Source organism: Rhinolophus ferrumequinum, chromosome 18, assembly GCF_004115265.2.
Source record: "Rhinolophus ferrumequinum isolate MPI-CBG mRhiFer1 chromosome 18, mRhiFer1_v1.p, whole genome shotgun sequence".
Lineage (NCBI taxonomy): Eukaryota > Metazoa > Chordata > Mammalia > Chiroptera > Rhinolophidae > Rhinolophus > Rhinolophus ferrumequinum.
In genome coordinates this window covers 41,820-113,428 of record NC_046301.1, presented here as the reverse complement: position 1 = coordinate 113,428, position 71,609 = coordinate 41,820, and the positions used below count along the sequence as shown (strand labels likewise).

At 43.0% G+C, this 71,609-nt stretch overlaps 2 protein-coding genes across 6 annotated transcripts; one reads left to right on the top strand and one right to left on the bottom strand.

Moving 5' to 3' along the window:
* The first annotated feature begins 26,216 nt into the window (after window positions 1-26,216).
* On the top strand, window positions 26,217-32,686 carry TIFA (TRAF interacting protein with forkhead associated domain). Of its 3 annotated transcripts, XM_033133796.1 has the most exons (4): window positions 26,217-26,308; window positions 26,790-26,940; window positions 31,375-31,609; window positions 31,795-32,686. In XM_033133796.1, exon 4 carries the CDS (start codon window positions 31,821-31,823, stop codon window positions 32,376-32,378), a length of 558 nt encoding a protein of 185 aa, XP_032989687.1. In that variant the 5' UTR covers window positions 26,217-26,308; window positions 26,790-26,940; window positions 31,375-31,609; window positions 31,795-31,820; the 3' UTR covers window positions 32,379-32,686. The 3 variants fall into 3 exon arrangements, with proteins under 3 accessions (XP_032989687.1, XP_032989686.1, XP_032989685.1); XM_033133795.1 differs by lacking the exon at window positions 31,375-31,609; XM_033133794.1 differs by lacking the exons at window positions 26,790-26,940; window positions 31,375-31,609 and having other exon boundaries at window positions 26,223-26,308.
* Window positions 32,687-34,567: 1,881 nt separating this feature from the next.
* Window positions 34,568-61,870, bottom strand: AP1AR (adaptor related protein complex 1 associated regulatory protein). 3 transcript variants are annotated; one of them, XM_033133792.1, is made up of 10 exons: window positions 61,738-61,870; window positions 51,316-51,364; window positions 49,364-49,390; window positions 46,875-46,900; window positions 44,384-44,480; window positions 43,238-43,336; window positions 41,431-41,486; window positions 40,666-40,739; window positions 39,781-39,909; window positions 34,569-37,650 (listed from the first exon to the last, which is right to left on the bottom strand). In XM_033133792.1, the coding sequence occupies exons 1-10, from the start codon at window positions 61,809-61,811 to the stop codon at window positions 37,373-37,375; spliced, it is 909 nt and encodes a 302-aa protein (XP_032989683.1). In that variant the 5' UTR covers window positions 61,812-61,870; the 3' UTR covers window positions 34,569-37,372. The 3 variants fall into 3 exon arrangements, with proteins under 3 accessions (XP_032989684.1, XP_032989683.1, XP_032989682.1); XM_033133791.1 differs by having other exon boundaries at window positions 34,570-37,650; window positions 41,431-41,489; XM_033133793.1 differs by lacking the exon at window positions 43,238-43,336 and having other exon boundaries at window positions 34,568-37,650; window positions 41,431-41,489.
* Between the last annotated feature and the right edge of the window lie 9,739 nt (window positions 61,871-71,609).

The following is a 71,609-nucleotide window of genomic DNA, read 5'->3' as shown; positions in this document are numbered from 1 at the left end:
ACGCTCCCTAGTCACACTTCTCCAAGTGAGGGGACCTTTGTCTCCTAACAGGTAATTAGAGACACGGCAGTGCCACTGGCTAGGATTCCTCTCTTCCTCTTTCACCTCTTCTAAAAGAAGAAACTTTAAAGATTAGATTTTTTTTTCTTTTTTTAAGCTGGTACGCCAACTGGCATCGGCTGTATTAGGATCAGGAGAAAGCTCCGTCAAAAGCCCGAGGAAGGCAGACTGGCGTCTTGTTACTATGCACCAACACGCAGGCTTTCCTTTCATCCCAAACAACTACAGTGCATGTCAACTGCAGGGGGCTCATTGGCGTAAATCTCGGCTGCGACCTCTGAGGTAAACTGGATTTACATTACTTTCTGACAAGAATTAAATGAAGGCCTTGTGGATATATGAACAGCCTTCTCGGCTGCAACAGATGGGCATGAATGTGCTCCCTAGGAAAACTATCAGTGACATCTGTGTCCTCCAAATTCTGGTGGTCTCAGCCAATTAACAGGGGAAGAAAGGGTGGGGGCTGGGAGGCCACCGCAGCCCGGGCCAAAACCCAGGCACAAGTGTTTGTGTTTGGAGCCTGGATCAGGCTGCATGCAGCCGCCAGGCTGGCACTGTGTTGTTGTCATTCAAATGGAGAGTGTGGCTTACAAGCTATTTGGACTCCAGTGAGGATAATATGATTTTTCTCATTTGACCAGAGGAGCCGGCCATCTCTGGCAGCTGATATCAGATTGCAGCGCACCCTCTCTGAGAGGGAGTTTACTTTTGTCTCTCTGAGGCGGCTGATGGACCTGCTGCTGTCTGCCAGTTTAGGTGGTGCACTTGCGTGTCACAAAGAAAGCAAACACTACGACAAAACAGACATCTTTCCCCAAAACATTATTCCTCAAAGTTCACTTCTTTCCTCCTCCAAAGGAGCGTTTATTGATCTCACAAGGAAGTCAAAAACCAGGCTTCCTGGTTAAAACAGTCAAGCAAATGACATCAGAGATCTTTAATGAAGAGAGAGCACAATGAACCATGAACCTCACTGTCTGAACTTATCCGATCGGCCGTCAGGCCCGTGTTTAACAAGCAGGCAGAGGAAAACTGGACAAGCCCAGGCCAGGATGAGACCCCCAACCCTCGTCCACCCTCTCCTCTCCTGCACGCTCTCAGCCAAACATTTTCTTGGATTGTGTGGAGCAAGGGACCAGGACTGATTGGGTAGCCGTGAAGAATAGTCACTTGTCAGGAGGAAGTAGGAGAGGACCACTTATATATCCCAGGTCCTGCGTCTTCTGAGCCCTGCCATTGAGAACAGAGGCTTTGGACCCAAAGGACCCAAGTCTCCATTCTGTATGAGCTTTCACACACTAAATAGGAGACAATGGGCAACTTACTTAACTTCTGTGTGCCTCAGTTTCCTAACCTGTAAAATAAGGCTAATGGTAATATCTAACTCTTAACAAGGATCAAATAACCCAACACGTGGAAAATGCTTCTGACATTCCTTCAAGGGCTGTTTTTATCCTGACTTAATGGAGAGAAGTACTGAGGGCCCAAGGGCAGAGTCCCAAACCTCTAAACTAGTTTTTCAGAATGAAAAGCATTATGTTCCACTGGTTTTTGGAAATTCAGAAAACTGACTTTTCCAAAGAAACTATTTTTATTGCTTTTAGGAACCTAAGGTCATGCTTTAAAATAGCATGTTTCCTATGATGTGTAAGATTTTGAAATTAGGAATTGCAATAATGAACTTGCTAATTATCAAAAGCATCTGGATATCTCTAAATTATAAAATGGTCTGGCAAGAAGCTAAGAAAATAATATATTTCTACCAAAAAAAAGAATCAAGCCATATTTTTAACCCCCTTTCCTAGAAATAGGTTGGTTTGTCCTAAATTGAGGTTATTATACATTGAGGTTATTATTGTTTTAGAAGACAGTGGTTAATTGTGATAATTTAGATGTAAACTCTTTACCCCTTTGTCCTAGCTGTTTAAACACAACTCCACATCACAGTTGAACAACAGCAGAAGGAGGCCAAGAGGGGCAAGTGGATCTCTAAACTGGAGAACCGTGTATGAAAGTCAGTTTCCACATAGGGTTCTTTTCCTCTTGTTTTCTGCTCTGTGTGACTTTCTAACAATCCAGTTACAGGAACTTCAGCAAGCTGAGCCTCAGCACAATGTACGATTGCTTCTAGGGGAAGCCAATTACTTGTCCATAAGCAAGTTGCCCCCTTTTCTCCACAACAAGTCACACTCTTTCTCACAGTAGTTTTGTAACCGTGGTACCAATGGCCAGGACGGAAACAATTGCAGGCACAATTGTTTTTACAAAGTGACGATTTTATCTTTATTAGACTGCAGTACCAGTTATAATTTTGTCTCTCCATGTTGAGTATCTATCTCCATGTTGAGCGATGAGCAGCAGAGGGGCTTTGTCTGCACGGGGCTCAGAGGAGTGTCGTCCTAAACAAAAGCACCTGTTGTTCCTTCTTGTAATGGCCTTAGGAGTGGCCAGTTGGCCACATTTTCCCCACACTCCTTAGCTTTTCCCAACACTACCATCTCACACATCATTATTGGATGTAAAAGGAGAATAATTGAGGAGAAGATCAATAAATTTAAAAGCTCTTTAAGGAAAGACATAATGAATTTGGTACAGCACATATTTTTAGATCAAAGATGCCTTTGAAGTGACAAATGCCTAATCCATAAACTACTGAAGCACTTCCTTTCTCTCCCAAACTGCTTATTGTCAAATAAAATGGAAGTTAAGGAAATTATCTTTATCTGAAAATGGCCAAAAGAAGCCATCACCTAATGACAGCCTTGTCACAAGTGACAATTGGGGAAATTGTGGGGAAGGCACGGCCTAACGAGCAGAGAAGTGAGCCCCCGTTTGCAGTAATCTGGCCCTGCAGCCCCCACTCACGGACCCCCGGCTGGCTGTGAAACAGCTCAGGCTTTGTCAGTGCTGCAAGGGCTACAGAGATCGCTCGTTCATGCATATGTATTACCTTCCCTTGGTGTCTGTAGAGACAAACCCTTCAGAACAGATACAAGACACACACACCACCGAGCAACAAAAACCAAGAGAAGCAGAGTGTGGTAAAATGCTAGTAACTAATGAAAGATCACGCGTTGGAAACCGAGGCACAGGCCGGGTCCGTGCGTTTGCCGGCTCTTTACTTGATAGCAACTGAAGTGAAATCTTTAAAGGGATTTCAGTGTTTGGGAAACCCGGGTATGGATTCCAAGATGCAAATCACATACCTTGTAACAAATTCACCTTCCAATGTCAAATATGTTCTGAAATTCTAAATACGGGAAAATAACATTAATATTAACTGAGTCCAGTTTTAAGAAACTGCTCAGATCTCATATTGGCTTCCTATGAGGTATTAAAAACACGATATGGAAAATTATGATGACATATAGTAATTTCCAATATTGAACAGAAGCTCATTGTGCAGCCAAAAAGTAAAAATCGCAAATAAGAGATTGTAAAGTGAAATGGGGGGAAACCCGCTCGGCACACCCTTGGGTAATCCTAAAATAGTGTTTAAAAAATCCATGTTATATGTATATCCTTTTCTACAAAGATTATTTCCTGTCAACCTCTGGGTGTGGATCTAGTAAGATATTTTTGAGTGACTGAATTTTGCTTTTTCTACTAACATAAAATCTAATTTAGTTTGAATATAAATATATGTTATATATATTTAAATTAACTTTTTAGAGAAGCAAATACATAAGGCAGATAAGTATAAGACTGCGTCTTTTCTACTTTTTCTTCTGATATGCTAAAGTTTGGTTTCCCACTGTGCCAAAGACAAAGCTGAGTTCTGAGGGTTTTCCATATTACGCAATGTTTGCCATAGACATTTACACTTCATTAGCATATTCCACTCCGCTCGAAATCCAGCTGAATGCTCTCAGTGAGCTGAGCTAATCCTCTTTAAAGAGCTACAGGCTATATTACATGTGGCCCAGCAGCCCGGCTATCCTGCGTCACTTTGAAGATCGTGAACAGAGTTCTCTTGTGCGTCTGTCTGTTTGCAGCCTCATAAACCGCTGCTGTCTAAGCTGTGAAATCCTTGTTTTCATCAAGGAGAATTATGAGGAGGCCAGAATCCACGTTACCATGTCAAAGCTGGACTGCACTTGAAGAGGCGATATAATGATGCTGATTTCACTTCTTCCTAAGTGTCTATCCACAGTCTTTTTCAACTAAGATTGAAATGAACTATATCCAAGTATTTCTGGTCCTTTGATTAGGACCAAGTGCTCCCGGCATCTCTGTCTGGGGAATCTAATCCTGGTTAATCAGGGGAAGGAGACTCAGTGACGTCACAGGTCTTTTTTCCTTTACCCATAGTTTTATAAGATAACGTTAAATATTTAGATACAGGAATTCATTGGTAACTCACTTTTCTACAGATAAAGATGACTCGGCTGAAAATACCCAGCTAAGCAGCAGATGGAGAGTCCAGTCAGTATCCAATTTCAATAAAATATAAAAGACAGTAAAAACTATACAACAGTGCACAAAATGAATGTAATTTTTTTGTTAAAAACAAAGGATAGCAAGGGAAGTCTGTCATTCTACTGATGACATTCTCTCACTAATGCTTAGATTATTTTTTAAAAAGGAAAGTGCTATGTTATAAACAAAACTGATTTTGTTTGTTTTTCTTATTTAATGATAATTTGTAAAAAAATTGTTTATAAATTGTTTGTAATTTTGAAATAATTATTTCATAACAATTACTATCAAAGATGTTCATTATACTGCTTACTGTTATTTTACTCTCAGTCCCACATGGTAAATTCTCCAATGATTAGAGCAGGAGACACTTTGGTTTTCATGCCAATTGGAATTATTTCTTTTTATTAGAAATAACCATTTTTTCCTTTACTAATGAGCACTTTTGCCTTCCGCTAGTCAATTTAGTCTTTAGTCACAGGAAACTCAGAACCAGATTTTGTGATCAGTTCCACGGGCGTCTGTCGCGCAGAGAGTCTGGTACGAACCTAGCGTAGATCCTGTTGACTTGGTCGTCACCATTACCCTTGGGGTAATGGTTCTACACACATCAGTGTGTCTCCTTAGAGATCATTGCAAACATTGTTGAAGGTGTGTGCATGTTAAAGCACATTTTGCAATCGCGTTCCTCATTTAATTTGGCCATTTTCCTCACCAGCACATGCCAGAAAGGCTTTATGGCGCAATGGAAAGAAGTCAAGGTTTGAGTTAAATATGCTTGAATTTGTTGCACACCTACTATGTGCAGACATTATGTGCCTATTCTTCTAAGGTGACCAAGCTGTGAGGCAGGTGACCCAGTATTTCTCTTGCTGGGGGCCAATTTGGCACTTTCAGACACTAAAAGGAAACTTCGCTATGTGTTTTCATGTGGTTCTCCCCTTAATTCTGGCAGCAGCTAAGTGCAGTCATGCAGACATTAGCAGATACCATTCTCGGTTGTGTGTCTCCATTCTGTATGAGTTTCCCGATTATCTGCGTACCTTCCTCCCACACATCTAATTTAAACAAGGTAGGGAAAGATGTAGAGAGTGGGGTTTATTTACAATGGAATATATGATATTTTTACCCAAAAACTGTAGACCTAGGGAAAGAAACCCTAAAATAATGAATACTAAAATACGTCTTTAAATGGCTTATTAATTTTAAAATGCAAACCCTTCAACTCTTATCCAGAATAAATTTATTTTACTACTAACATTTATAAAATTTAATAATAAAGACCCAAAAGAAACTTGACAAATCCTCCAAAGGAAAAAATGTTATTTGACCACAGTGCTTTAAAAAGCTCTAAATCATTAACAAAAAATTAAAATTGGCCCACTTGGAAATTTCAGTAGGTCTCACAAATCATTTTCATCACATTTTTAAACTTAAGGGATGCAACCAAACCCACACTTAGAAGAAGAGCCATTCCTTGTTCATCTTTTATAACAAAAACAAAGGAGTATAAACTGGGCTTTCATCTTAAGAAGTATAAAGGGAGCAACAAACCAAGTCTTTGAGAAGCAAAAGGAATGAATAAACATAAAATGTGTAAAAATAGTGATTTATAAACTGGTAGATAGATCAAAATGGTAGTTCTTTGAAAAGGCCAGTGAATTGGCTTTCAGGAAAAGAAGAGAGGACCCTTTCAGAAAAAACACTGTTAGCATTAAGATTTTAGGATTATCAAAGACTATTATGTACAAATCCACCTAAAAACGTGAACATTTGCATGAAGTGTATATTTTCTAGTACAATTTTGATTTACTATTAAAACTGAAGGAAAATCTAAGATTTCATTAAAACTAAGAACAAGTGAAAAAATTATCTATTATTTCCAAGTCATTCTCTCCAAAATCATCTACATCTTCAATAAACAGTAAAAAACACGAACAGGATAAATGTTTAACAACCTTTCTCCAGGAGAAAAAAAGCTCTGGTTTGTCAATTTCTGTGGTATAAATATCCCTACCAGGGCTGATTTCAAGCGAGCAGTGTGAGGTTGCTGAACAAGAGTTGGGAAGAGACGGGCAGTAGCCACCATTACGTCCTGTGCCCAGCATACAAACACAGTTGGCATAAGTAACCTCAAAAGCGTAGATAATAGTAAAATGCCACAAAATAAGTTTTGTTTTTGTCTTCAAGTAATTTACTAAAGTTTATTTATTTAATTTTTAATGATGGCTATGTTTAACAAATGGCTCAAAACATTCTTGAAAATTTAACAATTGGCTCTCACGAGCCAGTACAAGACAGCCCCAGCATACCACTGAGAGAAATCATGAAAAAATTTTAATAGAAGACAAACTATTAAAAAAATAGAGCTTTAAGAAGATTAATATGACAGCGAGTTAGTTTTTGCTTCTTTTCAACTTTTATGAATTCCATTCCAAAAATTTTAAATGATCCCAATCATACTTTAGCCATCACCATTTCGTTAGTGAAAAAGCATAAATAAACACATGATTTTTTTCTTCATAAAATTATATTAACTATAGTCCAAAAGGCAGAAAATAACAAAAGTTGGCAAGGATATGGAGAAATGGAACTCTTGTCCTCTGTTGATGGAAATGAAAAATGGTATGGTCACTTTGGAAAAACAGTTTGATAGTTTATTAGAAACTTATACATAACTTGATCAGAAAACCCTGTAATTCCAAGAAAAATGAAAATATATTTCCACCTGAAGACTTGCCCACGAATGTTCATTGCAGCATTATTTAAAACAGCCAAAAAGTAGCTTTGGTGCAGTTACAGCTGCTTTTTACACTTTAGAATTGATAGGGAGACGTGGTTTCCCTCCGCCCGCCTGTCCCACCCAGTCCCCCAGCTGCATCTCACTCTCCCCGCTCTGTTGGTGAAGCTACTGCCCACTATGAGGGCTCATTCTTATTTGCTCTACTGTCTGTGGCTGCTCATTCCATTGCTTTTCTGCTGGGGAAGCTGTGTCTAAAAGGACTAAGTAAAAACCTAAACTTAAAACTTGTGATTCATTGTTCACTCATTCAGACATCCAGTGAATATTTGTTGAGCACCTACTGTGTGCCACACCTGTTCTAGTCACCAGGGCTGCAGCAGTAAACCAAAGTAGATTTAACAGTTTTGAGAGACAGAGTCAAGTCATCCTGGATTTGTTGTTTGTTTGGTTTGGTTTTTACTTCTTTGTTTTTCCCAAATGCGAAGCCCATGAAAGCTGCATGGCAGGGGACTTACACTGTAAAAATAAACATGCCTTGCCCTTCCAAACTGAATAAACATCCCAAGAGCTCCTACAGTGACTCAGAACTGCTGGACTGGACCTCCGAGAAAGCCTTGCACCTGCCCCTTAGGACAAGTTCATGAAAACCCAGGACTGCTGGAGGAAAGCCTTTGTGACTGAGGTCTGCTGCCACGTAACTAGGAAAAGCATTGCTCACCCAGGGGCAATGCATGCTGACACAGAGATTATATTGGCAAGTGGGACTGGCTATCACAATGTGGCCAGAAAGGAACAGCCGCATAAGACACCATGATTAAGGGTGAGACGCACCATAAAAGGTCAGAGATCTACAACCCACTGATGTCCCTGGGGGTCTAGAGAGCTGGGTACCTTGAGGTGTCCCTTCCAAAGTGGCTGCACTCAGTTTGGCCATGAAGAAAGAGGCACACACATTCGGTGGGCTTTGGGAGTTACAGATGTGAAATAGTGTTACCCATGTGTTGTTCCTTCCTGCTCACTGAGTAAACATGAGGTTTCTGTATTTAAGGAAGGCCCAAAGGAGCAGAATATTCTCCAGCCAATTCAGTCGACAGAGCAAGCCACTCTTGCCACTTGGACTTGTGCCCCAAGAAGTGTGATGTGCAGGTGCCTGGAGCAGCTCACTGACCTGTGGAGCCCCCAGTGTGAGCAGCCGATCCAAGAAGATGGGTGACCAGGGTGGAGGTGCTGGGCTCCAGAAACGCCGTTGTGGGGGAGGGGCAGTGTGCAGACAGTAATTACAGCCTGTGGTAAGTGACAGGACAGAGGCCCCACACAAGTCTACAGATGTGCCTCCCTTCACTTGGCCCACAAGCTGAGAGACCCTTGGGAACAGTGACCCTGCTCTGTACCCCGTGACCTAGTCCCGAAGGGTCATAGATGTATCTGTTGGGTGGAGTGGCTGTCTCTTTCACAACAGAAAGAACCAACACGCCGGCTCTGCCACTGTGTGAACAGACACTTATTTTCCCACAAATTTACATATTATGTGTAGTTGTGATCTGGGACAGTAAACTAGCACCCCGAAGTAGACTTTTAGGGAAAAAAAACCATGTTTTTCAAGTAGGGCAATAAGGAGGTCGCACAAAGCAGACGGCATTCCCTGCGGACTCCTGGATGCTTGGTGTGGGGCCTGGAAATCTGTCTGCCAGAAACGATGACGACACGTGCGCAAACCGGTTCCTGAAGAGTTTTTTTGGGGGGGTAGGGGGACCACTCGGCAGCAAGCAAGGGCTCACTGTTTATAAGAGTCATTTTCATTGTGCAGCGGCTTCAGATAACCAGTGTTAGCTGTGGCTGTTCTGCGGGGTGACGTGGCTGTTCTGCGGGGTGACACGTCTGTCCCCCTTGAGAGACTGACGGGGACCCTTCTCTGCTCCCTGCCACCTCCCTCGTCTGGTTTCCTGACCCGCAGCCCAGGCACTTGGCCCGGAGCTAACGGTCCCCGGTAGCGCATTGGCTTCCATGGGCCGACGGGCCCTTGGAGGAAGGTCTGCTGTGTCACCAGAGCTTGCGCTGGCCTTGCGTCTATGTAGCGTTGTTCAAGTGCCATCCCAGAATCCTCAGCAGAGCGCCCGCTGCGCTGTCCTGGCTCAGGCCGCCCCGTCTAAAGGCGCCACCTGCCGGTCACACTGTACAATTGCGTTTGAGGTCCTCAAGACGGCCTGTGACAACGGGGGGGGGGGGGGGGGGGGAGGGGTCTTGACGGCTAACTACTGATTGATACCGTGTTTCACCAAAAAGAAGACCTAGCCGGACCATCAGCTCTAATGTGTCTCTTGTAGCAAAAATTAATACAAGACCCAGTCTTATTTTACTATAACATAAGACCAGGGCTTTTATAATATAATATAACATAATGTGATGTAATGTAATGTAATATAATATAATATAATAATATGAGATCTTATATTAATTTTTGCTCCAAAAGATGCATTAGAGCTGATGGTCCGGCTAGGACTTCTTTTCGGCGAAACACAGTACCACAGGGATGGCTACAGACTGTACAACTGCTGCCCTGTTACTTACTTTCTGCTCTCTTTTTTTACCTTTCTCCACCCCCCAGGATTCACATTCGAAGGGTCATGGCGAGGACGAGCTATTAAGTATGTTTCTCAATTTTGACAATATCTTCAGTCTGCCTTCTGGTGAACACAGGAAGAGCACACTCTCCATTAATGCTGTATCACGCAGAGCTGACAGTGCCAACCATCCCTGCACTCGCTGATCACTTAGCTTGCTACCACTGGCCTGGGAGCTTCCAGACTCCATCTCTCTTCATACTCACAGCAAACTTGGTATGAGCTTGGTCATTCTCATTCTGTACAGGAGAACTCTGAGGCTCTACTGGGTCAGGCAGTGTAGCCGAGGACACAGAGCCAGTTAGTAAGTGGGACAGCTGGTTAGGGACATCTGTGTCACCTCAGACCCGTGCTCTTGGCAAACCTACCATCCTCTCCCTCTTTCCCTCCCTCCCTCTCTTTCTCTCTTCAGTCTGTTTTATTCATTCCACCAAGACCTACTAAGTGCCCACTACGTGGCAGACTCCATGCTGGGTGGTAAGAGCACCGAGGCGAGCAGACAGCCATGTCTGCGTCACTCCTCCCTGTAGACTGACTGCATCTGGCCCACTGACCATGGCTTTCCAGGCCCTCCTGACTGAAGCCCTCCTCATCCAAGACAAAGCCTGAGCACAACACATGGCTTGTTAGCTCTGGCATCAGCTGTCCAGCTGGTACCATCAGGAGTAGCAACAATGACTGGCAGAGGGGCAGTGTGCGGGGGGAAAAGCTCAGTGAGCAGGGGAAAAGAGAGCAAAGAGTGTGAAATGAGGTGTGGTGAGGAAGATATGACAGGGTGGAGGTCAAAGATAAAAGTGTGCTGATGGTTCCCATGAACCGGGAAAGAAAAGGAAAGCACCTTGGGAAGGGGACCTGACCACGGCCACTGGCAGCTGCAGGACGTCCAAGTGCCTGGGGCGCCACCGGAGATGATGGTCAGACCAGTCGTGTCTGAAGCACCCACAGAAACCTGGAGAGATGGCGCTCTCTGCCTGGGGTGGGACATGGGGTAGAACTGGAGATAAACGTGGGAGCCACCCACACAGGGATGACCATTGGCCAGGCCATGAGATTAAAGGAGGCAAAGGTAGAATGTGAAGACTTGGAGTGCTGGAGAATGCCTCTACCGAGGTGCCAGAGAGTGGCATAGTGGCCTGTAAAAAGAAGGCAGCTAAAAACGTGAGAACCAGGAAACTGCGGCCATGAGGAAGCCCCAGGGTCAAGACCAGGAAGAGGCAACTGGATTGGATGATCTGGTCTTCTTGATCTTGTGAATGGACGTTTCAGAAGATGACAGAGCAGAAGAAGTTGATGGATGAGTGTTAAGAAAAAAATGAAAGGGATGAATATAGACTACTATTTTGAGAATTGCTCCCATTAAGGGAAGGAAAAAGGTGAAAAACAGTCTCAGGGGAAATGAATGTTTCATAAGAATCATTAGAGTGGAACGCGTATAGACTAAGAAGATTAGAAGGTGAAAAAAAAGATGAAAGAGGTGTAATATGAAAAATGAGAAAAGTCACAAAAGAGGTAAGAAGCGGTTGGCTTCAGAAATCAGAAGGAATGGGCTTAGATACTAGGTAGACCATTGTTTCTCTGAGGCAGAAGCAGAGGAGAGAAGAATGGCTAATGATTTAGAAAACAGCTGAACCAAGTATCCTAAGTCAGATGGATGGAAGTCTGGGAGGGAGGGTGGCAGGAGTGAGTTTGACTCGAAAGGAGGGATCCTGGAATGAAACAGGTGCTCTGGAGAATTGAGAAGACAAACAATTAAGCAGAAGAAAGTAAAGGATGGATGAACAACGTTTGAAGGACCCCAGCAGAGCCAGTGGGGACTGTCAGCTCTCCCCAGGTCTGGGAAGCACATGCGATGGAGGTCAAAGGAACAAAACCAAAGCTTCACGTGCTTGTAAAAACATAGCCAGGGACTAGACTCAGAGGGCCGCTTGAGGGCTAGAAGTGAGCACATCGCCAGGCCCACGGGAAATCCGGAGATGCCAATGAAGGCGAAAGGAAAAGAGGAAGGAGGGGTCATATTTTCACCAGCGTTTCCAGGTTGGAGATCTGGGGTTCAGAGTGGACCCTCAAGGACACATGTCAGTTGTAGACATGCTCGCCTGAGGCTGACAAGCTGTCGGGTCACGCTTGGCGGGCACAAAGGCAAATGTCAGATTGGCAGCGTGTTTTGTTGTTGCATAGTAACTATCCAAGCACTCTTTTGCAATGTTATTTTCATAAATCTGTAAATTTTACCTTGTCCATTTTATTTATTGTTCAAGGAAATGCATAAATATAAATGGGTGTTAAGAACTTAAGTTGTTCTTGAGTCCTATTTTCAATTTCACTTAATTGCCAATTTGGGGGTTGAACTCAAACTAATATATTTGGGGCCCTGTGGTAAACTACTTTCCATTTTTTCCTCTGTTGTAACTAATGAAGTAATTGTGTGAGTTTTAAAATGTGTATCTTTCCCACTATAATATAACCTCCCATAGGGAAGGGAATGTGTCTGTTTTGTTCCATTCTATAAGCCTGGAATATTCAGTACCAGGATAATTCCTAGCACATATGAGGTACTCAAAAAATACTTGCTGTGAAATGTGTACAATAGGAGATACTGGCTGAATCTGGGCAACCTCTCTCAATTGCATAGGAAATGCTTATTCCTATGCATTTCTTACTGTGTATTTGATAAGTCGGAAATATTTATTTTTATTTCACGAATATCTAATGTTCAAAGAAGATAAGATACCTTTTATTGTCTCTGTAAACTATTAAATTCTTTGTCTATTTCCTTGAAGTGGCAAGGACATGCTTTTAATTCATTCTGTAATCTTTTACCTTAAAAATGATGTAAACGTCTCAGAAATCTCCTGGTGTCAATCCGCATCAATCTAAACAGAAATTTCCACAAGTTTATCACTTCATTGCATTATTAGGACATCATCGGATTTCTGAAAATTCTGTGACAGTGTTTATGTCATATTCTCTGGCTCAGAAAATAAGTCAGTTAATTAGAACATCAGCCCCAACAAATGTCTGAGTCATTCATTCTCATCGTGGTCTTAATTACCTTCTTGAACTTTCAGGGCCTATAAGTCTGTTCTTCGTTCTAGCGCCTCACTGCCGCCCTCTTCTGGTGACATATAGCAGCACAGGCATAAGAGAACGCTTTACTAGATGTAGATTTTTATTTTTTTTTAATGTGGCACAGAACAAAAAGGATCCAAATAAATTACAAGACTTAGTAATGATGGAAGGAAATGGAAAACTTTTGTGAAACATTAAATAGTGATGCGTATTATTTACCTGACCAATAATTTTTTTTTGGTTAAAAATCCATTAATCTATTTGGATTTCGTTATACACAAAAAATTCACTAATCCACTGTCTCAGTATCTATGATGTTTCCGTAGAACTGATAAAAATTACACTTGGGCTGTCTATGGAGAAAGCGTTCGCTGAGGAAATTAATAGTGTTAATTGCATTGCCCCGCGTATTTAAACTGCTTGGAAGGAAAAATCCATTGAGCTATGAGAGTATTTTAGAATGACTGAATATGCGAAAGAAGCAGTGGTAATTCAAGCGCAGCGCCCACGTTTGAGATGCTCCGCGGGTCCTCCCCGTGCTAACATCGCGAAGCTTCTGAGCATGCGCGTGTCCTCTGCTCCCGTGGGTCGTGGGTCGGGGAGCACGAGGCTAGCTGTGAGTGCCCAGTGGGCAGTGCTGCAGCTCCCGGAAGGGGGCTCTGCTCCTCCGTTTCTCCTGTCTCTGACTGTCCCCTTTGGACCGTCGGCCTCTGGACTGATTCTCCTGCCTCCTGTCCCTGAGAAGTGGTTTAGTGTGCGTCTTTTCAGTTTTGTAAGATGAAGAGAGTGGATGCATGGGAGTGATGTCTGCACAACAGTGTGAATGTAAATTAAGACCCCTAACCTGTACACTTAAAAATGCTTATGATGGTAAATTTTATGTATATTTTACCACAACTAAAAAATAATAATTGAGGGGCTGGCCGGGTGGCTTGGGCGGTTGGAGCGCTGTGCTCCTAACGCTGAGGTTGCCTGTTGGATTCCCACATGGGCCAGTGAACTGCGCCCACTATAGCTAAGATTGTAAACAATGGCTCTCCCTGGAGCTGGGCTGCTGTGCTCAGCCGGAGGTTGGTGTGAGCCGCCCTGGGCTACCGTGAGCTGCCATGAACGGCCCACTGGCAAACAACTGCCTCAGCTGGGGCAGCGAAAGGCTCATAATACCAGCATGGGCCAGGGAGCTGTGTCCTACACAACTAGACTGAGAAACAACGGCTTGAACGGGAGTGGGGGGGAAGGGGGGAGGCAGAAAAAGGGGGCAAAAAACAATAATAATAATTGAAACAATCGGAAGGAAATACACCAAAATGTGAAGAGTCTTTGGCTCTAAGTATTATTTTTTGATTATTTCTTATTTAGAAGAACTTTTTAGGAAAAAAATTAGACACTTTACTGTAAGAGGATGGACAGAATAAGGAAAAATCTTTTCACTTCCTGTGTTGTCACAGGAGTTGTTGCAGGCTTGCTGTCTGTAATGTTCGGGAAGAGAATACGGGAGACTCACCATCCTGAGTCCCAAACGACAGTGGAGAAGTTACAATTTCCACCACTGTTCATCCCTTTAGTTGCGCATGGAGGGGGTGGCACATCGCAGAAGACCAGGTCCTGCCAAAGGGCTTGAAAGGAGACAAATCTCTTTTGGTCTCTTCCCCCAGCGCATTAGAGGACAGGGTTTCTCCTTAGACTTTTGAAACATTTCAACCATACAGGAGAGAAACCTCTCCACTGGAGGTCTAAACCCTCAGGATGGTGCTATCCCATAACTATGTTATGCAGAAAACAGACTTTGCTGAAAAACCCTTCTGGGTGATACCAGATGAACTTCTGAAGCTTTCATCTGCTGAGTTTTGTTTTTTTTTAAGTCTTATTTATTACTTTTGGAGCTTGCCAGAGAGGAGGCTCCCCAGTTATTTATATGAAATTTTACTGAAAAAGAGTCCCATAACAATCACCACTTTTTATAGGTTAAAAATGGCAGTACACTACATTTCATGGTGCCTTACATTTTTCAATCACCCTGAAAGTCTCTCAAGGGGCAGCTTATACTCCTCCAGCCCCCAGTCCACGGGTTCTGGATCAGGGGCCTCCTTCACTGCCTTCGGACGGTGCCTTTACCTCCCTTGTTTAATCCACACACCCGGCCCTCGTGTGAGCACCTCCAGTTATCAGCCACTGCCCCTTGCTGTTGGGATCCACTACTCTGCAAACCACTCCCATTCTTGGAGATTTCGAGGATTATTACCGTTAACGCTAGTGAGCAGGGCCTCTAGGTTCCTTGCTGTCCTTTCTGCAAAGATCACGTCTTCCCCCAACCCCAGGCGTCCACTCTCCGGGTCGCGCAGCGCACACCTCAGGGTTATCGCAGAGCAGCTCTTCCACACCCTCTAATCACGGAGCCCACTCTCCTCGCTACCACCTTCTCTGCCCTTCTGGTCTCCCAAATCCGACAACCCCCAAGCGCCACTGGGACCGCTTACCCACTGATCCTACCACCTTTCCATGGATGCCCCCAGGCCCAGCCCTCTCTGCACCCAGGCTGATTTCCATGGTCAGGCAGATAATTGCCACCTGCACACACCCTTCACTCCTCATTTGCATGTCTAAATCATCACTCTAGTTAAATCCAACTTTACACAGCTGAAAACGCTGGTGAAGAAACTATAACCACGCCTGGTCTCACTTTAAATTGCTGACTCTGAACCTCGATGGTGCTGTCACTGCGGCCAAATGACAGCTCTGCGCTCCTGGGCCGTCCCCTCCCGCTGTCAGGGGCCGGTCACACTGCGCCCTGCCCCCTGTACTCTCACTCTCAGCACAAGACGGACTTCCACAGACCCCACCCCCCACAGCCCGGCGCCCCACTCCGCCAGTCTCCTGCTGTCACAGACAGCCGCTCTTCTGGTCCCCAACCAATCGCTCGGCTGTCACAGCGGCACTGCCCAGCGGCCTGCGCGCGCACACCACTGAGCATTGTCTCGGTCTCTTCCGCCATTGAGTTTTTGCTCCCCATTGTGGTATTCCGACCAGTTTACAAACATGCTATTCTTTTCTCCATCTGAGATAAAAGTCAATTGACTTCATTTCATCAGCAGCTATTGCCCTTTGCAGCAAAATTCCCGGCAGGAAAATGTTCTAACCTGAGCTTTCAGCCCGTCTCCCGTTCTCTCTTACATGCACTTGGGTCAGAATTTTGCTCCCTCGTTCTACTGAAAGTGCCCTTATCACTCACACCTCCTCTTAGTGGACCTAGCAGCAGCACGTGACACAGACCCTCCCTGCTCTGTCGCCTCCCAGGTCGCCACATCCTGGGGTTCTCCTTTCCCAGACCCCTCAGTGCTGGGATGTGAAAAGGCCGGGTCTTCAGCCCTCACTCCTTGGCCATTCGCTCAGTTCCCGGAGTTAAATACCATGCACTGGTTGACAAACATCAAATCTCTATCTCCATTTCAAATCTCTCTCGAACTTTCCATGTGCTTCTTTTCATCTGTTTATGTAACATCTGCACTTGAGTCTCCAGGGAGTATCCCTGTCTCCACGTGTCCACGTGGAACTGTGGATCTGCCTCAGTCAACCAGCCCAGCTTCCCAGGGAAGTGAAAGGAAAGGCCAGCTCTTAGGTGAGCTGCGTGTTCCAGCCAGGCTGCTTGGGCATAGAAGGGAAAACTCGGCCGGGGAGGAGGGCTCCGTGGTTCCCTCCTGTCCACTCAGCCTCCCACCGCGTGTGTGTGCAGCTGTGTCTGCCCCGCTTTTCTTCTGACCACTGTGACTTAGGTGAGAAACTGTGTTGAGACACTGACACTTCTGAAACCGACCTGTTGTATGATCAGCGATGCCTTTCTTTCCTTTCACCACGACTATCACACACAGCGGCTACTGGCTTATAAGTGAATGGTGTCAGCAGCCTGCTCGCTTCCCAGTGGGCTCAGTCAAGAAGTATTCAAATCGTGAAAGTCTTGAAGATTGTGCCATAGTTATCTCTGATAGACTTTTTAAGAATCTAGATGTTTGAACCATTTTATTATGATGAGAGCAAAGAGTGTTATTGTAAAAATTTGGAGAAGAAATACAGTGGAAAAGAAAAGAATTACCCGTGGTCCCAATAAGAAACACGCACTGCAAATATTTTGATATCATTGTTTCTCTGCATAGTTACAATACTTATAATGAAGTATTTAAAAGTGTTAAGTTTTCCAATTTTAACTGAATATTCGTTGACTATAATGGAGCCGTCTGATTTTTGCCTCTAAGCACTGCCTAGGTATATTGGGAAGTGAATTAGCAACACATTGTGACACTACTGATTGTGGCAGTGCTTCCTATGGGGACAGAGCCCCAGAAAGCAGTTTCCAGGCTCTCAGCCTCACATAGAAAGGTGCTGGCTCAGGTAGTAAATGGCCATCGACTGTGATCAAATGGCCATCAGCTGTGGCTAGCTGGCCGTCAGCTGTAACCAGTGAGCCATTGGGCACTAATTTAACTGCCATGGCTAGGCTGGTAGCAAAAGAAAAAGGGGGGAGCTAGCAAGAAGATGGTGGCTGAGCCTGCAAGCTGAGCAGTGAGGGTTGCGAACAATGTGGCTCCTGCTTCCTGTGTCTCCAACCCAGCTGCCAGCGAGAGTATAGTGGTGTGACTCCCCTACCTATGGCTCCGTGGGTGTTCCTTTTTGGCCTCACCATGTCCTGTTCTTATGTGGGGAGCGGGACCAGAGACCCCACATGACACCCTGCACGACAAATGGCGCAGTGAGCAGGGTCTCCCGCACCACACTTCCTTTCGCTTGTGTCGTACCCTAACTTAAGGATGGTTTCTGCACGCGCTGTCCTCCGTTTTTCTCTCCACCTCACATTAGAACTGCACGTCCTCACTCTGCCTGCCTCCACACCCTACCTAACACAGATGGCTAATCCCCATAGCCAGCGAGTGTTAATCTTTTCGGAGCTTTCCCTGGGAAAAGATACCTTGCGTCCTATACAGGGCAGGCGCGGTGCAGCTATCAGGATGGAGGCGGACTCCAGCTTCCTGTTCTGGCTAGGAAGCCACTTGGAAGGGCAGACGCAGCTGCAGCGGTTTGAATGGACAAGGCTTTGGGCTGCAATTTGGCAGGTTTTTTGGTGTTTGTGCACTAATGAATGTGTCACAGCTACTCTGGATGTGCTGGGTTAAGATTCTAAGCAGGGCTCCCTGGCCAAACCAGTGGGGGTAATGCTGGCACATACAAAGGTGGGACAAAACCACGTGGAAATACGACATGTGTGATGTAAATTCAGGAATCCAGGTCCTAGGAATCCTTAAGAATGAGAAACTAAGGAGATAGAAGCTCACACATCTGGTAAAATTCCCATGCCTCTTTCCTGTTTTTCTCCTTCAAAACCAAAGAGTAAGTTGGCTGCAGAAAAAGCTATGGTGGACACTGAAGCCATCCAAGCAAAATCAACTAACCGTAAGTATTTCAATTTGCATTTCTTCCTAGAGTCTCTGATTCTGACTCGCCTGCTTGTTCTAGCTCTGAGATGGAATCCTCTCTTCCTTCACACAGCAAGTAATTTCTTAGAATGCAATTCTTTGTTATTATAAATACCTTTATGCACTTTGTGAATTTTCTCCATATTTAGAATTACTTCCTCCCTAAGATGGATTCCCAAAAAGAAGTGACCAATGTGACCATTTGTAATGGCGATTGGCACATATGATACCTAAATGTTGTTTAAAGCCCCACCCCCAACTCACCCCCAGCTCAGGGACCCCTGTCTGTCAGACAGGCAGAATGGAGCTGTGCTATTTATTCGGGGATAACTCACCCTCTCTAGCATTGTTATTTCAAAGACATTGGCTATCTTTGGCATCCCTCCAATTTCATGACAATTCATAAGGAAATGGGAAGAACTATAGGCCTGACAAAAGTTTGATAAAGCATTTCTTTATGTAGAAAATATTTTGTACATCTATAATTAAAAAATTTGGGCCGGCCCGGTGGCTCAGGCGGTTAGAGCTCCATGCTCCTAACTCCGAAGGCTGCCGGTTCGATTCCCATATGGGCCAGTGGGCTCTCAACCACAAGGTTGCCGGTTCAACTCCTCGAGTCCCACAAGGGATGGTGGGGGTGGGCTGCGCCCCTGCAACTAGAAACGGCAACTGGACCTGGAGCTGAGCTGCACCCTCCACAACTAAGACTGAAAGGACAACAACTTGAACCTGAACGGTACCCTCCACAACTAAGATTGAAAGGACAACAATTTGACTTGGAAAAAAGGCCTGGAAGGACACACTGTTCCCCAATAAAGTCTTGTTCCCCTTCCCCAATAAAATCTTTAAAAAAAAAAAAAAATTCAACAGACTGTATTATCAATTAAGCTCTGTACCCAAGGTCCAGTGAAGTTCAAAGATACTGCACTGGTTCAGAAAACATCCACTTCCAATCACAGGCTTTCCAAAACTTCAGCCATCTACATGTCACCTTTCAGATTTCATGATATCTGCATATTTCCCATAATAGTACTTATTTAATCACTTCCTTCAAATTAATAGTAAATTGGCTCACTTTCTTTTACTTAACATCTTTCTGAGCAATAACATCCATGAAGTCACAGATTTTATAAACTTATTATACTGTCATTCACATTAAACTAAGCACATAAGTCAAATTTTCAAAGTCTGGAATGCGCCACCCAAAATCAGTAGTTTGTATGCCATATACATTAAACAATCCTTCTATATTAGGCCATTATCTTTTGTACCCACATCTACTGAGTTTCATCATTTAAAGGCTGATACTCACCTTTATGTCGAAGAAGAAGAAAACACTCCAAAAACTGTTCATTCTAGCACAGTCTCCCTTAAATATACTGTTTCTCGGAAACAGCCTGGGTTGCAGGAAGTAGGACTTTGAAAGAAAACAAGCTCTCTTACATGATTGTGTAATTCAACCCGGGACTTTCAGCAGTTTTGCACCATAAGACACACCCCTTGACGAAAGGTATTTTGGGAGTTGTGTTACACAGAAAATTCCTTCTCTTAAGAAAAGTGCAAGAAAACTCCTCATTTGGACTAAGTCAGAATGGAGAGTCAGTGCCCTGAGAGCCAAGGAAAGAACGTGTTAGTAAGAAACAATGAACACAATATTGTTTTGATGTATCATCAGAAGACAAACTCATGTCAAGGCCCCGTTCAGAGCTTGATCTTTTTAAAAATCAGATTGCAGAAGTGAGCTTGTTATCACAAGGACATATATCACCAGGTTTATTTGAATTGAAAAATGAAGTTAGCATCTTTCTTCTAGAAACTCTTGCTAGGCTGGTTGGTCAGACAGTGAGGAAAAATGAAAAATACATGAAAAGATTTTTTATGTTTAACAATATTTTATTGGAAAAGTTATTGACGTCCACAGTATTTAATTTTCTCAGTGCTTTCTGTGCCTGCTGGGTTAAAAAAAGTTCCTCTCAAGTGAAAGAGGAAGAGATTTCATTGTCCTTACTTGGTAAGTTTTGGGAAAGCCTTTTTTGTATATTTCCTCCAAGCTGAGAAAACGAATGATTCCACTAACTGGGCAACAAATCCTTTGGCAGATCGGATGGTTTCCAACTCTGCTTCCCAGCAAAATAAGAGGAATACTCAAGTACTCAGCCACTCTGTATTTATACTGATACTGAAGTACTAAATACAGTACTTAGTACTGAGACCACTTACACATTTTTTTATAATAGTTCATTATGTAAGTCTTAACATAGGACCTTAGAAGTTCACGTAACCTAATGGTGTTGCTGTAACAAAACTCTTTCCATCTCCATTTATGTATGTGAAGAGTTCCTCTTTTCTATGTGCAGAGGCAGCCTCTGTTCACAGGGCCCCCCTCCCTCGGGCCTTCTGTGTTGGAGCAATACTGTGTCCCCCAACCTAGCCTTAGTTACATCGTTCATCACACAGTAAGAGCCAGGGTGCAGGCAGCATGAACAGTGACATTTCTCTGGGGACAAAGGGCAGAATGTCATTCTGGACCTGTCTCCTCAGAATTGCATCCCTAGTTGGTAGCAAATGATGGCAAAATGATGGCAAAGACAGAACCAGAGATGGAGGGCAGAAGGACAGCTCACTGTGGATTTTCCCCAGGCAATCGTTTCTACTTTATTTTACGAGCAAATGAAATTACTGTGTTATAAGTTAAACACTGTATATCTCATGATCCTTCATTTTTTAGTAGTATAAGTGTTATTTGTTAGGATGCTAGTAATTCATTCGCTTTTAAAAATTAATGGAGAAGCACTAACAAATGAAATGTAAGTACTTATATATAATATTAAAGAAGGGGGAGAGTTTTGTTTTCTTTTTTACTAAAAATTACACTGATAAGGAGTACTATATGACAAAGTTTAAGTTCAACAAGGGAAAGGTTAAGTTGCTTGGTCTGCAGGATACGTGGCAGGTAGAGATGACACACCCCTCACATCGGCACTTCTTTTCCTGCTTATGTAGCCTCTGGTTGTCACAGCGGGTGACAGGTGCCAGGACCAGGGTCCACTGGAGACTCTCATAACTCACTGGGCTTCTCTAACAATAAAACTCTATTAGTGTTCTTTTGCTGCATAATAAATTACCAGAAATTTAGAAGCTTAAAATAGCATCAATTGAATTATCTGTTCTATGGACCAAATGTAAAATTTTTATAAATGAAGAGCATTTTAAATGTCTGTAAATGCCATTGTAACTAGAGAATGGACATTATATAAGTATTCAAGAATTGAGGAAAAATAATAAAGGTTCTGCGACACACAAAACAACCCAGCCCGGGTTTATTATTGCAGGGTGTGTGTCCATCTGTAGATGGGGCTCCCATCGCAAGAGGCTGCAGCTCGCCTCCAAGGCTTGGGCCCTCCCTCCAGGTCCTTCCAGGTGTTGGCAGAATCCCACGTGGAGGACTGAGGTCCCATTGCCTGCCTGGCTGTTGGCCGGGGACCTGTTGGCAGAGCCTCGCCGCCGCCCGCAGTCTCGTGCCAGGTGGCCTTCACGGGCAGTGACTGGCCAGCAGGGCGCGCGTCTCTGACTTCCCCAAGGGCTCTACCCTTTCTGGGATTCTCGGTGTTCCGACGGGCCCAGCTGGGTGACCTCCGTGCTGGGTGACCTCCGTGCGGACAGGAACCCAGTCACAGGAGCCATCCTTCCCATGTGTTCACAGGTTCTGCCCACGCCAGGGCAGGGCACACGGGGCAGGCAGAGTCCAGCCGGCACAGCAGCTGTCCCTCCTCGGCCTCCGGGGACATGTGGAACACATGGCCCAAGGCTCCCCTCTTCCTCCCCCTCCAACGCCCTGCCTCTGGGGGTTCGACGTGCCCCTTCCATCATCAGGAACATCCTGAGGTATCCAAGCAGTAAGGGACACCTCTCCCGGGAGACTCTCACACTTGACTATTCTTTAAAAAGTTTTTTTTTGTGCTGCATCCATAAATGCATGCAAAGGAGACAGAATCCGAACAGTTTGGAAAAGTACACAATGAAAACATCTGCCTCCCTCTACCTCGTGCCCTCGCCATGGCACCTCCCCCCGCCACCCCCGTCCCCCCTCTGTCCCTAACTCTTTCTTTTTTTCTTTTTTTTGGGGGTGGGTGGGTGGGTAACAGTGTGTTTTTCCAGGGCCCATCAGCTCCAAGTCAAGTAGTTGTTTCAATTTAGTTGTGAAGGGCGCAGCTCACAGTGGCCCTAGCGGGGATGGAACCTGCAACCTTGGTGTTAAGAGCACTGCGCTCTAACCAACTGAGTTAACAGGCTGCACCCTCCCTAAGTCTTTTTCTGAGTAACCAACATGACCGGTTCTGTTTCTGGGATCTCTCTGCAGGTACTTTGTGCGTTTACAGACCACTTTTCCCACAAATGGTGGTGTTTTTGCCCTGCACCTTGGATTTTCCTGCACACAGGTTGGAATTATTGCTTTAGCTGCCGCCACTCGACTCCGGGAACAGGGCACAGTAGTCCACAGTAACATTTCTTCACTCCCATCCCACACTTTGGGTTTCCTCCTGTCTCCTGTTGGGGCGTAATGGAAGAAGAGCCAAGTGACGCGTCGCAGGTGATCGTGAACGTCTTCACAGCTTAGCAGCGGGCGTGGGCTGTGAGGTGGGGACCTCCTGAGCTGGCTCCCCAAACGCCAGTGTCTGGTAGCCGGATGACGTGTATTCACGGCCCTAGAGTTCGCTGAGCCGAAGGTGGGTATCAAGTAACCTGATTAGCCGGGCAACTCTCTTCTTTTTTCTGTAGTGTGTGATTGTGTTTCCACAAATCAGCTTTCTCCGTTTGATTTTAAGTGGAACACAGTAGGATTGCAGGCACCTCAGCTTAATTATGGGCTAGTGAAAGTATCTAAAACCTATTTGTAAGATTTTTTTCTGTGGACAAATATTTTTGTCGTTCCAAACAAGGAAGTAAGTGAATGAGAAATGATGCTGCAACCCGTGGGGGAGAGAGCAGGCAGCAGTTACCAAAGGGGACGCCGTCCACTGGATGTGAGAGCTCAGACAAAACTGTACTTTATTTTTAACAATATAATTTGGAAACTTCAAATTGTTCACAGCTAGTTAGAAATATGTTGGATTATGGGCATTTTGTTATTTTCAAGTTATATGACTCATCAACAATAATTCAAACAGTAAATCTCTCCTTTTTTGTATCAGCAATATACACATCTAGTGTTTTCTTCTGTTTTGCTCTGATAACCAATTGTAGCCCGACTTTTGGGGTCCCATTTCTTGAAGGGCTCCTTTTGATCGCACCCTAACTTGGTAGCCTAGGAAGACTAAAACCTTCCAGAAAGCATTCAGCTGACTTCATATATTCCCACAATACAAATATTTTTGTCGTTCCAAACAAGGAAGTAACTGAATGAGAAATTATGTTGCAGCCTTGGGCTGGATCAACTGAAGTCAACCAGGTTTAAAAGACACCTAGCTGGTTAAATTCACAAGAAAGGAGTTTAACCACTCTGTCTGATTCAAGAGATGAGTGGCAGCCCATGAAAAGTTTCTGCCACTTCAGGATCAAAGAATGGATTTGTCAAATGACACAACCACATTGATACCAAAAAAAAAAAAAAAAAGTTGTGTTCTTTTTCAAAAAGTAAACTAGCAAATAGGAGAGCCTCAAAATTCATTTCCTGTCTGCATGTTCTCATCAGCAGATTTGTGATAGAAACACATGCTGGAAGCCTGTAACATCTACTGACCCTTCACCGCATAACTGAAGTCCTACTGTGTTCCTTTAAGAGCAAAGACATTTAGATTATCAAAGAATGGTGTTTGTGTTTTTCTATAAATGCTATCATTACTCTGTTTAAACTTTGACCTGACCTGCCGTAACAATAAAACAAGTGAAATATGTAGTAAAACTGCAAAATCTCATTTAAAGATTTTTTAGTGGTTTTACACAAACAGAAACAGTAATAAAATAAAGCACATATTACAAATTACTTTGCCTGATTTAGATACTAGTGATTTAAAATCGCTTCTTTTAACAGTATGCCCTAGTATCCTCAGAAAACTCAATAAATTGAAATTATGGTAAGAAACGGGTACATTTCTTTTTGGCTCTGGCCCTTCCAAGCTTTTAGTTTTCTAGGCCTTCTATCAATGTCTGCATAGTCGGGGAGCCACGTTGCAGATGCTGGCGCCTGGATTGTTGGAAAGGGAGCCACTGGGGGTGGGGTTGGGGGGGATGGCCTCGGCCACCGTGGTGGAAGGGACGGGAAGTGTCCAGGGTGCACTCGGGTTCTTTCTCGACTTCCACATGCCATTTACTTTTTTTTTTTTTTTTTTTTATTTTTTAATTTATTGGGGTGACAATTGTTAGTAGAATTACATAGATTTCAGTTGTGCAATTCTGTATCACATCATCCATAAATCACACTGTGTGTTCACCACCCAGAGTCAGCTCCCCTTCCATCACCGTACATTTGATCCCCCTCACCCTCATCCATTTACTTTTAAGGCCCATTATTTTTAACCAGTTGTCAGAGGGAGAAAACCATACTGAGATTAGATACTGATCTAGATTTGAAGGCTTAGTCAAAGTCTCATTTTGGGTCAGTTATTAAGTCAAGTCATTCATCGTAAGGGAAACAGAAAAAAACAGCATCATGAATTTTAGGAATTGTTGCATTTTCTTTATTATTATTATTCATAACATCTACTTAAACAATCCTTTTCCGTTTCATAACTTAACCCCACTGCAGAACCTCTTTGTCAGGTGGCAATGATCAATTTTATCGCTAGTGAAACTGACCCTTAAGCAAGCACTGTCCCGAAGCCAGGACAGAGCCATTCAAATTGGTGGCTTCCATGCGACATTCAACAGAATTGGTGGGCGGTGTCCCAGGTGGGCAAGTAGGTCACCACAAGCTTTGGCGACCCTTTACCCCCTCTAGACACATGCTGTCTTTAGGCTCTCCCCACTTCTTCCAAACCTCCCTGAGGCAGAAAAATCACCCTGTCTGCTGTAGGGTACTTCCCATTGTACCAGGCAGACCCTGGGTGTTGCATGAGGACTCCCTCCAGGTGTGGGGGGAGGGAGAACAGTGTGGAATCAAGTGAGGGCAACTGGGCGGTTGACAGGAACTCTGGAGCCAGTGCAAGTTGTGGGGACAGAGTCCCAGACAGCAGTTTCCAGGCTCTCCGTCTCAGGTGGAAAGGTGCTGGCTTGAGTAGTAGATGGCCATCCCCTGAAATCAGATGGCCATCTGCTGTGGCTGGGTGGCCATCAGCTGTTACCAGTTAGCCATTAGCCACAAATGTAACTGCCATGGCTACGCTGGCAGGTGGGTTGGTTGGCAGAGAAGCGGACAGCAGATTATGGTTCCTGCTTCCTGTGTCTCTGCCAGCCGCCAGGGAGAATATAGTGGTATGACTCCCCTATCCATGGCTCTGCTGGTTTTCCTTTTTGGCCTAGCCATATCCTGCGTTCTTGTGCCTGGAGCAGGACCAGAGATCCTACATGACAAAGTCCTGTCTCTGCTCTGGCTGACAAACACGTCACACTCTCCCGGCCTCAGTTTACTCCACTGTAAGGAGACCTGCTCTCCCGACCGCAACCACGACAGGAGAAAACAGCAGGCTGCTCCGTGGGTCGATTCAGCGGACCGCCTTCGCACCCAAAGTCCCAGGCCCACACTTGGACTCCAGGGGTGGGGGCGCCTTTATCTTTACGTTATCGGTTCCTTGGCAAAAATCTAGCTCTAAAGTCACACCCTCCTCCCGGCCGCTTGTTTGAGGAGGTGTGGTTCCTCACTGGTCACTGCGCATGCGGCTCCGAAGGCGGGGCGGGGCGGCGTGGGCTGTGCGGGGCAGGAGCCGGGGAGGGGACGTGGACAGGTGATCGTGCACCGGAGGGTTCGGCGGCCGGGCGGATCAGCGGGCAGTGGACCGGTGGGTATGGCACGAGGCTCGGGTTGGCGGGGTGGGCAGGGGGTGGGTCAGGGGGCCTGGCGAGATGGGACTCGGGCGGGGGACCGGGCACGGTGACCCCATGGCCGTCCCCGCCCGGGCCCCTGACTCCTGGTTCGCCCCGCGGGCCTCGGCGGAGCGGGAAGTGGCGTCCCGGCCGCGGGCGGAGGTACCTGCGGGCTCGGCTAGAGCCATCCGTAAGCGTGAGCCCAGCTTCGTAACCTCTGCGTTATTTACAAACGTGGGGTGGGAGGGTCCCGGAAGCAACGGCTGGAGAAGGGCTGCGTTTTCGCTGTGCGTTTCTGGGTTTTGCCAGGCTCACCGGGCAGCCCCGCCTCCCGCATGCGGCGCTCGCAGACCGTCGTCTTGCCCAGGGCGCGCGTTGGGAAATAGAGGAGCCAGTTATTTTCAGGGACTTTCCCTGCTGTCAGCTGAGAAGTGGGAACCGTCCTGTCCTCTGCAGGCCGGAATCCACTGGCCCCGCGGGCGTCAGCTCCGGAGCCCGAGCGCGGCGCAGACGGAGGGAGAGCCGACCCGGCGCTAGGAGGAGGACGCGCCCCCACCCAGCTCCTCTTGCGCGTTGTTTCCACTCCTTTTGCGAGACCTGTTCGTTAGTAAGTACTGATTGTGCTCGACAGTAGAGGTCGCAGATGTCCCCAGACCCACGCTGCAGGGTGGTGACCGTGAGAACTGTGTCTTTGCTGTGCTTGCAAGTTTCTCTTCCCTTCCGTTAGCTCAGTGTTGGCTGTTTTTCAGCGAGAAAAGCTTTTGAAAAAAATGAAATTCCTACTTGGTAACAAGCAAAGGTTCTCTCTCTCTGTCTCTCTCTCTGTCTCTCTCTGTCTCTCTCTCTATCTCTCTCTCTGTGTCTCTCTCTGTGTCTCTCTCTCTGTCTCTCTGTCTCTCTCCCTCTCTCTCGAACAGTGATGGGGGGACGCAGGGGGATGGAAGTAAACATTTTAGAGGGATACACATCACTCAGAACAAACTGCTTTACAGTCGACCTGGTTTTAAAAACACTCAGAACATCACTCAGAACAAACTGCTTTACAGTCGACCTGGTTTTAAAAAACAGACTCTTAAAGCGTGAGAAACCAGTGGCACGCATGGCCACCCAGAGGCGCGCAACTTTCTGTTAAACAGTTTGGCCACCTGGCTCTTTTCAGCAAAAATATCTTTGTTGGTAACGGTTGAAGGCAAATACCCTTCTGCAAGGCGAGGGCCGAACGTGTCTTCGCTGGGTTTGCTCGACCAGGGAGGGTGGCTGCGGCGTGTGGGCTGGAGCCGTGTTTTGCGCAGAACCACCCCTTCGTTCCCTGGAGCGGAGGCGAGAGCCGATCCCTAAGTCCTCCGCTCCCCTCGCGGCTCTGAGACTCCGGGGCAGGTTAGCCCCTGACCTCCCCGGCACAGCCACGCCCTCTGCAGTCGGCTTCCTGCGACAGAGTTCCCGACAGTGGAGCTTCTGATTTGTTTGTTCATTGTAGTTCATTTAACACAGATGTTACTGTCTGACATCATTACAGTGCTTTACAACTTTTTGCTGTCGTATCAGTTTACAAGTTTAATGATACTTAGCTAATCTCCAACTCCATTTTATTCGATGAAAATGAGATGGCTGGTGATTTTGTAAAGAAAATATTTGTGAAATGTCTGAACAGACATTAAATGCACGTGGTATAAAGTTCCAAAGGCACAATGTGCAGTGAGAGCGCCTCCACGGACCCGAAGTGACCTGTTCCCACCAGAGAAGCTCATTGCACTTATTTCTTTGATAACTTATGTCAAAGAGATTTGAAAAAGCTGCTTTTCAGCACCTGCACACTAGTGATTTTTAAGATCCACCAATTTTAACTTTGTTGTAGTTTTTTTGTTAGTTTGTTTCCTACTGGACACTCTGAAATGTCAGATTCAGGCCACTTTGTGGAAGGACCTTGCAGCTCGGCAGAGACCATGATTCAGTCAACTCAGGGCTCCCTAACAAGCTACCTTAGTTGCAAGTGAGTGGGCGGCCCCTGCGAATGTCTACACAGCTAGGCTCAAAGGGGGTCATGCCCAGTGACCTCCTGCCTGGAGCTTCTTCCTCTTAGGGGCACCCACTCACTGTATTTCCCTCCCAAGTCTCTATTCAGGTGGGCGTCTTGCTGGTTCCAACACAGGGCTCCATGGCTCCTTCTCTGGGGGGTTCGCTGCCAGTTTGTGAAGTAGCTGGTAGCAGGGGTGGTGTCTCGTGGGTCACAGGGCCCATTTCCCATCTGAATCCTGCCTTTGCCACTGGCTTGTGACCTGGGCTACTCAGTGCCTTCATCTGTGGAGTGGTGAATCATTCTGAAAATTCTGTGTGTGGCACACTAAAGACACACAGTAAGTAGTAGCCTTGTCACTGTCAGATCTAATCCAGTCACACCTTCCTAAGGTAGGTGAGTGCACGTGTCACAAACAAGTGACTTCCTGGGAGAAGGGCTCATTTCTTGCTCAGGTCCTTTGTGGCTCAGTCTTTACCACTTCCCTCTGGGCCCAGGCTGACCTCCTTTTGGGGACAGCCGATGTGGCAGGGGAAAGAGGAAAGCTACACTGTAGCTTCCGTGTCTTCCACTCACGAATCATTCATGGGGGGGGGAGGGGGGTTAGTGGAGCGAAAAGTATCATCTTTCAAAGGGGCAGAACCAGACACAGGCCTGGCAGGGAGGGCAGCTAGTGCCTGACAGTGACAGTCCACAGTCCTGGTGGGAGGGGCAGCTGTGAGCCCAGGAGTTCGTGGAACCCTGAGAACTCATTCACACCGAGACAGTTCCCACAGTTCATGCCGACAGCCAGTGATTTATACACTGGAATGCCGACCACCTCCCTGAGCCTGTCTGGGGCAGACTTTTCTCTGTGGCAGATGTGCTCACAAGACTGAATTCTAAGCTAATAGGTTATATAAGAAACACAAAACAGAGTCTGGGTATTACCAAAACTCCGTCCAGAACACAGCGTGGTTTTCATGCAGGTCTCCTTTTGCAACTATTACTGTCCAAAGTCCAAGACTAATCTAAAATGCTGGCCATGAACCCTAGAAAAGGCTGAGACCGCTGACAGTCTTGCTTGTTGAGACTCTTTACTTGTTAACAGCTCATTCTTTTCTTGTCAACCACTAATTGAAGCATCTCATGATTTATTATAATTATGCTTTTGTCTGCTTCTTGAATAATGAGAGTTTTTAAAATCATAAAGTATCTTTAAATCACAGTATAGGATGGATTAACCATTTCTACCCAGTGTATGTTTATTCTTGCTGTCTTTGGTTTCATAGTAATTTTTACCACAAATTGGCCCGAGATTTTGCAATATGATGCAATAATGTCCAAAATAGTCTATGGAAGTAAATTAAAAATTAAAATATATTTCCAAATAAATAAGAATTCTGCTTAGCTGTGTCATTTAGTGAATTCGTAGTTTGACTTTTAGCTGTGAAATAAAAAAAATGTTAAAAGTAAACAGCAGCAAGCATAGAAAGAAAATGAAAAGGATTCTGTTTTTGCCAACCAGCATAATTTTGATACTAATACCGATGGCAAACAGAAAACAATAAAATTACAAATCAACCTCACTGAAGGCTGTTGACCTCCAAGCTCCAAATACAATAGTCAGGGAATGCAGGCGCACCACCGTCTGTCGGTAGTCGACCTGGATGAAAGGTCTCCAAGCAGCTGATAAAGAATGAGGTGTGTGTATACGTGTGGCATGGAGAAAAACCACCCATTTGGATTATTAATTTAAAAACGCAAGCTCTAGAACTGAATACAGTATGTTCCTGTAAGACAATTTGTTCTCTGTGTGTAGAAATGTGTATGTCTCTGTGAGCACATAGTTATGCTTGTTGTAGAAAGAAAATTTCTGTGAGGATGAAAGCAACTTGTACAGCATTGACTCTATAAGAGGAAACAAAGGATTAGGATGGAGGGAAGATACTGTTTAAAATAACCGTTTTACTCTCTGAATTTTTTAATCATGTGCATGTAATTCTTTCAAATATATATACATATATGTATATATATACATATATATTTTTTAAATATGTCTTTTTAGGGGAAGAAGGGGAACAGGACTTTATTGGGGAACAGTGTGTACTTCCTGGACTTTTTCAAGTCAAGTTGTTGTCCAATCAAGCTTAGTTGTGGAGGGTGCAGCTCAGCTCCAGGTCCAGTTGCCATTGTTAGTTGCAGGGGGCGCAGCCCACTATCCCTTGGGGGAGTCCAGGAGTCGAACCAGCAACCTTGTGGTTGAGAGCACACGTGCTCCAACCAACTGAGCCATCTGGCACTGGCCCATGTGGGAATTGAACCGGCAGCCTTCGGCGTTAGGAGCATGGAGCTCCAACTGCCTGAGCCACCGGGCCAGCCCTCAAAGTTTTAAAATGGCAGTTGCGTCAAAATAACCTCTCTAAGACTTCAGTAATCAACCCCCTCTCCTGTTCTACCACAAAACTGCTTCCTGGATGGCGAAGGGCGCTGGCCAGGGGCACGAGGGCACGTGGGTCACAGCTAGATGATGCCACCTGAGGCTCCTGACCATGTGTCCAGCCATTAGGACCGCTGACAAAAATAAGTAATTCCAGGATGAGTACAGACTATGACATTTACAATTACCCTCAGGAAGATTTATCTTTTTAAAAAGTATGGAATGTCTAAATTTTAAAATTATAGAATAACCTCTTATAGCATTTACTATTTTTAAACATTTGCCTACTAGAAATCTACATGAGGATATAAAGGTAAATGTTGCAATTATTTGCTTTTATTCTTTTTTTAAACCATGTTTCACAATTCATAATATGTCTAATTATAATTTGGTTTAGGAGCTGTAGGTTTTCTTTATGTGTCTCCTCTGAGGGCATTCAAACCAAAGGGACTTTTATTGGGACTGTTTTTTCCTGATTTTCTCTTTAAAGAACAGCTGTCATATTTTCTCTGGGCCTAAGTTGGTCTATTTAAATGAGAAGGGAACTGAGATTTCACTATGCTCCCACAAATCACTTCTTTTTTTTTTTTTTAAGTGTTTTTTTCCAGGACCCATCAGCTCCAAGTAGTTGTTTCAATCTAGTTGTGGAGGGTGCAGCTCACAGTGGCCCATGTCGGGATCTAACCGGCAACCCTAGTGTTACAAGCATTGTGTTCTAACCAGCTGAGCTAACCGGCCGTCTCCACACAAGTCACTTATTTCAACAGTCATTCCTTTGGTTGTCTGAATTGTCTGTATGGCCTTATCATCAACCAGAAGTGAAAAGTAAAGAGGTAGGAAAAGGTAATATACCAGTTCCCGTAGGGTTTGGTTTAAGATTCCACGTATAATTGAAAGTATTCTGTGTAGTATTTTCTGAATTTAAAATTGAAATAAATCACCTCTCAGAAGCTTTTCATCAAGATATTAGAGTCAAAATTTAACGCCAAAGTCCGTGCTGAACTAACGTGCTGCTATGACCATTGCAGGTGGGTCGGGTCAGAGGCTGCACGTCATGTCCGCTTTCGAAGATGATGACACAGAAGAGACGGTCACTTGTCTGCAGGTCACTGTGTACCACCCTGGTCAGCGGCAAAGCGGAACATTCCAGTTAATAAAGTTTCACCACCGAGAGAGACTGCCGTCCAGTGAAGTGGTGAAGTTTGGCCGCAACTCCAACACCTGTCGGTACACTTTTCAGGACAAACAGGTTTCCCGAGTCCAGTTTTCTCTGCAGCTGTTCAAGAAGTTTGATGGCTCGGTTCTCTCCTTTGAAATTAAAAATATGAGTAAGAAGACTAGTCTGCTTGTGGACAACACGGAGCTGGGCTACCTGAACAAGGTGGATCTGCCACACAAGTGCATGGTCAGATTCGGCGACTACCAGCTTCTGATGGAGAAGGAGGACGGGGAGTCACTGGAAGTCTTCGAGACTCAGTTTCTCCTGTCACCAAGATCACTCCTGCAAGAAAACCACTGGCCGCCAGGGAGGCCTGTGCCTGAGTACGGCGGTTACCTATCCTGCTGCCCCCCAAGCACGTCTCCTACAGAAACGGACGAAAGTGAATCGTGAGCAGAGGGCTAAGGGCAGTCCTGGATGAGGACTGCAGACACTTTCCAGACTCCACTGTTCAGGGTTTATTAGCGCAGAATGTTGTCACCACAGGCAGTGCTTCCGCATGGTGAGATCTCATATGCCACATGATTATATCCCCACAGTCTAGAAGATTCTGTCTTTACTACCTAATGCATTGACTGACTTGAAACAGCATCACTTTTATGCTCTAACACGAGTGTTAATATTGCTTTCAATATGCCTTGTAGAAAAATTAGCCATAGTCTTACTATTAGGAGATAACTACTGTTACCGTTGTGTGTGTGTGTGTGTGCTTATCTCAAGCTCTTGTTTTTACTTTTTCAGTTATCTAACACTTGTTTAATTTCTTATAGTAGTTATTATGTTAAAATAGCAGGTGTGGTTACTGTTTTATAAACTGGGTCCTGATTGAAACAGTCAGCTGCCATTTCAGGTGGTGACGAAGGACGAGCCCTGTGAAATGTGTGCCTGGAATTTACTGGGCTTCTAGTTGGTTGTCCCCAAACACTCACTCACCCTGACACTATTTCTTTGGCCTCGTATCTCTGAAGTGATCACTTGGGGCCAGGGACACTGGAGAGGAGAATGCTGTGTTGCTGGTGGAAGGTCCCGGAGGATCCAGGGATGACCCGTCTGGCACCGCTTGCTACCATCTTCACAGAAGAGAAAACCCAAGAACGAGTAGCTTTTGCAGTACTGTTAGTGAAATCCCGGCTCCTAAGCCAAAACCAAGGCACTATCGTTTTAACCCAGAAAACTTCTGAGGTCTGACAGCGGGACTTCACCTTAGGTGAGGGTGCCTTTTTATGACATCACTTCTGATGACTTCACTTCTGATGTCATAGAACAATTTTTCAGTCATCCAGAGTTAGACTTTTTCTAACAGCTAAACAAAACCCCGAACCTCAAAATCCCCCCCCCCCAAACACCACTGGTGTAATCTCTACAGAAAGGCACCGTGTGCAGCGTCAGAGGTGGGCTCTGACTCCCTGTCCGGGGGGACAAATCCACCGTTTCCTTTGCGATCTGTCACTAACGGGGAGCTTTAGTTTCCTCTTAAAAACAGAGGCTGAAACGGTGTCTCCCTCACAGGGTTTGTGTGGAAATCAACTGAGACAAAGTAGAGTCCTCAGCAGTCTTCCAGTCACAGCACCATGAAAGCACGAGCACCAGTGGGTCGTCGTGGTCACTGAGCTGCAGAGGACAGTCCTGTGATGCGATGTCAGAAACCACTCCCTTAATCATCTGTAATAAGAAATACTCATGATAATTTAATGTCATTTTCCTAATTTCATTTCAGCATTAATATTTCCTAAGGATTCAAGAATCACCCCCGACAGAAAAATCTGTTTTTCACTAAATTTTTTTGTGATCTCCTTTACTGACAGATAATTAACCAAAACGTACCAAGTGAAGATGGGAAAATACTATAAATGTATTTAAAATCTTTTTCAAACGTATCCTTAAGACTGGATAGCTTTCGATACTTATAAAATGAAAACTGGCCTCCACTAGAAAAATATTATTTTTCCAATTACTGAAGGAGAAAAGCAGGCATAATTCCAAGTCATGCCATTTCAGAAGTTCGAGCATTGTAAACACCCTCGCCTTATGCCAATCCCCCGTAGCTACCCTATTTCTGTCCTCTGACAGCAACTTTTCAAATAATCGTCCACACTGGCCATTGTGACTTTTCTCCCCTTAGCTCGGCCCCCGTGCCTTCACCTGTGCACGTCCTGCCATGCACACTAGTCTCCGTGTCCCCAAGCCCACTGAGGCCGCCGTCCTTTCCTCTCGGTGCCCCAGCAGCACTTGAGATTGTGCCCCTCAGTCACTGGCTCCGGCTCCCTCCATGCCTCCTGTGTCTGCTTCTTGTGACCCTTTCTCTCCCCGACTTCTGAGTGTCTACACTCAGCTGGGCTTCTCTGCCTCCATGTTCCCCGGGATGACCTCGGCCACCTACGAAGGACCCTAAACCTATACCCAGACCTGTTCCCTGAGCTGCAGACATATATCCCATCACCTGCTTTCTTCTTCATTCCAATTTCTCATAAGCACCTCAAATGTAATTTTCCAACCCTACTCTTAATTTCCTCCCCTTGCCCAAACCTGTTCTTCCAACATGTCGTAATGTCGAAAACCAAGAAGTTGTTGTCACACTTCTGTAGATTTGGCCAGTAGGAAGAAAGACAATGAACCCAAATAGATTTAGACATTTTTTATTACTTACATAGATAGCAAAAGCAAGGTCAGCATGGAGCAGCTTCCTGTATCCCTGGTCCCCAGGAGGGCACTGAACCAGGGGCCAGTAACAGAGGTCAGAGGGTGCAGCCACCACTCAACTCTGAACGGCTGAGGTGGGGACCAGCGAAGTGGGTGAGAAATTGCCATGTGGCAGCCTTCTGCAAGATAGGAGGCAGGTGACAAAGGGCGTGTGACAGCTCCTCCAGGACTGCCGTATCGTGTCACGTCCCAGGGAGCAGCACAGGCCTTTCTGTCACGCCTGGGGCCCGACTCTGACTGTGTGTCCCTGTGAACGTGGGCGGTCACCAGGGTGCCATGCTGGACGCGTTCCCAGTCACCCGGCTCCACCCATCTTTTGTCCCCCTGTCTATCTAACCCATTAGGAAATCGCGTTGGTTCTACCTCTCTGCATTCCTACAGCACCGTCACCCCGAGCCACACCAGGTGCAATCGGGAGCCCCGCGCCCCCTCCTGCTCTCCACCCCATTCTCTTCCAAGCAGTACGGGGAGTTTTCAAGGAAGCAGATGTGCTCACTGTGTCCTCTAGCTGAGAAACGGCACTGGCCTCCCCTCACCCTGGACCATGGCCTGCAGGCCCCTCCTTCCATCACCTCACCCTACTCTGCCTCCCCCGGCCTCTCCCTGCACACACACACTGTCTGAGCTGGCTGCCTCCTACTCAACAGCCCTGTCTCAGCACAGGGGCCATCTCCTCAGAGAAGACTCTCTCGGCCTATAAGAAGCATTCATTGGTCCCTAGCTCCCCTCGGTCCGGTCATCTGGCATATTTCCTAATTGTAATCTGTGATTTTCTTATTTGTCTGTTTACTGGTTATTGTCTGTCTCTCTCATCAGAATGTAAGCAAAAGAGCAGAAACTTTTATGTCTTTTCACGGCTATGTCCCTAATACACTACCAGACACAGTAGATTCTCCAGTAGCTGCTGAATGAATGTTACTTCTAGTGTGTTTATAAACACACAAAGAAAATTAATGTCCTTTTTTTAGCAGTTAAAACTCAAACAATTACAAGTTTAGTTCCAGACTGCTTTCCTAATTCACTCCTATTTCTCTTCATAGCAGATTTAGTAAAATAATTACATCAGGAGTCAGAATTTTTACGGAGTACAAGTAATAATCAAATAATTTAGTTTTTAATTGTAAAAATGTGTTTATTCACAATCCTTGAGAAGTTACCATTCCTTCAAAAATTTCGCTATGAACAAAATTCCAAAAAAAATTATAATAGTAGCTTATGCCAAACCAAAAATATACATCCGATGTATACAAACTGTAAAAAGCATACCACAGGCAATGTGAATATAGGGTCCCTTTACAATATTTCCAATGGCGTAGCTACAACTTAAATTACGGAAAGACGGAAATGTAGCATTACCTAATATGCTCACATATTTAAAGTGTCGGATTTAGTTCTATGAGATAAAAAGAGATGAAGCTATAGATGTCATGGCCTCGCAGGTCAAATATTGAAAGGACCACAGGATTCTTTGTTTTTTCTAGTACAGCGGCAAGAACTTTAAATTACTATTTATATCTGGACCTTCCTATATTTTTGAGAACATGCACTGTCATTGTTGCAAGAGATAGAAAAGAAAAAAGTACTACATAAAAATCAAGAGTTTGCTTACTAAAATCATAATCCTCAGCAAAATCAAGATAAGCAGTTAGGAAATGTCGTATATCCTTGGCCTTTTAAATCAATACGTCGACTTTAGAGAAAAGAAGAGCTCACTGTACGTCACAAAATGTAGTTTTATATGTTGATACACTTAGTTCTGTCCCATTACTGCCTTGTATTACAAGGCAAAGGAAAGCTTAAGAAAATCAACGGACCTTTCATACCAGAAAGGATTTTATTTACTTTGAAATACCCGTATTATCTTTTTTAGGTTTTCCTTTCTTACTGAATCATGCACAGAGGATGTTCTGTGTGAAATCCTTCTAAGACCAGTCGTTGGAAATATAAAATATAAAAACAAATGACACCTAGAAATTTAATATATGAAGTAACTTAAAGCCAATATTCAGGTATAGTGGCATATAAGAGGAAGTATATTTCCCTTCCTCAGTATTAGTTTTGATTACCAACTTTAAGGTCCAAACTCTGAAAGCTCATTTTATCATATGACACCCTCTGTTTCAGCCTGAACCGACATTATCATACTAGGATATGCAGTAAGTATGGGAAGAAAATGATGCTTCAGCATTTCTCTTGGGTCATCTAGTCACATTCACCGTGCTTCCTGCTAGGTAATCACACTGAAATAAGCAGAGGAATCAGGAAAGGGACACTGCTCTAAATCTGAAACGCGCAGGCCCCTGCTGCCCTCCACACCTGCTGAGCACTGACACAAACGCCTTCCTGGTTTCATAGGTAGCTACGGAAATAAGCTTACGAAAACACACAAAGTAAAATTTAAAAAGCTATGCTAAAAATGAAAATCTAGAAATAGTAAACAGGAATGCTATAGAGAAAAGATAAATTTAGTTGATAACATGACAGAACCATCCAATTGCTTTTGAAGAACAGAAGGTAGATGATGAAATTGCACTTAATTCTGAAGCGAGTCAGATACAGCCTATCATCCCGATGCCCTTCTAACGAGCGTTTAAACACAGGTTACTCCCTGCCTCTTACAGAAAGGCTCAGCACGACGCTCCATACATTCGAGGTGGCCCTGACCGCTGTCACAACGGCGGGGCAGCTCAGGCCATCGCACCGCTTCTGCCGGCGTCGGCGGGCTGCTTCAGGCCGGAGTCAGGCAGCTCCAGCACAGGATTGACGAAGCCCGAGTACTCGGAGTTGCCGTTGCCGTCCACCTCGGCGCTCACGAAGTCGTTCTCCCACTCCAGCCCGTTGGAGTCGTCGGAGGCGGACGCAGCGTTACTCACCGGCTTCCGGCCGCCGCCGCCCGTGAGCGCGGCCCGCAGAATGTCCTCCTCCGTTTTCGAGCGCTCTCGCATCGGAAGCATTCGGTTCATTCCTGTCATTGGGCAGTTATTAAACACCTCATGAAAATTAAAAGGATGTATTAAAAGCCTTCCCAGTTTCACAATATAGTTCTTCTTTAGCAATCAGACTTGATTTGTGCACTAACTTAGTCCTACGGAGGCCTTTTGGAGGGTAACTGCTGGGGCCTAAGCCTCGAGTGTGCCTTCGATAAAACAGACATTAATACTCAACAAAGGACGGCTTGAGTGCAACACTGATCATCTAATAAGATGAAATTTCTGAAGAGCCATAAATAAAACAGTGGTTGGCGGACCTCAACTGCTGTCAGTCTCACACGCCAAATCCCCGGAGCTCAGATGACAGCTTCCTTTACCAGAGGTGACAGTAACGCTAATGATTACAACACACACTGTTCCTGCTCTGAGGAGCTTCCAGTTAATGCTCACCCATGTTAACTGATTTAATCCCCAACATCTCTGCAATTACGTTCCCTGCATTCGTTACGCTGCATCCTACAGTCAGGAAATCGGGGCAGAAAGAGGCACGTGACCAGCACAGGTCACGGGCTCTGGACGTGTTGGGCGTTCATTCGGGCAGCAAAGCCCAGGCCCCTCCTATTCTGACTCCACGACCGCAAAGCAGGGGACTGACAAGCTATCCAGGTCTCATTCTGAGCAGAAAGAATTGGTACACTGAATGTACCAAAAATCTTGGAAGAAAAAAACCAATGTCATTTTATTGGCTGAAGGGAGGACAGAAATCAGAATCTGTAAGTGTAGAATTAACATGGTGATAGAATTAAAATCTAGAAATAGAAAAGAGGTTAAGCATATTTCCGCCTGCATCATGGTTGTCACTCCCGAAAACTCATGGAGACTCAGCACAACAGAGCAGGCAGTTCTGATAGACAAGATAAAAATATGAGCTGGATACTAATGCAATTTTGAGGATTTGCATTTGATTAAGTAACACTCTGTCTAAAGGAAGCTGGGCTGTACACTGACCCACCAGCAGGTTTCTAGCGGGCTGTCTTCCACCTGGCTGGTTAACTGTCTATTACTGACTTGAACAGGACCTGGAAAGCCCTGTTACCTACAAATCTGATTAGCGTAGAGCGTTGATGACAGAATCAGGAATTAAAAGGTCTGAAAGGCTTTAGATCAAATTGAACAAGATGCTAAAATAAAAATAAATTTAAAGTTTGCTGACTGGAATCCAAATGTGCAACAATAGAAACACAGGACTGGGGAAACTGTTTAGCTGAGAAGACTTACCAATCTTTGGTAAAATTATTCAAGTCCTCCATATATCGGTTTCTTTACTGATAAAACAAATAGCTTGACCAGGGAATATCTAAGACCCATTCTATCTCAAAATTCTATAAAAATTTTAATGCTTATTATTTTTCTTAAAGTCCTATCCATTCTTCCTTGTTGGACTATTTATTTCTTAAAATGATAATGAAACCTTGGGACTTATTCAGCAAGAGAGCCTTTTTAAAAAAATCCACACTTCAGTTATCATTTTTGAGTACTGACTATGTGCAACACCTGGTATGTAAATTTTATTTAACCCTCACAGCGTTTACGCATTCATGTGTTTCAATACTTACTGAACACCTATTATGCGCCAGGCACTAAACCAGACCACACCAGTCAATAAATCACCCTTCAAAGCAGTTTTATTATGTGAACGAACCAGCTCAGAGAGATTAAGAAATCTACCTAAAGCACTGCAGCTAGGAAGGCATGCCAGCTAAAGTCAAACTCATGCCTGTGCTACAGCTTTTGTACTACCAAAGAAACTAACAAATTGCTGATTTACAATGAACGGAGGTGATTAACTGTTGGCTTTCGCTTGCCCACAAGGGGTTAGTAAATTCTTCTTACTGAGTAATCTCAGAATTGATGGGCTGGATTAGAAAACCCTTAAAATGAGAAATAAACATTTGTTTTCTAAGTCTTAAGAAAGGTTAAAAATTAAGCAACTTTCTAAACAATTTATCAACAAATCACTAGTACAATAAAAGTTCAATAAATTTTTATACTGATTTTTCAAAACCTTGTATTCATTTCAGTTTAAATAAAGTAAAATACCAAGCTGATTTCTATAAATTAACACAGGTTAAACTTTTTCAGGAAAAACTGTGTCCATAAAGTACCTTCTTCATCTTCCCACTCTAGGTCTAAGGAGGTGCTGTCATCATTTCCACTGGTTGATTTAGTTTTGGTCATTAAATCACAACTGCTTTCTGTATTTGGTGTCAAGACTGTGGCATCTGATGAGAGTCCTAGAATATACACCAAATATAATTAAATGTGGTCATCTGACTCTTCACCACAATCATTTGTTTTGCAATAATTGTCGCTTTTCAAATATTATTATCCCTTTTAATGTCACAAGAAACAATGATTGAAAGCATTAAGTTGGTAAGTTTAAGAATTGTATAAAGGGCTTTTTTCCCTTTCTTTTTATATTTTTGCCATCCAGCAGCACACTAACCATGCAAATTTAAATGAATTATAAACTTTTCTAATACGATGAACTCTAGGTAATATTTTTAATAGTCAATTAAAAAGGAGGGGGGCAAAAAACAAATGAAAAGATAAAAATGAAAAGCAGTCTATCTCTTCAAAAGGAACCACAACCATGCTTCCATTACTGAGAAGAATAGTAGTTCCGACTTTTGAAATGTGGAGAAAAACATGTTTAATTTTATAAATCAATTTGTAATCATTAAAATAACTGCACTTTTGTACTACTTTCTCCCGCCTTCCCTTTTTCTGGGAGGAGAGGTGGAGTCCGAGCAGAAGTGGGAAAGTCCTTGGCTCCCTACAATGAACCTATAGAAATAGCCTGAGACTGTTCTTTCCTCCAACTCCTTTTTAAAAGCAGAGCTGCGATTGTACGACGGGACTGGAACCGGCCTGTTGGCACAACATTGAGCGAGGGCTGTGGGAACAGAGCTGGGGTCTCCGATGATCATGCTCGATGTGTCATCGAGTCACCTTAAACTACACACATAATACTTTACAATTAGACTTACTACTACTGCGAAACACTTCATACTGTGACTTCATATTCCTCAAACAAGATTCAAAGTCGTCTTCTGGTCCTGGACTGTAATAAAAGTGAAATATTTTTTAAAAATATCCACAGCAGACGTAACATGATGCATACTTAAGCTAATGATCCATTTTTGCTTGAAGGTCTATCCCACAAAAATTCATAATTACTGTACAATCAGAATAACTGAATGAAAATAGGTCTTAATCTTCTTGATGTGGCAATAAATTGGAAATAGTAAGATTTTGGTAAATCCTAATGCCAAGTGTCCAATGCTAAGTCGTAAAGTCCAACTGTACAATTTGCAGTAATGAAGCATGGACGAGGTTGTTTGAATGCATAGGAAACAGTCATGGAAATGTGACATAAAAATATGTCTTCCAAGAAATGATCACACATAAACTCTGCTGTAAGCCAAGAGAGGGGCTAAGGAAAACACCAATAACCGAGACAGAAATAATTTCTCCAGAGGCATTCGGTGTACTATTGCATCATTTCCTATACAGAAGATGTGACCACTCTCAAAAAATGCAATAAAGTCAATTTAAACAAATGACGATCGCTTGCCAACACAAAGAAAGCTGATGTTCTCAGAATCCCCACAAGGCAGTGTCTTTGAGAAGCAGTAATTTTTCAGGGAGCACAAAACACACATACTCATGGAGTACGTATACGAACGTGCAGAAGGCACTGGTTCTCTGGGAATAACGTGTTCAGCCACAAAGCGCATATGTCTGCCACGCACCTTTGATACTCGCCACCGTTGGGGGGACGGCTTTGCTGCACAGCTCTCTGTCTTTCCTGCTGTGAAAATGAAATGCAAGACAAAATCACACTGTACATTATATTTGTTAGAGCTGTCCATGCTTTCTAGTTTCTAAAGAAAACATAAGAAGGTACTCTGTGAAAGTCTTTTTCTTTAAATTCACTGCTGTTCATCTCTGCATTCTCTTACTCCTGGGTAGGAGTTCTCTCAGTTTATCAGTGTAGAATCCGTAAGTGGTCAGAATAATCAGTGTTTTAAAAAATAACTTTAAAAACTGATACACACACACACACACACACACACACACACACACCATTCTCATTGCACGTAGGACTTCCAGCAGCCGTAGGATGAGGGGCAAGAATGGCATAGTTAAAACAGTGCCTGAAGGTCTGTTCAGGGTGAAGTGAGCAGCACAGCTCTAGAGACTTGGCAGACGTGTGGCTCTGACAGTTATCAGCTGTGTGTCCCTGGCATGTCCTTTACTTTGTTTCTTCATCTGTAAATTTGAGACTGTAACACCGCCCTACATACTCATAGTGATATTGTGAAAATCAAATTAATTTGCATGTATCTGTATATCTTTTGTGTGTTGTATAGGGTATAGACTGCTATGTGTTCCTGTGTCAATATTTAGTCAGAGAAAACTCAGACAACCCAAATAGATGCTGTATATGAAGTGCTTTCAGTCCTTAAAGGTGAGCAGTAGAGAACAGATTATAGTGAAAAGAGTTGTCTAAATTAAACCAGAAAAATTCTTTTACTTCTAGTAGAAGGTGAGTTAATGTTTAAACTTCCCCACTACTTAGTACTAAAAAACAAAACACTGCCCACGAAACCTAATTACTCTGCTGAAACACACACATGCACATACACACATCCCCGAGAGTGAGAGACAGAACTCACACAGCAGTATGACAGACACGATTTCTCGGTTTCTCTAAGGCACAGACAGTAATTACGTGTGACCGGGTCTCCGCACGGCAACGGCAGCGGCCCCTACAGGCAACGTGTGGAGCAAGACGCTGAGGCCACTGGCTGAGTGGCACTCCCTGGGCCTGAGTTCTGGCTCTGCCGTTTACTGGCTGCAGTCTCCAGCAAGCACTTCCCATTTCTGTCCCTGGTCTCCCTGTCTGTTAGACGGGGACTATAAACAATCCTGTCTGCTAGGACAGGACTAAACAGGTAAAACATGGAAACCACTGTGAACAGTCCCTGACACTTAGCCGCGGCTCCACAGGAGCTTGCTACTGAGGGCTGCCTGGCTTTCCGGTAAGGCTGCGACATTATCAGCACTTGGCAGGATATTAGATCGGTTACCTTCTCCAACAACATGCCAACGGTATCTCAAGACCCAAAGACACAAGAATGAAGTGAGAAACAGACATTCCTATGGGGCAAAACAGCGCAGCGTCCCAGTTCTAGGAAGTATGAGAAAGTCTAGCAATTCAAGGACTTATTTTTTTTTTTTTAAACCCTCACAGAAATAAAGTAAAAAAAGCTGGTTTGGTACCATTTCCGTCTAAGAGTGTACTGATTCTTCCAAAAGAATACAGGATTTTAGAAAACTAAAGCTAAGAGTATTCACGACCGAGCATAGAATCTGATGCCATTTCCAGCTGTTAAAAGTTCAGCCCACTTGCCTTTAAGTCCCTAAAAATAAGGGCATAGCTACATTTGCGGTTGAACAAGAAACTCTGACTGAGGGGGAAAAGTCCCAACAGGGATTTGTCAGAGAGACTCAGAAGAAAGGCAGCCTGACACACGCTGGGTCTCTTCCCCTCACCTCTGAGAGCTTTCGGCGCTTTGCAGCCCTGGCTGCTTCACGCTGGGCAGCGTATAAAGCTTCTTCTTCTAGTCTTAACTTCTCTTCTCGTAAGGCTAACTGGACATGAACAAAACAGTAAGGGTTAACAAAAACCAGAACCTGTCTAACTGCTCTAAAACAAAAGGTTCCTATTTATAAAATAAAAAATAAATTATTAACAACTGATCTCTCTATAAATAGAATTAAATTTTTGTGAGTTCTCGTTTCAATTGCTCCTTTTCAAAATAACTCAAATGGTATCAAACATATCACAGAATTCTCCAGAAGCTGAAATTGTGAGGTAGTAGCATCTAATTCGCATAAACACAAAACTATTTCTTTTTTAGATTATGCAGTGATCTCAAGTCTCCACCATTGTTCCAACCCTGCCACCAGACTAGTGTCATGGCTCTGACCCTCCCAAGTCCAAGGTCTGTAAACCTAAGGCTGATCAAATGCCCACCCACCAAAGTGAAGTATGTTTTCACAAAGTTCCACATCTCCTGAATTGTATTACTATCATGTTGTTCAGAAATTACTTTCAAATTGAAGTTCTTACAATTCATAAGAGCATACAAACTGCTTTAGTGATATCCTAGTGCATTTCAAGTAAAACTTAAGCATCAAATTTCAACACAATTTTTTTCCTTAGCCTAATATTATTACCTATTATAGATTACCTATTGTAATTACAGTCTAGCCGTGAACACATTAAAATAAATACAACATTTATGACTGTTAGAAGTACTTGGCTCACTAAAAACAAATAAATCGAGACAAACAAAAGGACTTTAAAAAACCCATTAATTGTGAAACAGTAATTTTTCAAAGTTGGTTTTAAACACAAAGGTGCATGTATCCCGCCAGAGCCCTACTTGTGAATTAAGACAGGATTTTTAGGATAATGTATTCTATTTATTTTTGGCAGTATGCTTTCTGATAAATTAAACCAAACAAAAACAAACTATAGTAGACTGAAATTCTTGTTCTAACTTTTAAATACCTTTCATTTGTATATACCTATAGGTCCAATGGCTTCGATGGCAATATATTAAATAATGACAACTTTCCCCTATAAACAGATGCTTTATAATATACATGTAAGTGACAGAAAAGACTATTTACCTCTCTTTGAATTTTCATATCAAGATCCTTCTGCTTTTCAGCAATAGAATCATAATGCCTCTCTCTTAGGTCAACAATTTCTTCCTCAGTAAGAGGCCTACAGAGAAAAATGAGGGAGAAAAAGAAACAAACAAAACAAAAAAAACTTCTGATGAGCCTGAGTCCAAATAAAACCAGTGAAATTCTGAATTTTTACTATAAAAGATGTATTAAAGCAATGTGACGGCTATCACTGCGTTAGAAGAAAGGGCATGCATTCGAACACGTGTCTCAGCAGAGAGCTGGGGAAGGCGGCTCGTCATCCAGGCATTTTGCTGCACTGCGCCACCTTGAGGAAATGTGAACTCCGTTTACCTTCGCGGTAGCTCTGCCTTGGCCTCTGGCCCCTCCCAAGACGTGCACCTTAACACACACCAGGAGCCCTCCCCCCCTCACTCCTGGCCTCACTGCACCCCCACAGCGTGACACCACGCAGGCCCGAGCTATTTTCTCACTAACATGCTCACCTTCTCGCACGCCCATCCTTGTGCCTCAGTCACCCAGTTTCCTCACTCTGACCATGGCCCATGCCCAGGGCTGCTAGAGAAAATCCGCCATGGATGCGGCCCTCAGCTCCCAGCAGTGACCTTTTCCATTCACAGGCGGAACTCCCTCTCATACCCTACCCCAACCTTCAACATCTTCACAGAATCCTTAAGTTCCTTATACAAACTCTTCTCCCATACGTCAATTTCCCTCCCCTTTGAGAAACAGGGAGTACCAACCACCAATTCCTTCAAATTCCTGCCAAATTCTCACCTAAGTCTACCCTCTAAAGAGATGGCATTCCTTCCCTGCTCCACTGATACTCTTCATTCACCCACTACTGGCTTCACCCCACCCCATTCCAAAGAGTTCTCTGTGGCACTGCTCCGCCAATTAGTACTTCACTTCATCTTTAGCCTACTCTTTTTGTCTGGATTCCCCTCGTTTCCGTGTGAAGGAAGGAGGGAAGACAGGAAAGAAGAAAGGAAGAAGGAAAGCCCTTCTTTCTACCTATCTCTAGGAACTGCTCCTTTCTCATTTTCATTTCAGCCAAAATTCCAGAAATTAAATGTGCTACAGCACATCTTGCACTTACTAGTGTCAGGCTCTCTCCTTTGTGCTTCACACATATTAACTGATTTTAATACAACGACCTTAGAAAGTAGCGATAGAAATTATACATATGAGGGAAATGAGGCAAAGACAGATTAAGTCATATGGTCTGCGGCAGAGCTACAATTTGAACCCTAGTAGTCCAGCCCCTTACTCGTAACTACTGTGCTTCTCTTACGTCTCTCCCCTCACCTCCCATCTTCTCATCAACTCAGAGCATCTACTATTTCTAGCAAAGGGCATCCATGGCTTCTATGGTGCCGAGTACAATACGGCATTTTTAAGTCCTACCCTTCGGTCCATGTGGCAGTGTTGACTTTCCTGCATCCCACCGTGGGCGCATCTGTCTCCACCTCCTCCCTGGGCTTTCCACGTTCTCCTGGGTCTTTTCACCCACTCCGTCTTGCTGTCTTCAGACTCCTCTTCCCATGTCTGCCTAGTCAGCCCTCAGACCACTGCGCGCTCTGTGCCCCAGCCAGCCAGCCCCTCCTCCTGTCCCCAGGCCTCTGGCAGATGTTGATAACTACCATAAGGTAATGTATAAGGTAATGTCTCTCACTGCTGTTCCTCTAGCCCTGACTTCCACCTAGGACTTTTGTGGGGTTTTTTTGAGGTATAACTTGCATAAAATAAAATACAAATTTTAAGTGTGCAGTTCATTAAGTTTTGACAACTGTGTACCCTTCACAAGGTTCCCCTGTGCCTCTTTCCAGACAAGTCTCCCATTGTATTCATTCAATTTCTTCTGTGCAGAAGGCTCTCCCTGTCTGGACAGCTACCACTAACCAACCATTCAAGGGTTGGCCCAGGTGCCATCTCCTTAAAGAAGCCTACGTGGACATATCTCCCTTACATCGTGGGCAAAAGGGTCTCCTCTGGGTTTTCCTAGCATGTTTTATATCTGCTGTTTAATCACTTTTCCTGCCTCCTGTTGAAATTAGTCACCTCCAGGAACTACCTCCCAGACCAGTGTATTCTTTCTTCTGATGTAGAGAACATGTCAGATTTTATAATCATGCCCAGCAGTGCCTGGCTACATGCTAGTTGCTTCATAAATGTTTGCTAAACTAAAAAGGTAATAAAATACACATTGAAAATGTGAAACAATATATGTTAAGTATTCACTTAAAAAGAGAGTAAAGAACTCTTTTTTGAGTTAAAGATAGATGGTCCTTTTTCAAGCAGACAGCTCATGTAATTTTAAAAGAACATAAAGAGGTTGCTTAAATAGATTAGAGTATCAAGGTTCTAATTATTATGGAAAGGTAACGACAGAGCCTGGATTCTCGGAGAGCTTCTGCAGTTCAAACAGAAATTACTTAAAAGACAAAAACAGAACAAAACAAAATCTTACCTGTGACTGCTTCCTGGGCTTTCCCCCTGTACAAAAATTAATTAAACAATTAAAAATTTTCATTAGCTGAATATTATTTCAGTCAAGCCAATCAAAATTGTATCTAATCAAAAATATTTTCCATTTATCTATTTTTATCATAGTAAACAAGCTTCATTATTAGAAGTGTTTAAACTAAAAGCTTTAAAATTTTACTATTTTGCAAAGGCAAAATTTAGTTTAGCATCTACTTAATTATATAACAACCAATTGCTGGACATGCTTCTTCTAACATGCGTTTCTTCTACACCAAGGGAACTCTGGGGTCAGAACGGTAGCAGACAACACAGCTCCTGTGCCCTCAAGGCTCACAGCTGTCCTCACTGTCACGACTCTGTCTCTGCACATTCCCCGTGAGCTAAAAGGTGTTTGTAAGTTCAGAAGCAAAGTTCCGTGCAGCTCTGCGCTCACTCAGACTTGCACAGAGCAGCCAAAACCCTGACCTGCCTGTGCGTTCACTCCCTGCTGAGCAGACTGCGATGCTGTTGCTTCCTGTTCAGCTCTCAGACTGTGTCTTCTTCCCAGTCTATTTCATGCCATTGTTTGCATTTTTGTGCTTTTACTGGTGCTTTCACTGTTTAAAATGACCCCCACGCAGAGTGTGCAGTGCTGTCTATTGTCGATAAACACAGCAGAGCTGTGGCGGGCCTCATGGAGAGAAGGCCATGGGTCAGACACATTTCATTCCAGCAGGAATTCCGGCCAGTTCAAGGTAAATGAGTCAATAATACATATTAAAATAAGGTGTCAAATAGAAACATAAGGCAAGGTTATGTACTGGTTAACAGATAACCAGAAGCGTGCAGGAACCTAACTCTTACCTCCCTGGGGAATGTTCCAGCACTGAATAAGCATCAGCCACTCAGAACGTAACTTCTGGGAACAATGAGAATCAATGCCTTTGCTTCCTTTCACAGGACATGAAACTACCTATAGTCTTTTCCTCCAAAGCAAACCAGAAATAATTTCAAGACTGGCTTGTGTTTATGCATCTTTCTTATATAATTAAGCTATTCACATCTGACAGTCAAAACATATGCCTAAATGACAGCAACTAAAATTCCAAATGAATTTAGAAAATAACACTACAAAACAGTTCAACCAAACCAAACACAAAATACGACACGAGAGAGAAAAAGATGGTTAGCAAAAACAAAAACAACCGAACAGAAAGCACCTTAGGCAAACATACAGAACCATAAATTCTTTTAACAAGCAGTAGGATCTTGGGATGAACTATACTGAAAGTTGCAAGACCTCTTATGATAAATGATTTATTTATCATTTGTCAGAAACTTTTAAAATATCATGTTAAGTGTTGGCTTACGTTGTTTAAAAAAAAATACATGGAGATTAAAGGGACCCTTGAAAAGGGAAAGAAGCTAGGCTCTCTGAACCATTAAAGTATTTGGAAGAAATTTTACTGGGAAAACAAAGGCTAAGGTAGTTTCCCAAATATGTTCTATCAGATGGTAATAATATGTATCGCTATTTAGAAAAAGGATTTAGACCCAAACTGAATTTGGGAAATGCTGAGTTGAACAAGTTTAAGTGATTTTCTTCTCAGAACCAATCTACGTTCTGAGACTAACTAGTATTCTGCACCCACTGGGAAGTATTGGGCTAAGGAAGAATTTAAATTTGGTATATTTTTCTCTTTTCTTAGAAAACAAAAGTGAAAAAAGGGTCAGAGCTTACAGTGTTCTTCCAGTCTAACTCATTTTTAGAGATGTGGAATGTAGGCCTAAGGAGGTAAAGTAATTTGCACAAACTCAAAAATTATTTTAGTGAAGTTGAAAATACCACAAACTAAAACTCTTCTAACTATACCAGTACATAAGAAATAGACACCACATTTTACTAATCCTAAAAGGTACTTTTAAAAAAATTTTTAGTATTTTTGTACTTAGGATGCATTTTAAAATTGATTGAGTTGTAAATGACAGGAAATGCAAAAATTCAACCAAAAATAACTGATAAAAAAGATAATAGCTAAAGTCAGAAACTGACTGTAGAATGCACACGTGTAAATTTCACCCACAGAAATTATGGTTACAGAATGGGTCTGCTCTGGATTGCTGAGGGATTTTACCTACCTATGGCAAGAGCTTAGAAATATCCCTTTTTAAAGTTCCTTGAGTTCAAAACAATGCTTTAAAAACCTGTTTTGTGTACCAGATATATATAATATACATAACTGATACAAATTAAACTACACATGTAATGTTACGTATGTTTTATAGTAGTACATTATAAATTATGTGCTGATAACAATTAGCAACAGAAGGAGAAAATAAGGAACTAAAAAATAAAAAGTAAAAATAAAAACCAAAAAATAAAAAGTCTAAAATAAAATGAAGTAAATGCTACTTAAAAAATAATTAATTGTTGAACTAATTAGATGAGAAATGAGAACCATATGAATTTTGCACTTGTATGGAAATACTTACTTCATCACTTTCTACTAGATTCTCAAACTGAAAGAACAAGAAAGTAAGTGTTAGAAGAGATACCTGTCTAAGGTACATATTCCACGAAAAATTGTCACTTTTTCACCCAAAAATAATGCACCTTTATTATTTGTAAGATACTTGTATCAAGAGCCTTTGTATACATCAGTTCATTTGATATATTCAACAATCCCACAAGATAGCCAAGACATCTTTTTATGACATTATATAAAATAAAAAGAATTACAGCAATCTTCTACTTAAAGCAGAAACTCATAAACAAAACTTTCACCTGACCTTTCAAAATTCATGGAGATGTTTTAAACCCATACTGCCAGAATTTTCTACGAGTTCAGAATAAATAATTTAATGTCATAAAAAGGAAAATTACACAAAAAATAGGGCCTGAAAATACACCCAAACAAGAATTTTTCTTAGAATGTTTATATTTATTTATCTACTCATTCACGCAACTATTTACTGAAAAATCTACTAGGTCGTAGTCATTACTCTCAGTATAATGTCTTTCTAGAGATAGGAATGTAAATAATTTTATCATAATGAGATGAATGCCATGTCAAATCATCTAAGAAAAGTGATTACTAGTATTATACTATTAAAATAGTTGTATTTTAAATAACCACTTGAAAGAAATAAAAAAATGTTTTCTTGTTAATATAGTTTTGAATCTAAAGATTCAGAAAACAATAAACTCAAAAGGTTTAGAAAACACAGGAATCTTAAGGGATCACTTAAAACCTTAAAATTATTATCTTGAACTTACTCTTTTGTATTGGCTTGTGATTTAAAAAAAAAAATAATTTCTGGTTTATTTGCTTCCTTATTTAATAAAGAAGGCAGGAAAGGTGCGGACGGGTGGCTCAGTTGGTTAGAGCGCGAACTATGGGTAATGGGGCTGCCGGTTTGATTCCCACCTGGGCCAGCGAGCTGCGCCCTCCGCAATTAGACTGAAGTCAATGTGCTGCTGCTCTCCCGGGGGGTGGCCAGATGGCTCAGTTGGTTGGAGTGCCGGCTCTCAACCACAAGGTTGCCGGTTAGACTCCTCCACTCCTGGAAGGGATGGTGGGCTGCGCCCCCTGTAACTAACAAGGGCAACTGGACCTGGAGCTGAGATGTGCCCTCCACAACTGAGATTGAAAGGACAACTCCTTGACTTGGAGAAGTCCCGGAAGTACACACTGTTCCCCAATAAAGTCCTGTTCCCCTTCCCCAGTAAAAAAATAAATACAAAAAAATAAAAAATAAAAAAATAAAGAAGGCAGGACAGTACAATATTCAGGCTTTGGCAGTTTGGGGCTGGAATGTAAGTTCTGCCACTTCCAGGCTGTGTGATCCAGCCCAGCTTCTTCCCGTGTGTAGGCCTCTGCCCCTCATCCATGAAATAGGAAGACCGCCACCATTCACTAGGATTGTGGCAAGAATTCTGTGCGATGACATCATAACGCACATGGTACAGGGCTGGTCTCCAGGAGGGACTGAGACAACAGCGGATTCTGTTCTTGTGTTTTACATACAGCGAAAAAGTGACTCAGGCGATTCTACTGGGAGCAACTTTCAAATCAACTGCCTGCCGCGATTCGGCTTCTGGTCAGCCTCTTTGGGGGCAGGCGACCATGTGCCTCGAGAATCACTGCCTTACTGAGCCATGACCTCTGACAGGAACACACCTTGTCCCTGAGTTGTGCAGCGTGGGGAGAAAATGCAATAGCCACTTCTTAAGTAGAAATAGCAATTCTATTCGAACAGATGGTCCGCTTCTACAAACTTCTCCCCACGCCCCCTCCCACACCCCAAATTGGCCCCTCTCCATGGCATCAATGACACTGCCATATAAACAGTGCTTCCTAAATCTGGGCCCAGATCCTTCTCCCTTAATAAAAACAAGTGCCCCTAAGGTACTGTTATCCAGTCAGACCCATGCCTGTACTCACCTCTATAGTTAAATGTTCACCTCTTGAGCACGTCCTAAAGTACTTGGATCTTGGAAGACAACCAGAAAAACAACTTTAAAATCACATTTCATGCTAAAACTGAATTAACATACTGGGATAAAAACATTTCCTCAAGAGCAACTTTAAATTCCTTAACAGATAGTACCTTACATTTATAAAGAGGACCCACCAAATTGGTCTAAGAATAGAAATAGTCCAGATTTTTAAACTCAGGAGTGTTTAGTCAACCAATATTTCTCTACTAGTACTAATATTTACTAAACCTGCAATAATAAGTTCATTGTCCTATATTTACTACATAGACAGAATACAAATAAATTTAAAAATATATCCATCTCCCACCTCTGGGGGAAAAATCAGTATAATTAATTAGGAAGCTATTATTACTGACAGGAGACTGCTGTGCACCTCTGACAGTTATAAGAAACAAGAAAAAAGGGTATGAGTCCGGGAACTACACACAACACATAAAAATACCTCCAACAGTACAGATTTAGCCCTAACAGCTCCTCTTAGTAAAGCAGTCCTTCTCACATGTAACAATCATCTTGTTAAAACTGAAGATGACCGCGCTGCCCCCGCAGGTGGTATTGTAACTGTTCTGCTCACTACTTTGTTCATCCTTAGAGCTTGTTACCTGTTAGTGCAAGTCCCCTTCTTCAAAATTTGTAGGCCATTTTTGGTCCTTTCCATACAAATTGCTAGAATCAGCTTGTCAAGTTCTAGAAAAATCCCACTAGTATTTTAATTGGAATCACACTGAATTCAGAACTTTCTATCCTTAAACATGGTATTATCCTCCATTTATTTAGTTATTTTTGTTTTTAAATATTATTTTGGTCTTATATATGTATTACTGATTTATTCCTAGTTTCTTATATTTTTCATTGGTAACATAGAAGGTAATTTATAAAATATGCATTATCTGTTTGATGCTGGTATATTTTATACAAATTTTAATATTTAATACAATTAAGTTTTGATACAAATATTACCATTTCACATTGACAGAATGGGGAAAATATCTGACAATACCAAGTGTTGGGAAGTGGAACAATGAAAACCTACTGTTTGTGAAAGTATAAACTGGTGTAATTATTTTGAACAGTTTGACATCTAGTAAATTTGAAGCAGTGCATGAGCTATGACCCAGCAATTCTGGCCCTTGGCATATGTCTCTGAAGAATCTCTTGCACACTGGGACAAAGAGACATCCATAAGAATGTTAACTGAAGTCCAAACTAATCTAAATGCTCATCAACAGGAGGAGGGATAATTAATTATGGCCCAGTCACACAATGAAACCCTACCCAGCAGGAAAAAAGAATGAATGAGCCATAGCTACATGTGTGAAAAGAGGAATTCTGAATGAATCCTTCGGTTGAGAATGACTGCCCTAAATCAAAGACTTAATCAATCAGTGTTTACTGTATTTAGAGTGACGATAGGGGAATAAGAACACCATTCTTTCCTTCAACTTGGAGGAGTAAACTTGGGTCTGCATAAGAAGCTGAGCCTGCCAGTGCCAGGAGCCGTGTGAATCTGAGAGGAGCGGGAGGGGATAAATGCATACAGAGGAATGAATGCAGGAAGAACGTGCACAATTAAATTGGCAGCAAGGCAAGAAATGATGGGAGCCTGGATGAGAGTGGTGTCCGAGAGAGAAACACATTAAAGAACATTTAGAAGACAAGTCATGTGGTGTGGGGATGGACTGGAAAGTGAGATGGTGGGGAGGCGCCTCCGAACCCCAAGGAGGATGGGCTGGGAGAGCAGCAGGAGTCAAGAATGCAGGTGCAAGACAAAAGTAAATGCGGCAAATCCAACACATAACACACATCAGGGGTGAGAAGAATAAGGGACAAGTGATGGGAGACACTGGAAGAGCCCCCTAAGAACACACCAGTATCACATCAAATAGAGCTGAGCTGTGACAGAAATCGTTCAAGTCACATGATATGTACACAACTCTCATGAATATGTACACTCCCTGGAGGGAAGGGGGAGGTGAGAAATGATTTGGCCAACAGCCCACCCATCTATCCAAGGGCATGTACACAGTACATGCAGGTGTATTACAACGAAAGCTGAGCTGCTGAAACAAAGAGGCTTCAAGAACAAAGAGTCAAAGAAAACAGAAGCCTACCTTCCCTGTTTCTGAAGAGTCTAGAGTTCCCCCAAAGTCATCCATGGACACTCCTTATATAAATACGCCTTATGTCCCCGAGAGCTGCTTGTAAATGAAGTAGAGAGAGTTTCTGTGACCTGTTCTGCTTCTGAAGAAGTGGGCTCAAACATGCAATGGACACTCGCGAGGTAGGAAAGGCAGGCCGTCACACTTTGAATGATGGTGGCATGTCAAGGAATTTGGAAGAGTTTGAGAGTAATGTGGTACAAAAGTGGAGATCTTGCATATTTATTTATTTATCAAGGCAGATATCAAGACAACCTTTTATTAAGGGCAGTATCAGTCTCATCAAGAATAGGCTGAAAAGGCAGGTTTTCACGCTTCTACATGTTCTTTTGCGTAGCAGGTAAAAACTCTTACACCAAAGTGACAAGTAAAAATAACTAACAAGTTCTCACAAATCCGACATCGGTATTGTTCCTTTTCTTCATATTCTCCTATGTAGTATCTGCTAAAGTAGTAAAATCTTTCCCTCTATCTTCTGTTTGACATTGTAAATAAATGATGAAGAACCATAGTAAACTGTTCCAAAGTCTATTAAAAATTAAAAGCGTCCCAAGACTCTTTTTTTCTGAACATTAGGTTACAAATCAGATTCCTGGCAAAAAGTATTACAATCAAGATGATGAACACATAGTTTTTCAATTATTATCAAATACTTCAATGGAGGTTTAACCATTCCAAGCCCATCAACAGATTTTCCATGTACAGGTAGCACCGACGTAGGTCTTAATAATAACGTAATGATATTTACTGTGTAATAAGTCCCTCCCTAGTGAAGGCAAATTTAGAAACAATGGGTGTTCAGAAATTTATTTTATGTATTGGAAGAGTAGAGACCAATCTTCCTCCTAAACATGAAGACAGAAAACATGGCTTAAACAAAAGTCACTGCCCTTTAATCAGAAGCCTGATTTAGAGGAAAATAATAACTCGAAGGGCATCTGATACTGTGGGCCACCCTGTTCTTTGAGAAACTGCTGTCACTTACATGTTTATGACACTGAGCCTTCTAATTCCTCCTTCCCTGGGTTACTGAATGAGAGACATAGCTATGTATTTAAAGTACAAAAGTGAATAAAAATTGACCCATGTCCCCCAGAGGCTTACATTCTAACAGGGTACACTCACAGGAGAATTAAGAAGTACCATGGTCTGAGAAGGATGTGTTCAAACGAGGGGCACCAAAAATCAGCCTGAGGAGGAGGAATTAGCCGGCTCCGCAAGTAGTAAAAAGGAATGTTTCAAGGAACAGCAGGTATCAAGGCAAGGGAAAAGGAAAAAATGAAAATATATTGAAGAAGCCATACTCACTCATTCTGTCAACAAGTATTTACTGAACATCTTCTATGTACGAGGCATGTATCTTGAAGCTGGGTGTTCCACAGAAAGCAAAACAGGCATGGACTCCTTCCTTCCTTTACACTGAGCACAGGAGACAAGCATGAATCAAATAATCGCAGGGCCTGGTGTACGAGGCCTGACAATTAAGTTCGCAAACTCATCCTAGAAAAAGTGCTCCATGCCTCATTGCTGAATATCACTCTGGTCACCTTCAAAAGACTCCCCTTGGGAAGCTATGCACCGACACCTGCACCTAGTCCACCTAGCAACTTTGGAACTCTTTTTCTGGAATGGCCATCAGAGCTGTCATCATATTACCCTTGATGTCCTGAATGTCATCCAAATATCTTCCTTTCAACATTTCCTTTAACTTTGGGTAAAGAAAGAAGTCACTGGGGGCCAGATCAGGTGAGTAGGGAGGGTGTTCCAATACAGTTATTTGTTTACTGGCTAAAAAATCCCTCATAGACAGTGCCGTGTGAGCTGGTGCATTGTCGTGATGAATTGCTGGCGAAAAGTTCAGGTCGTCTAACTTTTTCACGCAGCCTTTTCAGCACTTCCAAATAGAAAACTTGGTTAACTGTTTGTTCAGTTGTCACAAATTCATAATGAATAATCTCTCTGATATCAAAAAAGGTTAGCAACATCGTTGCTACAAGTTTGTGAACTTAATCGTCAGACCTCGTAATTAAACCTCAGGAAGTGCTCAGAAGGAAGAAGGTTCCAGGATGGTGGGAGGACTCATCTCCTACAGGAGACCATTTGGGAAGACTTCTGTAGAAAATAACCCTGGAGCTGGCATCTAAAGATGAGTAAGTAGGAGTCATCTAAGTGAAAAGGGGAGAAATGGATTCAGGGAAGAGTGTGACACCGATGAGGATTTAAAAGGTAGGCAAGGAATAGGTAATACAAGGCTTTGAAAACTACATTAAAGATTTAAGTCTCTATTATTGTAAAGCACTACTGAATTTAAGCTGTGTCTGTATCACAGACCTGCATTTGAGATCACTTTGACTCCAGAATGCAGGATAAACTGAAAAAGCTCAGGAACAGACGTGGGCAGACTAGTTGGTACTCTGTCTACTCAGTCAACAAATATTTATTGAGTGCCTACTATGTGGCAAGTTCACTGTTGGGGCACTGGATATATAGGAATAACCAAATCCAAGTCCCCGACCTTATGGAATCGATACTCTATTAAGGAGGGAACAGACAACAGACAAATGAACAAACAGTCTACAAAGTCGTGGAGCGGCAAGTGCTATGAAGGAAAGTGGTGTCAGAGAATGATGAGAAAGAGCGCTATCCTCATACAGGGAACTGAGAACTGAGGCAAGAAATGACCACAGCCTGGACTAGGGCAGCAGTAGAGAGAACTGGGGAGGCTGAAAATCTATTTAGGAGGTACAAAAAAATCTGGTTTGGGGGATGGACTAGAAAAGCAGGATGATAGGGAGTAGTGTCAAATGCTCCTAGGCTAGTGGCTATATGTTTGCTAGTCTTTAAGGAGCATATAACAGGAGACATGTATGACTCCAACACGGAATGACCAGGGTGAAGAGAATGAATACTCAAAGGAGACAGGGAAGATACATGCATTCGAGTCCACTACCCAGGGGGTAGATGCAAAGTACAGTGAGTGTGAAATCACAGGAGACAGGAAGGAGTCAAGAGCACCCAGTGCTGCTACAAGGGCAAGTACAGGAAGGATTAGTACTACCCACTGGAATTTGATGGCTGTTTTGATATTATCACTATAGGAGTAAGAAGGGGAGCAGTAAGAGTAAATGTTAGATTGCCTTGAAGACTGAGTGAGAAGGAAAGGAAAGAAGATAAAGACTAGACAATTCTTTAAGTTTTAAAAGGGAAAAGACAGAAGACAGGGTAATAGCTAGATGGAGATGTGGGAGTCTAAGTAAGGTGTTGTGTTCTTTTTGGTTTTCAGATTAGAGAGGCACACACTCCAGCTCAAAAGGGTAACTGTATGGCGAGGACTGACGGTTCTGTATTAAGGCAGCGAGGGTGTAGAGGTTAGAAAGACGTACAGGCCACTCCCTGGGTATATGCCACAGGGATTGATAACCTGGATTTGGAGCGCAGTGAAAGGGAAGCGTTTAATACTCAGGCTCACAGCTGCAGTCACAGTTGACCACCCACAAGGTAGGGCACAAAGTAGCAGGAATGGGGGGCTTTTAAAAAGAGAAAAAAGGAGGAAAGGGCTATGAAAAGAAAGATGAGCTCAGTTTTACAATCTGAGGTAATGTCTGATATCCAAGTGGAAATACTCAGTAAGCAGGTATTTCTGAGCTCAGGACGGGATTACTGGGCTTATTAGTTAGCAGGTAGCAGGTAACGCCATGTGTTTGCAAGACATCACCAAGGGCAAGTACATTAAAGAAGGAAAATACGTCAAAGAACAGAGTGAGGCTCAGAACACAGACCTGGGAGCCTCTAAGGTGTAACACAGAATGTGCAGGAAATCCACATCCATTTAAGCCCACTACTGCTAAGTTTGTCTTTTAGAATTTCAAGAGAAATATCTGACATTTGTATATTATTCAAACCTGGTAAAATGCAGAAAACCAAACTGAATCTCTCAATAATGACACTGCTGATTACTATATCTTAGCAATCTACATTATAGTAAAATATTTTTGAAATTTTCTCTGGTTTTCTATACAGTCTCTTTCAAAAAAAAAAAAAAGTAAGTCCACAGAAAATTGGTAGCATGTGTGTTTAATTGTGTGAGTGAGTAGTGTTTTTGCCAAAGTTAAGAAATTATCCTCAGACCAAAAGGAAAAAAGAAAAATAAGAAAAAAACACTGTTTTCTAGATCTTACAAGTTCATAAACAATATTCTCTGGCTATGCATCCAACAAACATGAGAGACAGACAGTGGAGCGAGATAAGATAAAACACAGTCCCCACCTTCAGGAGCTCTAAGTCGGTACCATGGTCTACAGCAGGGCTCAGCAAACGATGGCCCTGTATGTAAAGTCTTGGTCTGTACGTAAAGTCTTACTGGAACAGTCATGCAGGACTGTACACACTGTCAATGGCTGCTTTGGTGCTAAAACGTGCAACCCTGAGTAGCTGCAACAGAGACTTTACGGGCCTGCAGTCTAAAGTGTTATCTGACCCTGCACAAAGAATGTTCACCAATCCCTGATATAGAGCAGATTTAAACCTGGAGAAAATAGTATTTACTCGGGGAGGTAACATTGTCTCAGGAGGCTGAAGCATGTTTCAAAGGGAAGCTAAGTAACAGTTAAGGATAAGCGAAAACTTACCAAGACAGGAAGAGAACCACCATACACAAAGGTGGTCGAGCAACAGGGCCGAGCCCAGCCTAGCTGGTGCGGAGGGTATGGAGGGCAAGAATGGCGCTGACTGCCCCCTGCCCCTTCTCTATGCTGCCAAACTCATGCTCAGCAAGTAAAACCTACAATTCTAATGAAACAATCTGAGGAAAACATAATCACGGTGCTAAAACAGATTAAGGTACAATTATCCTGTCAGGAGTTTAAACTTGATACAACCCTCAACTGGAAGGTTATCATTTATCAAAAAAGTTAAAGTACTAAGGTTTAGGAATGACTTAAGTTTTTTGAAATTAGAGTAGATTCAATGTTTTCCTTGTAATGTTATTCTCACTGATTTGTATGACATGATTTTCTGAATGAAAGAACAAAGATTACACTGTTTACCCAAATGCAGAACTGCACCTAATCCTGCCGACATGAACAGACATCACGTTGCACATTTGAACACCCTGCGACTCATCAGCTGTCACAGAAGGAAAAAAGGCTGGGGAGCAGAGCGTTCGAAGTCATTCGGCAAGGGGATGGCATAACCCAGGGTGGGTGTCGGAAAGCCTCACGACGAGTGACAGGAAGGGAGATGCACTGGAGTGTGAGTCCCAGCACGGAGAGCAGTGGAGAAGCGGCGCCCCGCAATTTGGAAGACAATGTGTGGGGCTTCAGAGGTAAGGAGAAAGGAAACAGGCTCAGTGTGTATTAAGGAGAGATTAAGCAGCTGTCAGAGAGGTGGAGGACTCTGCAGTGAGTAGTCAGAGACTGTGAATGAACTCACTAAGGGAACTAGGGAGTGTGGCAGAAGAAATCTGGGAGGAAGAAGATGCGCTATTTACATATTTATTGGAACACAGACATAAGATATGTTAGACAGGCTGACTGAGGAGACTTGGTACCCCCAAGTGCATCTCTTCAGGAGGCAACTGAAAATATAGCGCTGAACCTTTGAAAAGAGGTCTGCTCAGACGACATGACATCTGCACGTGGTGGATGAAATTTCTTCATGATCAGGTACACATGTGAAGGGAACTAAACAAAGAAGAGAAGAGACAGAGCAAAATTCCTAATTTAATAGGCAGATAGGATAAGAGTGTCCAGGACAGGAACAAGAAAATACGATAAAAGTGATGCTGCAGAGGTCAAGTGCACAGTATTACAAAAGAATAGCTTCTCACACAGACTAGAGCTAAGTTGTTGACATATATGCATAGATGTTCCAGTGACAAAGTCCAAAACGATGCACTGAGAGATAACAGCAACCAAATCTGTATCTAGAGAATAAGGCCCAGAAGCCACCAGTGGTTCCAGTAAAGATCCTGAAGCCAGAGGGGCCCGGGCGGCAATCCCAGCTCGGCCATCTTGGGCAAGTTAAACTTTTCAAGCTTCAGTTTTCAACCTGCAATGTATGTAACAGTACTTAGCTTCCTAACAGGGTTGCAGAGAGGAATAAACGAGGTAAGGTGGAGTACTTAGAACAGTGCCTAGCACATGGGAAGTAGTCGAATGTTCGTAGCTATCATTAGTATCATTTTTACTAGGAAAGAAAACAGCGAATCCTCGTAAATTATTGCCTGAAAGCAACTTTGCTCCTAGAGCCCACATGGCCAAAACACGATCCTACCTCTATGTAAAACTACAGTACATAGTGGAATCGCATAGTGGAATACAGTACATGTGTGGAATTACATGGTAAGATTAAAATGGGAATTAAGATAAAACAAATATAACTGGGTCTTCAGTTTGAGAAAGAAAAGGAGGAAAAGAACACACTAAGTATCTATACAAACTCTTCTAGTACGGCCCAGGTTCACAGGAAGGTTGGCCAGCAGGTGGAGCCGTGGGGAACGTGCTGGTAGGCAAAACCCACACTGAAGGAGGATGACTCACTAAGATGTCTAAATTTTATTACTTAAAGATATTTAACTCCCTCTGCTTAGTTACCAAATAGCTTTATTAGTAGTAAGGTTTCCGACATATCTCAACACTGACATTGATATTTTGACTAGATGACACCGGACTCTGGATCATACAGGCCCTTGTGGTATCTAGCTTTAATCTGCCTGAGAAAGTCCAGGGTTCTTCTACCTGTGCTCACTACAGTGACAAACATAACTCATATCAAGTTTTTGTGATTACTCCTAAATTTTTTTGCCCTTATATGAACTATTAGTTAACTGTCTAGACCCAGAGCTGAAAGAAAATCAAAACTATTAGTTAAAAAAAAAAAGCAACTAAAATGAGAGGTAAGGTTTAACATTATTCTGTAAATACAAAGTACTATATCCACTTATCTCTGCACGTTTACTAGACGCTCCTGAAATAATATTAAAAATAATGCAAAATAGTAAGTTAATCAGAAGATTCAAGTAAGGGAACCGTCCAAACCTATGTTTATGGAATAAAAGAAACAGGACTAATATCACCATTGCACGATTTTAGATGACAATGTCCACAACCCACAAACTCTCAACAGCGCTACTCTGCTCATGGTATTTTGTCCACTGTTACGCTTTTATGTCATACCACAGATAATCAACCTTAGCTGCACTGTATTAGAGAGGTGACCCGTGCCTGATGAACGAAGGAATCATGTTTCATAAGTACTTCATCACCAGAAGATCCAAATTATAAATCACTTGGCTTCAATTTGTTTATGCCAAACATCTCATTACCTAATAATGTTGGTTACACGGGACAGAGCCTGAAAACTTAGCAATCTGTTCCAGAAAGTGCAAAATAGTCTCATTTCTTACACAAAGTGGCTCGGCTCAGATTTCCAAGTCTAAGTTTGATTTCCTGGGAGATATTTAACAACAAGGCTAATTTCAAAGGACTTTGTTCTAATCTCTTCAACATCCTATGAAATAAACACACAAATGCAATGATCATGACATTCTATTATTCCATGGATCGTGTGAGTAGAAAAACCTGGGTACGTATATCCCAGTTTGAATGAAGAGAAGTGAGGTCCAAACAACTGTGATTTCGCTGGTGCTACAGGGCTGAGGGTAGCAACCGGGGTCTGGCATTTCTTTCGAAATGGCAGAAAAGTGAAAAGGCTCCACACGCGCCTCTTGTTACCAGGAATCCGAATGACCACTGGAAACCCACAGATTCGGCAAGTCTTTGGACACAGCAGAGCTACTCAGTGTCTGGACTCTCGCTGAGCTCCAGCATCGAACTCACTTCTACTGGAAACCCCCCAGTAGAAACAAATTTTCCAAGCCAGACTGTCACCTGCTCCTTCGGCGCCAAAGAGGATCAAACGGGAGCTGCTACCTTTGGCATCACCCGCAGGCTCCACGCGGGGTGTGTCCGGGTGGCTGTGGAGCCGGTTCCACTGCCCACTCGTGGGAGGCCCTGCTCCCTGGGGCACGCCCCCGGCGCTGTCCTCGCGCCCGCGCCCGCGCCGGTCCAGGCGCGACCCCCGCTCGCCAGCTCTTTCCCTGGAAGCCCTCCGACTCCGGCCTCCGCGACCACCACCCGCCCGACGCCGCGAGGCCGCCTCCAGCCGCCGGGGCCTCGGGCGCACCGGCGGCTCCCCCCGGGGCTTACCCTCCGCCGCGCTGCAGCCGCCCCGCTTCCCTGCGGAGGCGCCCGAAGCACTGCGTCCAGCAGCAGTTCCCCATCGCATGCCGCCCGGCGCCGCCGCTCCTCCGCCTCCTCCCGCTCCAGGCCCAGGCCCAGGCCCAGGCCCGGCAGCCGCATCCGCGCCGCACGAGCCGAGGGGGCCCGGGACCTCCGGCGGGCCGGCGGCAGCGAGCGGCGGTGCTCGGAACAAAGGCAGCGGCTACTCCAGAGGCCACTCAGTCGCCGCCGCGCGAGTAGGGAGCGCGGGGCTGTAGGCTCCAGACCGGCCGCCCGTCCGCATGGCACCTCGCTCGCCTCAGCCCCAGCCCCAGCCCGGCGCGAGGGGCCGCCTCCCGTCGCCAGGAGGTCAGGCCCCGCCCCCGGCGCGCCCAGGCCCCGCCCCGTACGCTCCGGGCCCGCCCCTCCACGCCGCCGCGGACGCCACGCCTCCGTCCTCTCCCGGGCCCCAGTAGGACGCGCTTCCACGGTGGCCCCGCCTCCTCCGGCGACTGGGCCTTGCGTCACTTCCGCCAGTTCTTGGGTCGGCGCTCCCTCCCTTCCCGCGCCCCCCACCCAGATATTGGGCGTGGATGTTTGTTTGATTGGACCTTGCCCTGCCTCGGAAGTCTCCTCTGCACCTAGTGTCCCGCGTCTGGGTCCTGAGCGTCTCCAGGTGTCGCGCGGTCAAGGCTCAGCTTTCGAGCTTTGTACCAAAGCCTCGCGAGCTGCTCACCTGGCGCCCCAGGCCGGGCGCCAGCGGGAGTAAAGGGGCGCCTCTCTCTGCGGGGCGGGCTTCGGTTTTCGTAACATTGCACCGTGACAGTCAGGGGACTGACTGAAGTTTTTTTCAACGCACCAAGAATTTTCTTCTGGTCTGTAGTTATTGCTTCAATCGCCATACTGTCATCATTATGATGACACTTATTAATGGTGCCATGCTGGCCTCGTGTTTGTTTAATATCAAATCTTCAAATAATGTACGATGGGGCAGTTGAAGTCATCCGAAATAAGCTGGAAGACTACAGTTTTTCAGAGTCACCAGCCTAGCCAATCCAAGCGTGCTGCCCAGAACTGTGGTATAAGAGATGGGAAGACAGCTACTCTGATGCGACTTGGTCTGCAGCACCTGCTCAAGTGCTCCTTAAAACGCGGTTTTTGTAGTGGTCTTAAAATAGGATATAAGATGGGGCTCAGTAAACTCCTGAGTGGATGGGGGTGCTTTTATTTACAAACGAACATGTCAGTTTTTAGCTGTTTTTAATTTATCCTAGGAAAATTGTTATATTTTAGAAAATTGTTATTTAAAAGTGTTCTCGCTTCCTGAAATCTAAACTCTTTTTCTCGCTTCCTGAAATCTAAACTGGCCTGGGTTTCAATCTTAGTACTGATAATTAATTTTCACCTTTTTGTAATCAAGTGTCCAATAGTCTTCAATCAGTGAATGTTGATGGAATGACTGAATGACTTCCTAAATAATGACTATATTTTCTTTCCCCCTTTCAGCCTCTGAAATCAAGCTAATGTATTTCTGAAATAGTCTTTAAAATTCAATTATAAATGTTTAAAGAAGCTGGTGTATTCATCCTGTGGGATACTACACAGCAACAAAAAGGAACTTACTATTGATACACTTACTATTGATACACTTACTATTGATATCAACTTACTATTGATACACCTTAAATGAATCTGCAGGAAAGCATACTGAAGAGAAAAGCCACTTGCTAAAGCTTACATATTGTATAATTCCATATATAGTACACTCTAGAAATGACAAAATTGTAAAAATGGGGAACTAATTTCATGATCGTCAAGATGTGGGGATGGATCCCGGTGGTGATGGAAAACCTGTCTTGGTTGATTCAATGTCAGCGTACTGTTTGTAATATTGCACCATAGTTCTGCAAGATGTTACCATTGGGGAAAACTGGGTAAAGAGTACATGTGATTTCTCTATATTATTTTTACAACTGCATGTGACACCTCAATTATCTCAAAGTAAAAAAGCTTAATTTTAAAAAATAGAACAGTATGCACTAGATGGACACGTGTCTATAAACATTTATTGAAAGTAAATCTGGTCTCAGTGAAGGATATGAATGATCCTCAATCAATACAAATGATTAAAACATTAAAAAATTGACCACTAATCAAAACAATGCAAATTAAAACACAATGAGAAGTCATTGTTTACTTGTCAGATACACAAAAATTTACAATTCAAATGTTCAGCCTTTGCAAGAGTACAGTGAAATAGAATTCTGAATATCTGGGGATAGTGAAACTCTGAAAAATCTTTTGGAAATATTTATCGAGAATTAGAAACAAACTAAATGCTCAACAATCGAAGGATGGTTAAATTCGCTGGTATATTCTTAGAGTATTATATAACCATCAGAAATGTTTTTCGAAAAAACTTGAATAACATGGCAAAATGCTGCTGGATAATGTGAAAAAATCAGAATAGAAAATATGTATTCCAAATGATGTTTAAAACAGAACATATACATTCTTACATACACATATATTCATAGGGGAATATAAAGGCTAGATGGTAAATATCAAAATATTACCAGTTATTATCTCAAGATTGTGGATTTAGGGAGGTTTTTTAATATATTTCTGTGTTTTCTCAATTTTTTTACAATGATCATTTAATACTTCTATAATCAGAAAAAGATATTTTTTAATCTGGCTTATCTGCAGAAAGGATTAATTGATAGCCAATTCAATTAAGTTTGATAACAAATGGAGACGTTTAGAAAGGGATGAGAACTTAAATGTGGGTAGATTATAATAAATTGAGTTGAGATACTTAATGTTTTTTCCTAGAAATGTGTTAAATATATTACTGCCAGTGTAACACGGCATGCTGTTTTACAGAAAATGTGTTACCAAGCTAAGATAAGAGGTTATTGTAATTTACCGTGCAGTTTTCACCAAATTTGACATCAAGAATCTTATCTTTTTTGTAATGTAGCTTTCAATTTTTTAAACTATTTAGTTGAGTGATGATCTATTAGTTAAGCAGAATTAGCAGGGAGAAACCCCATAACTGGAAGGGATGTTTGAACTCCATAATTTTACTGATGAGAAAGAGGACTCCTGTCATGTACTACATAACAACAGGGATGGGTTCTGAGAAATTTGAGGTTTGGCAATTTCATCATTGTATGAACATCACAATGTAATTACACAAACTTGAATGGTGTAGCCTATTACACACCTAGCCTGTGTCACCTGGCAAAAATAACTCCAGAAAATCCATCAAAAGAGTGGTTTATTTAGGAAAAGAAAAAGAAACAAAAACCTCCAACTCAGGGCTCCAGCCAGCTGCGCACTGTGAGATAACCCGGGTTCCAAGATGGCTATTCTATTTATTAGCATCCCTCCCCCGGTAGTTACCACAAAGTCCAATAGGAAGTCAGGGCTAGAGAGTTAAGGGGCCCAGCTCTATCCATATCCTCCCAGCTCTAAGGTTAAGCATTTTTTAAGATGCCGGTTCACTTTTATCACCCGTATGGTATAGCATATTGCTCCTAGGCTACAAACCTGTAAAGTTTGTTACTATACTGAATACTGTAGGCAATTGTAACATAATGCTATGTATTTGTGTATCTAAACAGAGAAAAGGTACAGTAAAAACATAAAATATAAAAAATTGTACTCCTGTATAGGGTACTTACTGTGAATGGAGACTGTAGGACTGGAGGTTGTTTTGTGTGAGTCAGTGAGTGGTGAGTGGATGTGAAGGTCTAGGAGACGATTAGACACGACTGTAGGCTTTAGAAACACTGTCCACTTAGGTAACACTAAATTCATAAACAAGATTAAATCAAGCACAAGAGAAAATGATGCAATAATAGATGTGGTAAACGTGAGATGCTGCCAGTGTAACATGGCACACTGTTGTACAGCCAACATTTTATAGAAATATAAAAAGTACACCCTAAAGTAATGATAGAAAGTGTAGTGTCAATGTAAGAAATGTCCAAACCTGTAGAGAATTTTTGTAAGAGTTTATTTGAGCCAAACTGATGACATACGCCGGGGATCAAGATCTCAAATGCTGCAGAGAACAACAGTTTTGCAGTTTCTTTTATGTATTTGAAATTAAGGAGGGGGTGTAATGAAGAGTGGAGAAAGCAAGGCAGGAATGGATTACAGGATAGTCAACAAGATTATGTGCTCCCTTCAGTGTCAACATCCCCTTCCAAAGGTATTACTCTGGCATTTCAAAGATGTGTTAACCTGGATACACAACAACAACGGACAGGGCTGGCTTTCAAACTGTCACAAAAGAATTTGTAGGTCAGGAGAGGGGGAGGGGCAGGACTAACCACCAAAACCTGCCCAAGTAGGAATTTATGATCTTATCACCCTTTGTGGCTACTTTCCACAGAACCCCTTTTTTCCATCCACATAGTGAATACATAATCCAGTAACGTAGTCTTTTATCATCATCATCAGGCATTCTACACTGTACATAATTGTAGGTGCTGCACTTTTTTTATATGACTGGCAGCTCAGTGTATTTATACCAGCATTGCCACAAACACGTGAGGAATGCACTAGGACTTTATGTGCAGCTACAATGTCACTAGGCAATAGTAAGTTTTCGGCTCCATTATAAGCTTAGGGGATCACTGAGCGTATATGCAGTCTGTACTCTTCAGTTGAGCAGCGTGACACCATTGTAGACTAATTAAAAACAGCAAAAGTTATGTTTTTATTCTTTTTTGATAAAATTACGGAGCACTTTCTAATGGCATTTGGGTTAACACTCTACATTGTAAATAGTTCAGAGAGTGATTTTTATTAATCACTTCCTTACAATTCTGGGGAGTTTATCCTTTATAGGAATTACATTTTCATATGTTCAGCGTATTAACAAGTTCATTGGGTACTTGTTATATTTTGTGATGGATAATTTTTCAGCTGCTTTGCCAAAAGTAATAGGCTTTTTTTCTTGAAGCATGGTCAATGACAGATAAGGAATGTTACATCATTCAAAACATACAACTTTACAGAGTTTGAGGTAGTTAGAATTTTTTCATTATTTAGAGTGATTTGAAATATGCTGTAATATTTTCTGTGGTAGTAGTTTAGCACATAATTTCTTGCATGATATAAAATGACAGCTGGTTGAGGGGCAAGTGAGGATAATACAAAAAAGTCCAGAAATTTACGGAAACGTGGCCCTCGACCGGTGGACAAAGGTGAGGCCTACAGACACTAGAATGGAGCGGCAGGGTGAGCAGCAGGTGGGTCCACAAGACAACTGTGCTGTTGGCAGAGGGCTGTGTGACGTGAGGGTCTAGGTATCGGGCAGCGCTGGGCACGTGCTGGGCACCTTCCCGTGACCGACACCGCTAAGGAGGGATTGGCAATGGAGGACATTGGGGTTCTGTGAAGAAAAGAAGCCAGCGAGAGAGGTGTCAGAAATAGGTATTCTTCATAAGGGCTGGAGGATTTGATAACATTTCTCATCGCAGGGGTCCTTTCTTCCAGGACTGATGCTACACAAGTATCTGCAATAGCTGGCAATAAAAAAAACCCAAACTCCATTTGACAAGAAAATTAACTTCTGTACAATGAGTGAAGTTAATAACATTGGCAAACAAGACAGCTGCATGCGGAGCTCATGGGATGGAAATGCAGTAGGCGCGGCTTGTGGGTTAGTTATTAGGCCAAAGTCCTCAGCACTCGAACATTCTTCGCTGTCAGAGGGGAAATCCTTCACTATCAACACAGTTTATCAAAGACTATTCTGTTTTAGAATAAAAGTTAATTATAAGGCAATTTCTAGAAAATGAAGCCTAATCTCTACATGTTTCAATCTTCCGGGAATTGTTGAAAAACTTTTTATTATGGAAAATTTCAAACATAAACATGCGTAGAAAAAGAAAAAGAATATGCGTCTCCACCTGTCCATCACTGTTAAGACAATTATCAACACTTTGTCAGTCTTGTTTCATCGGTCTCTCCACACAACCGTCATCACAAAAAACACAAACAACAACAAAACACGTTGCTCCCACACTAGCCGTGAAAAAAGGCCAGGTAATCTACAGAAATCAACCCTGATTGAGCCTGTCAGAGAACTGAGGTGTCAAGGCAAACAGATCGATTCTAAAGGGTGACAAGTCCCTCGAAGGAGAAATGGCACACGTTATCTGGTTAACCTTTGGCAGAGCGCAGGAGGAGAAGGTCGCTGCCATAAAAGCAGGAAAAAGAAAACAGCTAAAGTTGTAGCAATCCCGTAATGGCTATTTAGGATCCCGTGCCGCCAGAGTCCTCATTTACTTGTCTACTCTTTCCCACCGTCCTCTACGTGCAAGATTGGGTGCAGGTGGGGAGGTCTGAGCCCATGCCCCTTTGTGCCACACAGACATGGAAATATGTCTAATTTCTAGACTTTTCTCACTGCAAATGCCATAAACCTCTGGGGGAAGGGCAGGAAACCATTCTACTCCTCAAGGGCTTCTGCCTCGGTGGGAGTGTGAGAGGCAGAAACTGCCAGCAGCTGGAGGACGGAAGGAAGCCCTCCGCCCCAGGCCAGGTTGCTGCTGAGGCGCGGGCAGAAGCGAAGGCCTAGAGACACAGAGAGACGACGTGGGACCCCTGTATACTGAGCATCAGGGACAGCAGCGAGCGAGGCGCCTGGGTTGTGCAGAGAGCTGCAGCCCGAGGCTCCTGAGCCGGGACAGGCGGAAACACGCGGAAGCCCACACGGCGTCCTGGCACAGGCGGCCTGCCTAAGGCTGAGGGAGCACGAGGAGAAGTGAGAACCCTTTCCTTCCCTCCGGGAGCCACCTACCAAGTACAAGCAATGACAGTCTGGTGCTGGGGGAAAAGGAAATGAATGTCAAGGTGTAGACGTAAATTCAATCATATAAATAAGTACATTAAATATAATTGTTTCAATAACCCACTTGATGGTATTGTTAGACTGAGTATAAAAACAAGACCCAACTATATTTTGCCTAAAAGAAGCCCACTTTAAATTTGAAGACATAGACCAACTAAAAGAAAAACAGGGGTGGCGGGGTGGCTCAGTTGGTTAGAGCCCGAGCTCTGGGCAACTGGACTGCTGGTTTGATTCCCACATAGGCCAGCGAGCTGTGCCCTCAACAAGTAGAATGAAGTCAATGAGCTGCCACTCAGCTCTGGGGGTGCCAGATGGCTCGGTTGGATGGAGTTGTCCTCTCAACCACAAGGTTGCAAGTTCCCCTCTGGCAAGGGATGGTGGGCTGTGGCCCCTGCCACTGGACCTGGAGCTGAGCTGCGCCCTCCACAACTAAGATTGAAAGGAGGACAGCTTGACTTGGAAAAGTCCAGGAAGTACACACACTGTTCCCCAATAAAGTCCTGTTCCCCTTCCTCAATAAAATCTTAAAAAACAAAAACAAAACCACACACACCCCAAAAAGCAGGTGGCACAAAGGTAAACCACGCAGTAGCTAATTAATAGTAAATTATCAAAGGAAGTAGACTTTAGAAGAAGAAATTTTACCAGGGATAAAGAGAAACATTGCATAATGATGAAGCAATTGGTGCATGAAAAAGATATAACTTTGTACCCATCTAATAATAGAACTTGAAAAACGCTGAAGTAAAAACTGATAGAACTGAAAGAAGTAGACAAATCCACAAACTGAACTGGAATTTCAACATTTCTATTTCAGTAATTGATAGAAACATTAGACCAAAAGTCAGTAAGGATGTACAATTAACTTGACCTAATTGATATTTATAGAGTGCTACAATAAATAACAGCAAAATATATATTATTTTTAAGTACAGATAGACTATTCACCAAAGTAGACTGTATATATAAATCTTAACAAAGTTAGAATTATTGAAATAATACAATGTATGTTCTATGGCCACAAGAGAATTAAACTAGGAATTAGAAGTGGAAAGGTATCTGAAAAGATCCTGAAGTATTTGGAAATGACACAGTGCAATTCTAAATACAGCTCCATGGGTCAAAGAAGAAATCAGAAAGTAAAACTAAAAAATACTTTGAGTTGGCTAAAGGTAAAGATACAACATATTAAAATTTGTGGGATATCTAAAGTAGCTATTAGAGTGAAATGTATAGCATTAAATGTGTTTGTCGAAATGAAAATTCTCAAATCAGTGATCTCAGTTTTTACATTAAGAAACTAGAAAAGAGAAGCTTAGTAAGCAGAGGGAAGGACATGATAAGAACAGAATCAGTGAAATAGAAAACAGAGATATAGAGAAAGTCAGTGAAATAAAAATATGGTTCCTTGAAAAGATTAATAAAATTGATAAAGAAAAAAAGCAAGACACTAATTACAAATATATGAAATAAAATAAAGGCTATCACTACAGATCTCACAGACATTGAAAGGGAAAGAGGCAAATCTGAACAACTGTATGCTAAGAAGTTTGACAGCATAAATGAAATGGAAAAATTCCTTGAAACACCCAAACTACCAAAGTATACACAAGAAGAGATAGATAAACTGAATAGTCCTGTATCTACTAAAGAAAATGAATTTGTAGTTAAAAGACCAGAATTACTCTGATTCCAAGATCAGACAAACATATTTCACGAAAGTCTAATTTAAATCCAATTACACAAACATAGATGGAAATATCTTCAGCAAAATGTTAGCTAATTAAATCCAGTAATATAGAAAAAGGATAACACTTCACAACCAACTTGGACTATCCCAGGAATGTTAGCTTGGCTCATGTTCAATAATTAACATTGCAATTCACCAAGCCAATAGATTAAACAGGAAAATCCATATGATCCTCTCAGTAGGCGCAGAAAAAAGTATTTGACAAAACATAACATCCATGCGTTATAAAAATTTTCAGCAAAGTAGGACTAGAAGGGAATTCTCTCAACCTGATAAAGGGATTCTATAAAATACCTACAGCTATCATCATATTTGACGATAAAGGAGTGAATCCTTTCTTGCTAAGATCAAGAACAAGGCAAAAGATGCCAGCTCTCAAATTTCTATTTAGCTGGAAGTCCTAGACAGTGAAATGAGGCAAGAAAAAGAAATGATAGGTATGCCGGTTGGAAAAGGCAATACTGGTGTTTATTCAAAAGTGGCATAATCATCTACATAGAAAATCCTAATGCATCTCCAAAAAATATACTAATGCCAACAAGTGAATTTAGCAAAATTTCAGGATACAAGATCAATATACAAAAATCAATCATATTCCTATGTATTCTAACAGCAAGCAATTGAAAATGAAAATATGCTATTTGCCAAAACAACAAAAGTCATATAATAACTTATGGATAAACACAAATCTACTGTATAATTTTCTCCTTTCATCTTCTGTCCCCAACCTCATTCCCTCTCCTCCAGAGACTAGATTAGTGCATGTGATTATACCCTTCCAATATGCCCTCCTGATACTTACTGAGAGAGATGCGTATCACTGAAAAAATACACAGTGGTTTCTGTATATAACAGTTTTAGTATAATTAGTATACTGCAATGCCACCCACCCAATCTGGCATCCCATGATCCGGCCTAGAGCACACCAGTGAGTCCTGACAATTCAAAACTTGCAAAAAACAACAAAACAAACCAAAACAAGACACAAACTTAAGAAGTTCAACTGACAATTGCTATGTTGGAAAAAATATACAAATATTTGCTATTTTCTATTATGCCCCTGGAAGGTATTTGTTTTATGTTTTTCTTAGAATTGAAGCTATTTTGAAAAATTCCTACTTTAGTACCATATTGAGAAGTGATACTGACAATTGTGGCCTTTTTTTTTTTTTTTACGGGATAGCCTGGGTTCAGTTCTCAGGATTGCCCATGAGAAGACACTGCGGAAATACTTTG

Excerpts from the sequence above, each read along its gene's own strand:
- TIFA (XM_033133795.1), top strand. The coding sequence starts at position 31,821 with ATGTCCGCTTTCGAAGATGATGACACAGAAGAGACGGTCACTTGTCTG.
- AP1AR (XM_033133791.1), bottom strand. The coding sequence starts at position 61,811 with ATGGGGAACTGCTGCTGGACGCAGTGCTTCGGGCGCCTCCGCAGGGAA. Across the intron at positions 41,490-43,237 it reads AGCGCCGAAAGCTCTCAGAG|CAGGAAAGACAGAGAGCTGT; the intron begins GTGAGGGGAAGA and ends TCATTTTCACAG. Across the intron at positions 40,740-41,430 it reads AACGGTGGCGAGTATCAAAG|TCCAGGACCAGAAGACGACT; the intron begins GTGCGTGGCAGA and ends CTTTTATTACAG.